A 72,089-nucleotide genomic window follows, 5' to 3' on the forward strand; every position below is an offset into this window, starting at 1 on the left:
TTGCCCAATTTGTGTGCTCTCAGCGCATTTTCCAGGTAAAGTCATTTTTCTTCATCGGCAAATTAAAAAACAATGCCCCAAATTAGTAAGGATCGCAATTGTGAGGATATACATGTAATATCTTCTCTCAGTGTAAATTTGCCCCAAAATTTGGAATATGGATGGTATTACCTAGCCAATGCGTACGAAACGCGCAAAATTGTGCAAATTTACCCTATTTCTGCGCAAAACATATTTATAGGGATAAAAGGAAGATATATGGATGGCAATTCTGGGTGATATTAAGCTGACGTCGTCGCTTACGCGCCTAAATGGTACAACTTAATGAGAAACATGTTGATAGTTGCAATAATAGACTTATTTATTAGTTAATATTTTCCAAAAATGGTTATGCAATTTAAAAAAAAAAACATAATTATGAGCCATTCATCAGTCCGATGTTTTTGTACAGACGTAATCGAGTATTTTTACCCCCTCCTAGTTTCGTTTATAGGACGTCATCGATCGATCATTTGGTTTGTTCCCTTTCTTGGGAAGCTTACATATACATATATATACAAATAAATTTAGTACTCAAATACTATCCATACCGTGATATAGTTCGCTGTCCTCCTTTAGCGAGGCCATGATAAATACCAGTAATAGCTGCAACACCCAGAAAAACAGAAAACACGGCATAATCAGCTGCACCTAGTGGATGCGTGCCATTCGCATTTGCCATCGTATTAGTCTACAGAGGTTCAGCTCAGCTTTGCTTTACTGTATGAAGAATAATTATAGTGAAGCACCAAGGAACCTTCAGGCTACTCGTAGTAAATGTGACCTTGACTAAATAATAGTAGGTCTGCATTTAATTCAGTTGACAAAGCTGTAATAGAGTTTACGGATTCCATAAGAGCGAAGCGCAAAGTTGAATGTTTAGCCTGAAAGTTAGCCTGTACTGCGTGCTGATGTAATGAGATTGGGTACTCCTTACTAACGGCCTATACCGATGTTGAGGACAGCCCCGGGGGGATCACTCACATAAATGGTCTGTACGCATGCGTGACAAAAAAAACAAGTAAAAGGGGGATGTTTTTTTTAAGGCAAGGCAAGTTACGCGCGTGACGCGTTTAGGGTCTAAAAAACAGTGATTTTCAAGAATAAGGGTAGTTTTCTGAAACTGGACAACTTGTTTAGGGTACCTTTTCAAATTTTTGTTAAATTATGAGTCCAAAAAGGGTACATTTGTTGCATTTTCACCAGCCAAAAACTCATTAGGGGGTAAATTCTACAGTGAATTACCTTATTAAGGGGCTAAATTTGCTGGTAGGGTCAAACTCGTTTAGGGGGTGTTTGAAAAAAATTTGGTCACGCATGCGTACACTGTCATATTTGAGTGCCCCCCCGGGGGGGAGGACAGCAAAATTTATTAATTATATAGAGTCACATTTTTGAGCCAATCACAGAACAGAATTCCATGAGGGCCACTCACATAAATGGTCTGTACGCATGCGTGACCAAAAAACAAGTATAAATGGGTGTTTTTTAGGCAAGTTTCGCGCGTGACGCCTTTAGGGTCTATAAAATACTGATTTTCAAGAATAAGGGTAGTTTTCTGAATCGGAACAACTTGTTTAGGGTACCTTTTCAAATGTTTGATAAATTACGAGTCGAAAAAGGGTACATTTGTTGCATTTTACTAGCCAAAAACTCATTAGGGGATAAATTCTTTATTAAATTACCTTATTAAGGGGCTAAATTTGCTGGTAGTGTAAAACTCGTTTAGGGGGTGTTTGAAAACGGTTTGGTCACGCATGCGTACACTGTAATATTTGAGTACCCCCCGGAACAGAATACACTGAACAGTCTCACTGCAAGCCTAAATTGGCAATGGTCGTTGTCATGTGGGGTAGGATTAGGAAAAGACATACAAACGAGGGTATGAGATATTAGGAATTATATCCTAGCCTCTTACAGGGTTGGTGGGTTACAATAGCTGTTTAAAACACAGGGCATGTAAGGAGTAAACTGTGCATATGAAATATGTGTTCAATCGAGGGTTCAACTGGCATTATAGTTCACTCCGTGAACAAAACAAAAAACAAACAAAAAAACAACAACAAACAAACAAACAAACAAACAAACAAACAAACAAAATTAAAAGAGAAGGTGGTTATTTGGTAATAGTTAGTTGTGGTAAATTTATTGGTATAGATCATTGTTTATATGCTGCATACTTATTGATGAAACCAGACGGTGATTACATTTAATATGAATGTTGGTTGTCTCTATTATCTGTTAAATATTTTCAATAGCACAGTTGAACATGTCCTTATGATATATAGACAGGCTGCATCAACATGAGTGTAACCCATCAAATGTGATATTTATTGAAACGATTGCTTCTTCAAAATGCAACATCGAATCCTATCGAAGACTTTGTTTAACACGTTTAATGACCTTTAATGACATTGTTTTACAGTCTGCATGGGCTATGATCTTATGCTGCGTTTTGATTTAACTGCCCTGTCCACATGAATCATGTTTACAGGATACTTGTGGCAAAATTCATTTTGACATAGCCTGTATGGTAGTTGCATCCATGTCAATGTAGTTAAGTCAGAAGTAGAATATAATTGGACATTGCTGTCGTATATTAAATAGATCAAAACAAATGGTGAAGACATTTCAAATGATTATTGTAGCTATTGAACCTTTTATAGTCATGGTCATATGCAGTGGATGACTTGTATTAAAGGTTGCATTTTCAAGGAACATACACTAAGCCGAAAAAGAAACTTATAATTTTTCACAAGGTCATATCTTAAAATCCTCTCCATAAAAATGAACAAAAATCGCACACAGGATTACTTCAATACTCTACTCTAAACACTGGTCAGTAACCAAACAGGTGTCCAACTGACACAACAGCAAAATGCACTGACATGCAACATCTTCCTGGACCACATTCACAGCGCAACATATTTCTTTGGCTGGGTTCCAATTATTCGCCTGTACATGAACAAAAAATACACACAGGATTACTTGGATCCCAGCCAAAGAAATCTGTTGCGCTGTGAATGTGGTCCAGGAAGGTGTTGCATGTCAGTGCATTTTGTTGTTGTGTCAGTTACAACTGCATAGTTAGTGACATGTGTTTAGAGTAGAGTATTGAGGCAATCCTGTGTGTAATTTTGGTTAATTTTGATAGACAGGATTTTAAGATATGACCTTGTGAAAAATTATAAGTTTCTTTTTTGGCTTAGTGTACATCGTTTTCAATAAAACAGCAACAATATAATGGATACCAATCATCTTATTATTAACAATGAACAAATTATTATAACCAGACAATGACATTCACTCATCACATACACCACCTCCGCCAAACTATTAAATTTAACTATTAATTTTCAGATCAAGAATCTATGGCGTATCCGTAGTTTCATCGACTTTGACATATGTCACCATCTTGCACGAGCCTTAATAACATCAAGGCTTGACTAATGTAATTCTCTCTTCACTCACCTATCTGCCCAGACATCTGTCGACTTCAGCGTCTCCAAAATGCCGCTGCAAGAGCCATCTATAAGTTGCTGTCGGTCGGATATGGCTTTAACTCCTCTTTCGAATAGCTTCTGTGAGATTGTGGCCCTAAATCATGCTATAGGAGCAGCTGCTCTAGGAGCAAATGCCTCCGGAGCATGAATAATCTGGAGTAATATTCTAAGTCTAACATGCTGCAGGAGCATGTTTTGAATGTATACTGCTCAAGGAGCATATTTGTTATATGGACCTGGGGCATCGTGCATTCAAAACATGCTCCTATCCTGGAGCATGCGTTATATGCTCCGGGAGCATTGTGCATTCAAAAAATTTTTGCAGAGAATCTTTGTTTACTAAAGTACATTACAATCTTTTTGAGGGCGTTCTCCTCAGCAAATGTTATAATATGGCTTTAAGGAAGCGATCTATGTCAAAAAAAAGAACAGTCTTCACTCAACAGGGGAGGTGGCCTGCGCCACAATTTGGCATGGGCTACAAATCCGTTATCAAGAACATTCCAAAGAAGTTTGGCTCTAATTAACGGCCTCTGGCAACACCATCTCGCCAGTGGTCAGTGACCAATTGCCGAAAGACCAACAGACGACCTGAAGATGCACCTAGGATAAGGTGTGAAACCGTTGCCTCTCAAAACCGTGAGTCCAGTTGAATAGTTTAAAGAATCTAATTTTATATTTGATTATGCCTGGATGAATGACAACCTTCACAAACGCTTTAAATCGATGTATTTCCTGAGAAATCTTTAAAAAACAGCCTGTTGGTGGCTACCACTTTATCAAAATTTCACACGGCATAGGAAGTTCTGGGTAGTCAAAGAATGAAATCGGGTTAAATTTGAGACGTTTCACTCCAATATTAAAACTATAGATGACGCTATAATTCGAAGAACATAAAAATATGAACACCTCTCCCCCACATGATGAATTAGTTAAAAATAAAACAAAAAATCATAAAAATGTGAACATTTGCATGAATATAGAAATACTTAAGGTGGCTGTGTACTCTCAGACATGCATGTAGTAAAAGTGCAATAACTTTGTAATTATTCGCGCAAAACATATAAAAGTATACATTTTTATGAAGGCAAGACATCAATAAATCTTAATATAAATACAGATTTGGGGTAAAAACAACAATTTTGAAGAAAATCACAAAAAGTGAGTTTTTGGCAATATTTGTTAGGTACATCATAACAAAAAAACAATCTTTCCAAAATATTTTATTTTGTTTTTAGCTCAATCTTGAGGCTCCATTCCAAAAACGGTTTTTTTATTTTTTTGATATTGGCCTTATTTTTTGAGATATTGACCATATAAGGCATCAAAATGAACTTTTAAAATTCAAAAACGCCTTTTTGCACAAAATGATGCCCAAAATCGGAAATAGACCAAAATATAAAAAAATGAGAAAACCGTTTCTTGAGTCGATCATGCTTTTTACGATGATCATATTTGCTTACCTATAGATGCTGTATTTATTGAGTTATCGTGTACCTAAATCGTCATTTTACCGAGAAAATGAACATTGAAATAATGGCCGTTGAAGTTTAAAGTGGTCACATTTTGCACTTTCATCGAATCTCACAGGAGAATGCGACAGTTTTCGTTTTTGAAACTTATATTACGTAAACATCGAGTACATCCACAGCCTCTTGAGAAGTTTGAGCGAAATCCATTCATAACTTGATATTTAAATCGGGGAAAGAACTTGAAAAACCCACATTTTATCAGCTAAAACGGAGCCATTTGACCACTAGGTTTTTGTGAAATCAGTGCTTCCGTGGTGTTTCCATAAGATGCGCCGCGCATGCAGATAAGCGTCGCGTATGCGTCGCGTATTTGTGCGTTAACAAATTGCGCGATACGCAACGCGATGAGTTGTTGCGCGCGTGTACCTTGCTGGTACAACAAAGATTTTCTTTCCTTTTCAATTTCAAACACGAGTGGAATAGTGAAATAAAATCCTTAAAATATTAAAGTTGGAGTTTACAAATCTGGATTTTCATTCCTTGTATTTATAAAAAACATAACAAGGTACAAACATATCATAAAAACTCAATTTTGAGAAAGAAACAATGGCTAGAGTACACAGCCGCGTTAAGCGAAATAAATGAATAAATAAGAATGATAATGGGCGTAGATTTTAAATAAGATTAATTAGTATGAATGCCCGGTATGAACGTGTACTGGAGCAAACTGTTTCGGGATGCCCCAACCAGAATGCAATTCATGCGTACCAACGTATTGGCAATTTCTTTATTCGGCCATTGAATTTCATATCAGTAATTGTATCATTGATATTCGTCAAATCTTGGTTCAATTTCGTCTCGGGTGTCGATGGTTACTGAATCGTAATTGCAATTTCGTCTTTTGTTATTCATTTTAAGACATATGTCATTTATATTCGTCAGCTGTTAAGGGATCTGGAATGAGCGTTTTGAGCGTTTCGACAGTATTTTTTGTGGGACTTGAGAGCACATCAGACATATCGAATTGATTCTGAATATGAAGAATGTCTTTCTGATATCAAATAATTTTAATTTTTTGAAATTCACGCTATAATACAAATTTTATGACAAATTATCCAAATTTGATATTTTTCACATTTTTGATATATAACAGTCCTCGAAGTAAATTTTATAAATCTAATGATATATTCTTAAAGTGTATGTAGCTGGGAGGAAAAGCCGACGATCAATTGAAAATTTGGACCTTTCATATTGAAGATATGGATCTTTTCCCCAAAAGACCTATTTTTTTAGTGTTTTGGGGGAAAAAATGCACATCTTCAATACGAAACGTCAACATTTTCAATTGATCGTCGGCTTTTCATCCCACCTACATACACTTTAAGTATTGTATAAATCATCAGATTTATAAAGTTTACTTCGAGTACTGTTCAATATCAAAAATATCAATTTTTAATCATTTGCCATAAAATGTGTATTACATTGCGAAATTCAAAAAATCAAAATTACATCGTCAAACATCGAAAAACAACCACCATTTTGCCTTTCATAAAAACTGCATGAATAGGCATACTTCCTTATTGACGAGATTCATCAGGATCGTTCAAAAGTCAATTAAATAACTAACGACAAATTGTACTACACAGTTTCTGACCAGATCATTTCAAAACAGCGTTAACCTTCAAATGTTTCGACGTCATCAGTCACAACCGCCAAAGACAGCCGACATCTAGAAATACCAGTCATTGCAGAGTGATCAAGGTGCCTGATAGGAACTGAGTGAGTACTTTTATTCTTTTCGATCTGTTACGGTGGGACACTTAACACAAATGCCCATATGGGTATGTTACCCCCGGAAAGACTCCCTTTTTGGATTTCACAGCTCCGAAAGAACCCTTAATTCTTAAAAGTTCCAGCTCTTAAAGATCCTAAATTGCTCATTCCTACCGGTACAACGTCAGCCCCCAAAGACACACAACCTCAAAATTCCCGGGTTGCATGCCCACCAAAAATTTATAATGTGACCCCACCTTCTCCAGGCTGTTACCAGAACTTATTTATCTAAAAGGTATACTTCCTTCCTCACTACGAAGAGACGAACAGCTGGAACACTTATAAGTTCCCTGACACTTATTTTCATTTACAAGCACCGTTATCATTTAGCACCTTACAAATTGTGGTAGTCAGATTGTGGTGTAGGCCTATTCTTTAGCACCATTACTTGTGGTGGCGGTATATTGGTGATCATTAGATGTATACAGGCGGTATCAAAATGATGTTCACGTAACCATTATATAAGTTAAAAAGCGTCCTTCCAAATGGTCAGAATTTTATAGCCTGTTGACATAATCATACCATTCATCTACAAATTAGATGGATTTGATGAGACAGTATTGTACATAATCATCGGAAACTGTATGGTAATAATAATTTTGACACAGCATATAAAAACAAGTTGAAAAATTGATATTATATCATTGGATATCCAATCCGAGATACAGATAACGAGATAAGACACTCTATAAAAAAATACCCATTGAAATTTGGAGGACAAAAAGATGTACACTCTAGTCTCCTCCGATCCCGCTCACTAACTGGCAACTGGCGGCGAAGGAGACTATTAAACACATATTGGCCGCAAAGAGACCTGATAGGCTTATTAATCATGATAATCAGAATCACAACTGCACAACAAATTTGGACCTAGAGGTCGTGATATTTTTTGTACCATCGATCAGGCGCAGCAACTTCACAGTCGCACCAGCTAAAAAGTCAAACACAATACAAAGGCAAATAAAATTAACATTTGACATTTCAAATTTACAGAGAATACGTAATTAAAATAATAAAAGTGCTCAGTACAGTGGAACCACGTTTACACAAAATGGTCAGGGCCTTGAATTTTAGTTTGTGGTGGCAGGATTTTCAGGTCATTATAATGTGTAAAAGTAGGCTTGGGACTCAAACAACATTTTGTGTTGTCAAATTTTGTGTTTGGCCACATGTCCTGAACTCGCCACCCTTAGCGTTACATCACAAATATCATGAATTTTTACACCAATCGAGTTTCTAATTAGATTATCTCCACAATTATCAACCTTAAACATGTTAAACTAGCAAAAGTACACATTTTTGGAAAGCTGAAGGCATAAGCAATTCAAATATACACATTTCAACTCATTATACAGGGTAACCTTCAAATTATACAGGGTGGAATAAAAAAGATTCGGATTAAAAATGGGTTACTTAATGCATTGCTTATTACCAACTTGCAGTAATAAACTGGAAGTAAACAGCATTCATTTGGTTAGAGGATAGAGGGAGCCCACTGACTTTGGAAGAATCTAAAATCACAGCTGTTTGGTAATCTTGGAATTCAGGGTGTCCCAAAGTATGTTCGATTTTTTTTAAATTCAACATATTTTGAACTGAAACATTTTGCCCTTAACCCATACAGAAAAAGTAAGTCCATAATTAGATTGCTCGTCAAATTTCCCTTTAGAAAATCGATACTTTGACTATAGTAGGATAAGTAATTAAAATTTTACAGTAACTTTTAGATATTGAAGACATCCGCATTACTTACTACAGTGTTTAATATGAATGAAAACGGGTAGTTTTGTATGCAAAAAAGTTTGAATTTTCTAGACTAAACCAATCATAAATGATTAAAAACAATTAGTAGAATTGTTTAGCTGTAATGTCATGAGTCTTTTACTTGTCTTGTACCGAAGTCATTTTTACATTATTCCGTCTTCTTCCGTATTAGTCTTCATATCGTCAAGTTCTGCCTCTTTTCCTACTGATTGGCATTGCTTCGGTCTGGAAGAATTCGGAGAGTAATTGCGAATATCAATATAAACATGGTAAAAAAAAAAGATTATCATATCATCTTTCATTTCATTTAGAACTATGCAGGTGTTTTATTGAAAGACCCGTATTGAAGAGATGCCAATCGGTGTTAACGTGATGAGCACCCATGTAATTTAATTTGAGCATACGTGTTGGAAAGGTTGAAGAGGAGTAATCGAGATAAAGTAAAAGTAAATTACTCAAAGGCGCAACGCCATCCTGTTGTGCCCTTGAGTAGTACTTTATCTCGATTACTCCTCACCACACAGGTTTATAAATGGGTACCGGCATTCTTAAATGCTGATTGCTGGGAATGTAACAAACATTGGAGGAGGTGTGGTGATCTCCCCCCAGCAAAGTTGTCTCCAAGTTTGAACAGTGGACTTCGTGGGACATTGATCGTCTGGAACTTTAACACGTGAAACTAATCAGCAACATTAAGTAAACATTGCAAATCATTAAGATAAAAGATGTGTTGTGTGTTTGCTTCATCAATGGGATCTTTACACCAGACTAACGTATGAATATCTTACACTAAGGATACACATGAACTTGCAAGAAGTGGTTTCACCATTCATCTAGATCGTGACACTTGTACTTGTCTTGTATATGATTTTTAAAATAATTACGTGAATAAAGTCAATTGATTGAAGTTGATAACTTGATATCACCATAAAACATTTTAAAAACAGATCATACTGAAAACCGTATGTTACAAAACGGATAAAATATTTATAGTGTAATTTTAAATACCTGACATAGGACAGCAATAGTACAGGATCTACTTGTTTATCTCGTTCTGCTGGCGAGAAATGCCTTATAATCTCGCTTGTCGGTACAGCTATGGCAGTAGTAACAACCAACGTAAAAAGACCATACCAAAAGAACGAAACCTGCGGAAAAAATTGTTTGCAGACAAAATGTGACCTAATGTGTCTCAGGCATTACCAAACTACCATTATCATGATTATACCATGTAGTCATACAATATACCATAAGTGTTTCTTGAATTTAATACCTTGTATTTTAAAGGTTGTCGTAATTTGGGGACAAAGCTTTGCAGGGAGAATATGGGGACAGAAATTTAAAATTTAAGAAAGACCAAAATAGCAGTGAAAAACAAACAAAGAATACAATTTGATAAATGTCAACCATCGAGAAACGTACAGAATATAATAGAATGTAATTGTAAAATGATTACCTGGAATAAGGCGAAGGAATCTTCAAGATTGTCCTGATGACTGAAATTACCAACGCACATCACTAGTCCCAGTAAAGCTCCTACTATAACCCCCATAAGTATACCTCTGCATTTTAGACATATTGTATACATGTAACTTCAAAGGTAACATAATTGCTTGCATTACAAGTGGCGGTACCACGGAGGTAATGGTGCCATTCCCCAATCTTGGGCTTTGCTCAAGTTCCCCCTCATAACAAAAAGTCACTGGAAATTCTTCAGTTGGGCAAAGAGTCCGTCACATTCATGATTTACATACTTTTAAATCTCAAATTGATTTCAGAGCTACTGGTACAAAGAACGGTGTAGGCTTACATTATGAACAGCTCTTTTCAGAGCCATCATTTTTCATTACATGAGAGCGATTACAGGTATCACTTACTGTGGTTGACAACAGCCTAATATTAGTTATAAACTTGAAACCATACAGCCATTAATCGTGAATCAATTTTGAATAAATCTTGATCTTCCTTTAATAGAGAACGTTTTGACGAAAGTTGATTACATAATACAGAAACCAAATTTATAACACAACTATACCTTGTATTTGTTCGTTGCCATAACATCCCAAGTAGAAAGGCTCCAACCAGTGGACCACCCAAAGCACCAAACACAGAAACTGCCATTTTCAACAACGTGCCCAATTTACTGGCTAAAAATGCCAGACCAATACCGACAACACCATAAATCAAGGCTATATAAATGAGGAAAGTGAGAAAAGGGAAATATACAATGCATTTTGTAATTTTATATGTTATAAACAAATCGGATAATAGGAAATTCAATGAGCATCGTGTTTGTTTTAATTAGCAGGTAGATCCGTGTGATAATACACCTGGGTCTTTATGGGACCAGAAAAGGCAACAAGAAATTGACCACAGACTTGAAAAGACTGTGGGCATGCTAGCCTATTACCGAAAGAAGAAGCAGTCGAAGTCAAATGAACAATTGCTGATTAGCTAAAAGGACAAGGTTGTTTGATGTGATAATTGTTTAAGGTTTCTAACAAAATAATGATCAATTCTAGACCTGGATAAAACCAACACTAATCCCACTAATATACACACATAATATTTTTAATTCTAAGAACAGACCTTCCAGAATAGGTATTTAAATAAAATATATATTTTTAGCTATTTTAAACATTTCGTTTCTTTATCAACTTATATATCTTGTTCTACTTTTTTGGTGATAATTTTTATTCAACAAACTGTATATTTATGTGCAAATTTACATATATTCTAATTTCAATTTAGCCAAATAATAGAAGATATTCCTTAAATTTCATGATAACATTTTTGTTGTTGAAATTTTCCTTGCCATTCGTTACTCTTTTTCTGATATTTTAATGCCATATATACAAGTGTTAAAGATGAAAACAAGATTTAAGATAAATAGCGCCATCAGTGTTTACCTTTACTTGAAAATGACTAGAGTTTTACACGGGGGGGGGGTGGTACAGCAAAAAGTTTTGGTGGGTATGTTCCCCCTGTCTTTGGGAGCTGACGGCGAATCGGTAAAAGGTTGATCTTTCGGAGCTGTGAAATAGTAAAATACTGAAATTATCAAAATCAAGGGTCTTTCGGAGCTCTCTTTTGGCCAAATATAGGGTGTCTTTCGGAGCTGTGAAATCAAAAAAGGGGGTCTTTCCGGGGGAACATACCCGTATGGTCATTTGTGTTAAGTGCCCGCCTCCCCCCCGAGATTAACACACGCTGACACCCAAGGCTAACACTTACTAAGAATTTTACTAAGTCTTGTGTCATATTCCTCCCGGCTCTGGATATCAGCTTCGTCTTGATCTTTACGTCTCCATTTTCTGAATGGTCGAATGATGTCAACTAATGTTACCGCGCTCAAACCATTCAAACCAGATGAAACCGTGCTGTGGGATGAAAATATCAGAAATTTGGTGTCACTGTGAGTTCTTAACTTAGCTTGCTTGTACTTGCAAGATACATATTATTAATGTTCCGGGATGTTTATCACTCGCGGTTTTGAATGTTTTATATGAATGATCTGCATAATTATTATGCTCACTGATGTTTTAAATTACTCCTGCGTGACATCTATCGTTTGGTAATAAAATGGTGTTTTACTGAAAGCTGGTCACTCTTTAAATTGCTTGCTTTGCTATTAACTTGTAAAATAACTTTATGTTACACTACCTTAAAGATCCAGCAAAGATACATGCTATAAAAAGTCCTTGAAAACCAGGAAGAATGCCAAATTCTTGACTGATGAAATAAATCAAAATCTTGAACAAAACAAAGATTGTTTATTAATAGCTATGCTAAAACTAAATGACCGGTTTTTTTGTAATGATGTAAATTCTAATATTAAAAAACATGATATAAAAAACCCAGGTAGTCTAGGGGATAAAGGGTTAAAATATTTCAATAAGTTTGGCCCATTCAGAACTAAACGTTTCGCCGTAAGAAACGGGTTAAAAATATACAAATTAAGTTAATGACAAACCAACCTGATCCGGTGATGTATAATTTGGCGGTTTTCTTCGTGATAGCTCCAACATACTGCCGTTGTCAAATTCTGCAAGGTACGAAATTATATTGATATGTGGCTTAACTGTGTGATTATCTTTATAATATAATTGGATTTTAACTTCTCACCACATGCACACAACATGAATGATCGCCAGAAACAAAATCCAACTGACCATTCAGAATTCGAACATGGGACCTTTGGTTTACATGCCCAATGCGCTGATGAGTCAGCTGGGGAGAGTAGATTTTTAAATCAATACAGTACTATGATCATGATCTTCTTTATATTAATACATTGATCTTATAGGAAATCAGTCAAGGAAGCAAATATTCGCATTTCCCTTGGGTCTTGCTGTTCTTGAGTTAAGGTCAAGAATATATCAAAATGAAACATTTGGAAATGCACATGGGGCGGAAATGACACCCCATATATATCAAGCCCTGGGTCCTGGGATCTCCTTTATAGAACCCATACCATTACATTTGTGTGTTAGCTTTATTTTTCCTCAATATTTGAGTACAAAAACTGCTAGGTCATACCCCGTAACGTTCTTTTACCTGGACTGTCTGTAGAATTTGGGAATGAGTAACTTGAGGAAATATCACCTACATAAATCAAATAGAGAGGAAATAAAATTGTAAAAAAAAATTAATTAATTAACACACATAGATGAGAGAAGAAGTACAATGATATACATCAATCTTTAGAATACAAAACTATCAGTGAACAGTAAAATATTGTGAAAATACGGTATTTTTACAGTGTGGAGATTTTAATGGGCTCGCCTTCGGATATAAGCTCCGACTTCTTCAGGACCAAATTATTAGAGTAGGAGCTATCCTGGTGAGTTATGCATTTCCCGTAAAAAAATCGTTAATAAGCATACCGTATGTGCCTATTAACGAGTTGCTCGGACAAGAACGGATTTTTAGGGCAGTAAGTAAAACTTTTTATCTTTTTTGTATTTTAATTTATAAATATTTATTACAGATATTTGTAAATTAAAAGGAAAAATCTTTGCAGATATTTGTAAATTAAAAGAACAAATGAAAAGTTTACCAAACTACCCTAAAAATCCGTGCAACTCGTTAATAGGCAGATATTTGTAAATTAAAAGAAAAAATGAAAAAGTTGAACCAACAACCCTTAAATTCCGTTCATGTCCGAGCAACTCGTTAGGCAAATATTATGCTTAACGAATGTTTACGTTATGCTACTTGTATCACCAAATATCACCAAAGAGTATCATCGTGGGCTGCACCTGTTGAAACCCTCTATTCTGCATTGCGACTAACTGCCGTACAAGTCTATTGAGCAATACGTCTGTCTTTTCTTATTTCACTCTGATTTATATAAAAAATACAACAATACATCTATATAAGCCATTATTGTTGAAAACTTACCATGATAAAATGCGTACAACACCAATCCTTCAAAACACGCCAACAGAAAAATTAATCCAAAGAAAGGTAAATTTAATAATGCCGACCTGGTTCGAAATAATCATAAATAATTGTGATGAAAAATTATTTGATATTCAGCTGCAGATGTATATTTCAACCCCCGTGGTAGGATAGGGGTATTAGGCACACGGGCATGTGCCGCTCAGGTTTTCATGAGAAATCCTCAGGCACGGGCCTCAGTAATTTTGGTGACAAGCCCCCAGAACTTGGACCAGACCCCATTCATGCCATTGGGCCCTTTCCCCAATATTTAAAATATTCCGGAGCCTATGAGTCCAGGTGGGGTTCGAATCTGGGCATGCAGTCCGAAGTCTCGCATAACGCCGAATCCTATGTAACTATAACCGTCCATTTGTTCTATATTAAATGACTGTAGAGGGCGGTGTTATTGACTTTTCTTTGACGTGGAACGCCGTGCTCTCGTAAGGCGCTGTTCAATTATAGACGACCCCGTGATAGTTTTCCATCGTGTCTATAATGGAACAGTGCTTCACCATATTCACGGGATAGTTATATAATCACTTTCGGTATTCATACCAGAACAATATTGACAATAATTGTAAATAACATAAGATCGCAGGATACGTACATTTGTGCTTGTTTTTTACTTTTTGCAGCCAAGAATCGTTGAACACCTGTCTGACTGACTGCCCACATAGACATTTTCACAAAAGCAGATTGAGCGATAGCGTTTGGTAAGGTCATTCGCTCAGTGACATCTATTGGGCAACTGGAACAATACAATTTAATGATTTATTAACAGATAATATAAGAAGCACGCTTGCAAAAACACAATCTTTTAATCTCCAACAATTGTCATCTCTATAAAAGAGAATAGTATTTGTTTCTGTTATTATACGTTCCAGCTACAAGGAAACTTCGTGACGTCACGCTGGACAAATTCCATTCACTGTCAGAGGAGGTTCGTGTGTGTGTGAATGAAATGGAGCAAATAGATTTGCAATCAATACAACCTTGATGCGCTAGGAAATAGGAATTGAACAGAACACCTGTCTCATCAAACCACTCTAATATATCTTCGAAAGTGACAGAGGTATCATCGAAGCTAGAACAGATAATAGTGATCTAGAGATCTAGTTTTCAGTGTATACCTGATATACCAAATCGTTTTAAAAACCAAAACTTTTAATCCATCGTGACTCATCATTAAAATGGAGAAGTCTGTACCATCGTAAGTCAAAGCAGAGAAGATGATCTTCTCTGGTCAAAGTTAAGTTCCAGATGAAGTCTGTACCATTTTAACGTAACGCTACGACTTCCGCGGTCTGTACACACATCAAAACAGAAGTCTCTGCCCATCGCAACTTCACGTAAAGTTGTGAGCAGTCTATGCCTATCACTTTATATAAAGTTGCGAGCAGTCTGTGCCCATCGCACTGAACTTCACGTAAAGTTGCAAGCAGAAATATTCCCCTCACAACTTCACATAAAGTTGTGAGCAGTCTGTGCCCATCGCAACTTCACGTTAAGTTGTGAGCAGACTGTGTCCATCGCAACTTTTGAGCAGTTTGTGCACAACGCAACTTCACGCGAAGCTAGGTGTGAGCAGTCTATGCGCATCCCAACTTCACGTAAAGTTGTGAGTAGTATGCAGTCTCCAACATTATTTATGTAACGTGGTAACGGCATGTATCCTCGTAAGTTAATTAGCAGAGGATACAAGCAAAGGATACCTTAAAACATCCACTGATTGAGTAACCCATGCAAAAGAAGAAATAAAAATAAACAAAAGAAATGCGCCATCGTAACTTTATTATTAAATTATCTGCCATCATTTTGTTGCCGTTTAGAAATGTACGAATATAATTATTCAAACTTATTACAGTACTTACTATCCTAGATTTAATCGTCCTTGTTCTTTATTGAATTGCCATACATAGGAAATGCCGCCTGCTCTTTTACTTCCCATAATAAGCACCATGATGGTAGTACCAAACATTACAAAAAACATAATAACATCAGTCCATATCACTGCCTTTAAGCCGCCCTACAGACATGACAGGTAACAAAAGAAAAATCATTTTATTCAATTAACATTTCTTTTATATCGTAATGTTTATATATGAGTTATAGTATATTATTTCCTCTTTCCTAAAGATAATAATAATTTTAGATATTGAATGCGATTAGGCAATACGAATTAGGTAACTATTTTATTTTAATAATCGTATGTGATTATGCCGCTTCTGTTATGCTCATCAATCGTATGTAGCTGTATGTGAATATGCCGCAGCTGTGATGCTTAAAATATTAGCATAACAGCTGCGGCATAATCAAATACGGCATAAAATGATAAGGCCTACACATTGCTGATGAATTTGTGGTGTCTATCATAACTATTATATTATACTAACTTGACTGCATAACTGTAAGTTGTATGTTTTAAATTATAGGCCTACATTGAAAGTTAATAGAACCAAACATATTAGCCTCATATTTGATACCATTTCGGTTGTCTGCATGGTCTGAATAATCAAGGCCTACCGTTAACAATTAGAGGTCAGACTCTCTTTCTTTTCCTTTGACAAGAAACACCAATAAAACACCTGTTTTAAAACTCACCATAGCAGTGTAGAATATGCACACTGTTCCTGTTATCAAGATACTCTTCCAAAAGGCGAAACCGGTAACTGAAAAGAAAATCGAGTTTGTTTAAAATAATAACTCTCTAAAATTCCTTAGATTAAAAATCAATCTAAGCAATTCTAAACTATCAGATGAAATATTTCAATCTTGAGTCAGGTTTGTCTCCATTCTTAATCTTACAATAGAGTCTAGAGAGAACATTGTTACACCCAACATGCTAATAAAAGCCATTAAGGGATTAAGGGTATACGATGTATTCGTGTTGGTGGTGGAAGCGGCAACAAAAAATGTAGTTCACAGCATCTTGCGAATGGTAGTGAGCTTTAGCAAAAATAGAAGAATTCAAATATCACAGATATACTTTTGTAGGTCCTGTGGTTCTTGAGTTATGTTGTAAAGAGGGCTGAAACAACAACACTTTTGTAAAACGTACATAACTCATTAAGGGGTGGGATATGAACGTTTGGACAGTATTTATTGTGGGATATTAGAGCACATCAGACATATCGAATTGCATTCTAAATACGAAGAATGTCCTTCTGATATCAAATAATTTTGATTTTTTGAAATTCGCAATGTAATGCACATTTTATGGCAAATCATTAAAATTGATTTTGATATTTAACAGTACTCGAAGTAAACTTTATAAATCTGATGATTTATACTTAAAGTGTATGTAGGTGGGATGAAAAGCCGACGATCAATTGAAAATTTTGACCTTTCGTATTGAAGATATGGATTTTTTCCCAAAACACCAACAAAAAAAATAGGTCTTTTTGGGAAAAAAATCCATATCTTCAATATGAAAGGTCAAAATTTTCAATTCATCGTCGGCTTTTCCTCCCAGCTACATACACTTTAAGAATATGTCATTAAATTTTATAAAATTTACTTCGAGGACTGTTATATATCAAAAATATGAAAAATATCAAATTTTAATAAGTTGTCATAAAATTTGTATTATATCGTGAATTTCAAAAATGAAAATTATTTGATATCAGAAAGACATTCTTCGTATTCAGAATGCAATTCGATATGTCTAATGTGCTCTCATGTCCCACAAAAAATACTGTCGAAACGCTCAAAACGATCATTCCAGATCCCTTAACAACAATAAATTTAGATTTCTTTTTGGCTGCTTCGACCAAAAATACCTTAAATGACGTTGGTGCCCCCGGCGCAATTCATTTTGTATTGAGCATGTTGAGTGTGCGGCTGGGACTCCGGAAACAAACCTCCAAAAAGTATCAAATTTAACGGAAAAGAAGCCCAAGATTATACTAAGTTTTGAATATTTCTGTTCAAAATTTCGGTAAACTTCACATGAAAGGATGATTTGATATAAGAATCACAAATCATAGGGATCAGCACTTTTGGTATTTTGCGACACAAGGTTAATGGGGCATACAAAAAGAAAATTCGTTAACAATAAAATTTAACTTTTACATTTACAAATCATAACGATTATCACCTGGCGACAAAAAGTTAACGGGCTTTTACAAAAAGTTCATCAACGAGTAAAATTTTAATCAGGATAATTCAATTTCACATGATAATCTGATAAACACATTCACAAAATATCATTACGATCATCCAAGGCTCATGATTTCCCATCCTTACCAATATGATTTTTAAGGCCAGTGGGCCCAGTGACGTAGGCGTCACAGTTGCATGGGATGTGCATTTCTCCTCTCCCATCGAAGTGAACATTTTGAAAAATCCAATTTAAAATTTCCGAAATACAGTCCCGACTGCTCAATGCCCCCTCAATAACGCTATGTCACTTTTGACAGTTCTTCCGGGTATGCGAACAATAATATTTCATAAAATTTCAAAAACAACTTTATTTGCGGACGAAACATTTAGGCTTACCTGCTTCAATTGCTAGTGAAGGCGCATAGGTGACGATTGCCATATAACAACAAGTCTGGAAGATGTAAATACATGCTCCTATAATACGCAACACAAAATTGTATCGTCTGTCCAAGTACTGTAGCAAAAAATGTAAGAAATTTGGAGCCTACATTATTACCAACAAAAATTACTAAAACTAGTGAAGGCGCATAAGTGACGATTGCCATATAACAACAAGTCTGGAAGATGTAAATACATGCTCCTATAATACGCAACACAAATCGTCTGTCCAAGTACTGCAGGAAAAAAATTGTAAGAATATTAGGCCTCCATTAATAGGCCTATCAACAACAACAAAATGAAATACTAAATCAGCTTTACGTAATAACAACAACTTGATGCATATTTACGTGTTCAATGTTATTTTGCGATAAGAAGATTCTTAATTTTATGGAGAGCGAGCAAAGTATTGCTTTACAATAAATATTAATTTAAGGTAAACAAGTTTGTTTGTTTGTTTGGTTCATGGGCTATTCTAACGTCCCTGCTGGCACGTTCGTGTAGTGAGATTCAAAATCCGTGCAATAAGAATTAAACATCTGTGCTTAAAAGATACTGGGGAGATTACATATGTTACAAAACCCTGCACGCCCTTATCCCTGGGTTGTTGTTTAATCGGTCGCTCAGTACGGAGACACTTGGGTCCCGATGGGGCCAGTTGAGCCTGGGTTGCATGATCAATTTTAGAAGTTTATAATATTAATATTATATAATATTATTTTTAGAGCATATTAAAATAATGTATAACGTCAATAAACTTACTTCGTATGCGCTTGTCAGCTTACAGTCATAGTACACTGGCACGAAAATGAATGCCATTGTAGGAAATAAGATGAAATTGCCAAAGATGCTGTTGATAATAACACCACCGTGTACATACACTTCAGCAGGGAAGCCCAAAAGAAGTACCGGAGATACAAAGGAAACCAGCAGAGTCATCGCCACTGGAAGAGTGAAAACTCCTCTATCTGCGAGCAGGTATCTAAAAAATCCGATCAATTTAATATAAAACTTCATTGATTCATGTTTTCCAGATTCGAAGTAGCTTCAATTTGGAGTGAAATTGAAGTGGGATAGCGAGTGCCAGAAAGTTAGTAGTGGAAACTCTGTAATACGAAATTTGTGGGCCACAAAATTTAGTTTGTCTTATCAGAATTTTGTCTTATCCATCACATACATCAACTGTAGTTAGATGGCCAAAATAACGCTCCACATCAAGGTATCGATAATATAACAAAACAGTTTTTGTGTCAAGCAAGATTCGCCAAAATGTTAACCAAAAAGGGCTTTAAATATTTAAACTGCACTGTGCATTTGGTTCTGATTAATGGCGAAATTATATTATTTCTTTAATCTGTTTGTAGTGCAATACAAAAAAGGAGAAAGCAGTCACTCGGCGAGCTTTTGAGGAACAAAAACAAAATAAAAAAACAAAGAAAAAAAATTGGCACACGTTTTTGAACCAGTTTTGATGTACTTAGGCTAAATTTACAATTGATATAAAAGGTTTGTTTTTTGATGGCTCACAAATTTTTTTCCATTAAAAAATTACGTCAGTCATTCATTAAGGTGGTTTTGAAGGTTCATTATATCAAATCCAGTAGTAAAAGATGGTATATTTACTCACGTATTCAGTAACGTTTCTATGATAATCTATCATCTTCCTCAGACTGGCAACCCATACCACTGCTCACTGTCCTTTTGGCGAACGCCATAGGGGGCGTGGTGATGAGTTGGTCAAAGATGTTATGTAACTTGTAGGCCCCCTCGTCTTTAGGCCCCCTCGTCTCAATAAAGACGAGGGGGCCTACAAGTTACATAACATCTTTGACCAACTCATCACCACGCTCCCTATGGCGTTCGCCAAAAGGACAGTGAGCAGTGGTATGGGTTGCCAGTCTGAGGAAGATGATAGATTATCATAGAAACGTTACTGAATACGTGAGTAAATATACCATCTTTTACTACTGGATTTGATATAATGAACCTTCAAAACCATTTTAACAACAATCCAGATGAACTTGTTCAAAGAGTCATTCATTAAACTATAACTTTTACTCCAAAACGTCTTTAATTTCTGTAATTACAGATTCATGTAAAATGTCTTATTTTTGGCTAAACCTCAAGCAGGCTATTATGCTCATCTATGACACTAACAATGGTGCCAATATCTGAATTCTGACGATCCTCCGGATGAGCAAATCACTGAACAGGCCTTTAATAACTCGTCAAATCTTCTTGATACCAGTTCTCTCGAATTGAACAAAATATATTTACAAATAAAACCAGTCATACCGTGATGTAGTTCGCTGTCCTCCTTTAGCGAGGCCATGATAAATACCAGTAATAGCTGCAACACCCAGAAAAATAGAAAACACCGCATAATCAGCTGCACCTAGTGGATGAGTGCCATTCGCATTTGCCATCGTTTTAGTCTACAGAGGTTCAGCTCAGCTTTGCTTTACTGTATGCAGAATAATTATAGTGAAGCACCAAGGAACCTTCAGGCTGCTCGTAGTAATGTGACCTTGACTAAATATTAGTAGGCCTACATTTAATTCAGTTGACAGACCTGAGTTTAAGAAACACGGATTCCATAAGAACGAAGCGCGAAGTTGATTGTTTAGCCTGAAAGTGCCGATGTGTTTTGACTCTTTGTACCATGTGCTGATGTCAGAGATAATAATTAACATGAATAATGAGATAGGATACTCCGCACACCGACATCGCCTGGCTAATAATTACTTTGTCAGCAGAGATACTAAAATAAATACCCGGGATCGATACACGTGAATTTGCTATGCACGAGTTTGATATGAGAAGAAAATCTTTGGATACCGGGATAGAAAATGATGAATATCTCCCGTAAATGATTTCGTATAAAGAAACCAGATGTGGTTCCTTGCACTTGAATATATATTTTGAACAGATATAATAGTCGTTAGCTTGCGTCTTTTGGGGCAGGTGCGGCTTGCCGCACCTGCTCTATATTAGTCTGACTATTGACCTACTTTTTCACATGCAGTGTTTGCAGAAAATATTCGTGGTGGTTATATACCCAAAAACCCACAGAGGTGAGTTTACAGCGAGTTTTGTAATTATTACTTGATTTTGATATTTAAGTAATACGATAAAGTCATCATAGGCAGTAATGTGTTGGTTTTAAAAGAAATAACAAAAATAATTATTTAAGTAATAGAAATACTATTCAGAAATTGCAGCAAGATTTGCAGATGTCTTTATTTGAACAGTACCAGTTCTCCAGTTTTCCTAGTTTTCCTAATCTTTGGGCTAAATTAATAGCATGATAAAGGTCATAATTTTACACTGACAGCTTCGCTATGCACTTTTAAGTAGCTTGTATGTACATTGTGCTCAGTGTGTACATAGGCTATTTACTTTTCAAATCTTGTGACACATTGTGCTTGCTGATGCTTGTATAATGTATTAGACAAATTATTAGAATGCATGTCCTGCATGTATGTAGCACCAGTAGAAATGGCCCAGGTTGAATAAAATAAATAAACCTGAATGAAAATTTTATTCCCTGGATTATATTTGTCGGGACAAAATAATGACATAGTTTGACGCTTTGAAATACAGTTATGTTAATCATGATATCGAAATCTTGTAAAATCAAACTTTCCCCCTCATAAGTTGTATCAAAACAATATATTGAGGAAATAGATATGACAGATTTTGAAATCTTGAATTGGAAAGAGAACCCAGACATGTTGTCTCACCAGAGAAGATGAGCAGAAGTGTTCCTATCTGATGATAAAAAAAAAAACTCTAGGTATGATTACGAAAATGTTTTAAATAACTATTATCTACAAAACTTTTGTAACAATGTTTTATTACATTTTGTGATTTTGTTACATAATTGATGTGCAGCTTGGTCTTCAAAACAGTGTCACTTGAGTATTCCTTCACTTAGAAGATTCAATTAGGTCTTAAATTGAGGCTAATTTATTCTATATTACTCATGTTTTTATCCTGTTTCAAAATAATTTTTAATTATTTTCTTATGACGTTTGGCATGAAATATACCAAGGGTGGTTGAGGATTAGGAGGAGGAGGATTAGGAGGAGGGATTTGTATCGTAAATTTGATCTAAAACCCCCATTAAAAATTTCAATCTAGTAAAAAATTGTCTAAATGAACTCCCATGTCATCTAAACCAAGTAAATAAATACAGAAGGTCATTTAAAAGACTAATACTTGCTCAGAATGATTGTAAATGTGGAAAAAAGAGGCGGGGTTAAATCCCACCTCTCATTTCTTAACCGATTTCCATAAAAAAAAAGGTGTCAAAATGCTCAGGAGGATGAACCACTTCAAATGAGACGTGTAGGTAAAATGTTTGAAACATTTTTTACTATGTAACACAAAGGTACCCCAGGTTGTGACACAGGACCCCATACGCTCAGTTTCTCATGGAGTGTTAGACATATGAACTATGTGCCTGTTAATGACCGCCAGCTGAAGTGAAATCTACAGTATATCTGCATCAAAATTTGATTTTACTGCAAATTTTCTCTAAATTCCAAGTTATGATGAGACAAGTTTTGTACAATTATAATAATAATATTGAACCAATTTCATGTGCAATATTAAGATATTACCACGGTCATTGCAGAGTACATTGTGCATCCCTAAATAGTAATGAAATTTAAAAAAAAATGCACATGGAATTAGATAAATATATATAGTATAGTATACAAAAAGTTTACTCACCTAATAAATCTTGGAATTTGTAGAAAATTTACAGTAAAATCACTCTTTTATACAAATAACCTGTAGATTTCACTTTAGCTAGCTGTGGACGAAAAGTTATAGATATATTGATTGATATTTAGGGGTACATATTGGGACTTTTTCAAAACATGTTTTTGCGTGACAAACAGCCTGATAATAATAATACTGGAATCACTGTGTGTGCACTCAACCTAGATCCATTGCCGGGATCCATTGGTGAGTCCAGTGAGATAGTCTCTGCATGGACAACCCCATTGCTATTGTGTGTGTGCTCAGTGCTGCATGGTAAACAAAACCATCACACTCTAGGACCTGGTCACTCCATAATGCTACAGGAAGTACATGTACAGTAATTTAACAATGGAGTGAAAGACCAATTATTGATTAGGCGCGTATTTTAAAAGTACAGCTCCTGTGCGTGTGTAGCAGCAAGTTAGTGTAGATGGAATAATTATAAGAAAAAGTTTAGGGTTGCGATCAGGTGTAAAATACATCAAATGAGCACGAAACTTCACATTTATGTTCAGAAAGGTGTCTATTTAACATGATTCAAAAGGTGTATGGAAATTCCAAAGGGAAGCTGGTGATTTAATTTGTCCATTTTTAAACCTTTTACAGGGGGCATGATAGAGATAATAACGGCAACTCTGCCAAATTACAGCTCAGTAGGTCAAGGTTTTCACCTGATCTTATTGATCTGAATATTTTGTGCCATTCTGAGCAGTGCTGTGCTTGGCCACTGGCAATTAAGCGCACTGTGGCGATGGACCAATTTTGACGCACTCTTACAGACAAACCAAATAAGTTATGTTGCTGTAATTTGCAGGATATTTACAAAACATAATTGGCATTAACATCCCCAATTTTTACAGAAAAATTATGAAAAAACAAAGAATGAGCTCAATTTAGAAATGTCTGTGCAAGCAGTGCACAGTTGAGCTCCCTGCATGTCTATGGGAGTGTTCTAATCAAGTTGATGGTTCATTGGATAAGATATATAAGTATAAGATATTAGGAATTATTTCCTAGCCTCTTAAACTGTGCATATGAGATATGTGTTCAATCGGGGGTTCAACTGGCATTGCTGACAGCCGTGAACAAAAACAAAACAAAAACAAAAAACAAAACAAATCAAAACAAATGAAAATAGACAGTGATTATTTGGAAATAGCTAGTTGTATCGACACTGCTAAATTTATTGGTACAGATTATGATTGTTTATATGCTGCATACTTTCAGATTTGATATGAATGTTGCATGTTGGTTGTCTCTATTAAGCTAAATTTATACTCGATCGCTTTTGCAGAAAAGTGATTCTCACACATGCTCAGTGTTTATTTACATTTCCAGAGCTTCAAGCCGATCAATCGATTCAAATCGCTGAGGCAAAAACGACGCACACCGACATCGCTGGCTAATAATTACTTGGTACAGCAGAGATACTAAAATAAATACCCGGGATTGATACACGTGAATGTGCTATGCACGATTTTGATATTCAGACGAAAATCTTTGGATACCGGGGTAGAAAATGGATTGCTATTTGCTGTGGATATATTTTACTGCATTTTATCCGTAACGATTTTGAAATCGTTCGTCAAAATTGTGATGTATGAAACTGTTTGAGAATTACAATTCTATAAAGGAACACGTGTACAGAATATTAAAGCACAAGTCTATACAATGTAATATATCAACACACATACCACTTTCTTTATCTGCGTCAATAATAGAATATCGATTTCAATCGAATTGAATACATCTCTCCATTTTGAGTTTGTAATCCACCACTGAGCGATCTAGCGATCGATTTCTAGCCAATCAGATGGGACTCATTTTCTTGCGTTCGGTGAAATACCAATCGCCCGTCGCTCACCAACGGAGTATTAAGTTTATATTTATAATATAGGGTGTCGACACTGTGAATCGGCCCTCATTATCGGGTGATGCTGAGACTTTGACTGATTGTACGCGGTCTGTGTCTCTTTCGTCTGTGGGCGAGAGTCAAAAAGCAAGAGCTGCGCGAACGAGATTTTGTCAGAAATTCCAGTTAGAAACGAGTGCGTACTGCACGCATGGATTACCCCCCTTAATTGCACGCAGGACAGAAAATAACAAATTCAGCGTAGTTGATCTGGAATTCTGGAGTCTTTTAGACCCATTTATGACCAAAATTTCTTTTAATTGGTGTGAAAGAGGTACAAAATCCTCACCATGCTCAAGAAAACCCCTTTTAAGACTTGCAGCGGCAGATTCGAATCGCGCTCGCTAATTTAATCCCGCTGGGCGTATACATACGCGTAGGGGCGATTTGTCTGTACGCTGTTATAATTAAGCAGTATATCATGTATATAGACGATTAGTTCATAAAAAGTGTGTTTAAATTTTTTGTAATAAAATTTGTTTGCAACTTTGCCGAAATTTTACAATTTGCAATCACATTTTGAGAATGTACGTGACTGTATGATATTTCAAGAAATCGCAGGCTTCGGCAGTGTCGTAACTAGGGCTGCGGGGGGGGCAACGTGCCCCGGGCGCCCCCCTTAGGAGGGCGCCAAATTGACCGATTCAGCATCGATTCAGCGCCCCTCCAAGCGATGAAAGTCCAAATTTTCGCGAGCTTCGCGCGCATTTCAACACAAAATCAATTGAAAGAACATTTTAAGACCGATATTCAACTGTTAGTAACCAAAATTAATTAGTGGTAGGTCTTATTTATCCAAAATTTCGTGCGCTCCGCGCGCAATTGTTTCAAGAATGGGGGTCTAAGATATTCTCGGGTGGTGGTGGTGGTGGGGGTAGGGTTGCCAATTTTATTTCTTGCCCCGGGCAAATATGCAGAGTTTGTGTGTGTTTTTGTATTATAATTATCATTTTTAAGCATAATACCGTTTGGTTAACTTGATATCAGTAAACCAGCTGTGTACTTTATCGAGCTGCAGCTAGGTATCTAAAATAATTCTGATAAACATTTTACAAAGGTTGTAATTTTATGACGTTGTATACACATGTGTGCATATTACTTTTATCGAGCTGTAAAGTTTTAAGCATAATACCGTTTGGTTAACTTGATATCAGTAAACCAGATGTGTACTTTATCGAGCTGCAGCTAGGTATTAAAAACCATTTCTGATAAACATTTTACAGAGATTGTAATTTTATGACATTGTATACAACTGTGTGCATGTTTACTTTTATCGAGCTATATACGTCTAGCCCTCTTCTTTTGTTCCATTATCTATTGTATTTCTTTTGTTAAAAGTCTGGTCAACTGTCGATTATATCAAGTAATGTGGACAGGTCAAGATAATCTTGGACAGGTCAAGATAATCTTGGTCAGGTCAAGATAATCTTGGTCAGGTCAAGATAATCTTGGTCAGGTCAAGATAATCTTGGTCAGGTCAAGATAATCTTGGTCAGGTCAAGATAATCTTGGTCAGGTCAAGATAATCTTGGTCAGGTCAATAAATTTTGAACAAGAGAAGTACATGTTCGCATTTAGAAACACTGGCGCCACATTATTTGACTTTTTGGACATTTCAACAAACTTAAATTGCATCAAAGTACATTATGAATTGATCAAACTATAAAGAACACCTCTATTGAATAATGCAAATTAGTTTGTATTAGGTCTCTTGAGCCTGCATAATTAGGACGAGGATGTCAATCTACCTTTGCCCCCCTTTCCCAACAAAACGCATATTCCGACAAATTAGGTTACAAAACAAGAGCCATGAGGTCTTACATCCGTTCAACCAAGGATATTTTGTGCACCTAAAATGCAGTACATTACAGGCCACAAGACTAGATGTAGCATGGTAGGAAACCTACAACAATCCGCGGCCTAACCCCAACCAAAATAGGTCGAGGAGGGTACCCAGGAATATGTGTTGATTTGGTTCAGGACATTTATTCTAAAAGTATATTAAAGATAAATATATATTCTATGGTGTTAAAAGAGTTGTCTAGGTAAAACCCACCCACTTTGGTAATTTGACCTTTGAACTATTTACATATTTATTATTAATATTATGAATTAATGAGGAATTAATAAGGCTCTCGAGTGGGATAGGACCACAAGTGAATTGAATAGAATCTCCCGTAAAATCAATTGAATCAATTCTGTATTGATTTGATTAAATCACTTGCATTTGTCACTAGATAGACCCATAGACTCGAACGCAGGACACATGGAAGGAATATTACACTGTCTCGGGGTGTTTTTATTTTGGGAAAAACCCTAAACTTTTACAAGATAATACCGGTACATCAGCCTTTCCATTTTGTCTTTTGGAAACTATTACAACAAATTCGTTTATTTTTGCTCGCCGTATATGTAAGATAAACGGTCAAAACAGACCATTACCATAAATAATCGGTGTCTTGTTGAGGTATGTTTCGCATGTTAGTCGCTCGGAAGGCTCGTCCCCTTCGGGGTCTCGCCTTCAAGCGTCTAACATGCTCACCATACCTCAACAAGACACCGATTATCTATGGTAATGGTCTGTTTCTCACCCTTTATCTACTACGTAAATTTTTAAGCATAATGCCGTTTGGTTAACTTGATCAGTAAACCAGCTGTGTACTTTATTGAGCTGCAGCTAGGTATTAAAACAAACCTGATAAACATTTTACAGATGTAATTTTATGACAGTGTATACACCTGTGTGCATGAGCTGTAACTTTTTATAAAACATAATATATACTCCATCGTATGACAATAACAAATTGACAATGAAATAAAAAATAGGACAAAAATATTACATCATGTACACTTTAAAAAAAGACATATATTCCCCCACTGGGTTTTACATCTCTCGACACCCAACGCTACAGCGACCATAAAACGTCAAGTTTTATTGCACAATTGCACTGGTCTGCAATTGAACATTTTTGTCATATTGTCCGTATATCTTCCTCGAGTCAGTCAAGTAAAATCAAATTTTGAGATTTTCTCATAAACTGCTCATTCGGTTATGCTAGTTGGATTCCTAGCATCAGTTCCTTTCTAAAGTTGTATACTTTTATATACTTCTCATAATTACATTTAGAGATTCAGTTAAAAACAATATCTAAAGTACCGAATCGAGGAAGGTATTCATACTATAATAAGACCGGCACAAAATATTATCGCCTTCCCCAAATTGTAGTCAGTCTCGCTTGTGTACACGGATTATCTTCTTTATTATTTAAAAAAAAAACCAGTGATTTATAGTGCGCTACACAAAGGCACAACGCCCAGACGTTGATCCACAGGCCTCAGCACATTTTACATGTTGTCGCGGACCACTACGTCCCCACATCATTACACAAACCATTTAGGGACGCACCATTAGATTCTCAGGGTAGGGGTAGGAAGTTTTTGAAAAAAAAAACCCTTCACCCACTACATGAGCAAAAAAAACCCAAAAAAACTTTCCCCACCAACACTAAAACAAGCAACAAAAAAAACCACCCCAAAACTCCCCCACCTCACGGTGTATAAATGCATGAAATAAAAAACAACTTTTCGCCTTCGGCGGCGAAAAAAAAGACCTCGCCGCCTTCGGCTTCCTACCCCCCTCCTGAGAATCTAATGGTGCGTCCCTTAACATCAATTCAGGGACTTTGCAGCTACAAGAGCGCACACCCAATACATTCCACAAATAACCTTCGCAACCAGGATCAGGGTTACAACGAGACAATTAGCAGTAAGTTCCTTGTCCAGGGGAATTTCAAGCTAACTCAATTTTTCCAAGAGCAGTACTAGGCACCCTCGCGTCAGGGTTCGAACCCGCAACCTCTCGCACCATAGTCGAACGCCTTATCGATTGAGCTAACTTGACCGCCAAAGAATTATTACAGAATAAATAGATTCTTGTCAACTTATCAAGTTTGAGTAGTTTATCTTCTCAGAGAGGGACATAACAAAATAGTGTCAAAATGAAATGGGTAATCTTGTCAAATAACGAGTTGGAGATCTTGTCAATTTGAATAGTTACTTGTTAAAATAAAACGGAAACTATTCATTTTGATGATATTGTCGTCGGTTCAAAGTGATAATATACCTCAAAATGAACAGTACATAATCAAAACGAATAGTTACGGGATTAAATATAAATGAGCAGCGACTTTATTAAAAAAAAATAGAACGAAATTAAATTGTATGTTCCGGTTTGAGGCATGAATTAATTGTTTTAATTTTAACCCATTAGCGTTAAAATCGAAATTTTTTGTGCGCTCCGCGCTCATAGTGTCTCGGTACAGATATAGCAGGTCAGTGGGTCCAGTGATTTGGAAATAGCATGGTGGTCCGGTATAATCATGACGAGAGTCAAAAGGCAAGCAAGCGCGCAACCTATGTAATGGCATGTAGGCCTGATAAGGGAACTTGATAGCCCCTCTGGCTCAATATCGGGAACAAATTAACAAAAAACACAGTTCAGTGGATCTAGATCTCTTCTTATATACTCATTTATGGCAAAAATTCACTTTAAATATGGAAAAACTTTTGCTTTATGCTGATTCCGAATATGGTCATAAAAAGTTACCTTTCTGAAATATTTGAATTTTTAAAAATGCTCAAGGAATCCTCTTTTAAGACCATGGTTGTCCTCTTTTGGGCCATTTTAGCATTAAGATTGCAAATTTGAAGTAATTATAGTAGTCAATTAGCGAGACCATTTGAACATTTTCCCTTGCCTCATCTGCCTGGTCAGCCTATATCTCCCATGTTTAAAAGAAGTCATCGTGATGTCACAAATGTATCATCAAAATGAGTGCTTTGAATGCGTGGTTTGAAACAAATCTCAGAACTCGGGGGGGTGGCTACCACCCTCTCTCTAATGCCCACTGCGACAAATGTAACTGCACTGTCTTGCCAACGTGCAGTGACTTTTTCCGCCTTAAATAGCCCCTGTCTCACTAACTGGCAAATGGCGGCGAAGGAGACTACTAAATAAAATTTTAAAAAATTGGCCGCATAGAGACGACATCTGATTGGCTACAATCAGAATCACAACTGCGCAATAAATTTGGACCCAGATGGTCGTCATATTATATTGTACCATCGATCAGGATGCAGCAACACCACAATCGCACCAGCTAAAAAGTCAAACACATATAAATGCAAATAAAAATTAACATATGGACAATGAAATTATAATAATAAAATACTTAGTAATAAAAGTATACTAGTACAATGGAACCACGTTATCACAATTTTGTCATTGCCTTGACTTTGAGGTGACAGGATTTTGTGTTCTCGAGTCATTATAATGTGTAAAGGAGGCTTGAGACTCAAAAAACGTTTTATTTTGTCAAATTTTGTGTTATCAGATGTTGTATCAACGAGTTTCCACTGTAATTTTGTCAAGTACATTACATGTAGGCACGCGTTTTACTAACTTGGAATTGAAAAGATATTTTCATGGCATAGTCCGATATTTTAAATAATACTGGCTGCTGGAGGTCGTCACAAAATGGCGTCATGCACATATCACCATGTTGTCCGGAATCGGGCGAATCCGATCGACAGTGATCGAAATGTCTCGGGCATGATCCAATTCTAACCAATAAATTCCTCCCTGAAGCTGCAATTTACCAACATGTTTGGATATGTCCTGCACTGAATGTAGCATCTGTACCACCGGGGTGTACCGAATACAGTCATTTTCATATTATTTCTTCTCTTCCGTATTAGTGTTCATTTCGTCAAGTTCTGCCTCTTTTCCTACTGATTGGTATTGCTTCGGTCTGGAAGAATTAGGAGAGTAATTGTAAACATCAATATAAACAAAAACAATTATCATTTTTTTATATTTCATTCAGAACTACAGAGATATTTTTTGAAAGAGTGTTTACTTTTTATGAGTTCGAGTTCGAGTTACATTTTAGAGTTTGATTTAGAGTTAGAGTTGCATTATAGAGTTTGAGATACATTTTAGCATTTTAGAGTTCGATTTAGATAGTTGCATTAAGGGAAATTCCCTTTATATCATGTAATGCGGGAATCCCTATGAGATCATGGTAAAATCCCGTTGTGTACAATAACATCAGACAAGTCTATATTTATTCTGGGGAATTCCAGATGTCGCAATGTGATTAGTGATCACATCATAATAATGGGGAATCTCTGGAAAATTCCCCCAGACAATGTAAAATGGTAATCTATTGCTAGAGATGGGATGCATGTAAGACCTCCTTCGACAAGTTGTGTTTTGGTTAAAATTCGTAAGATATGTCCGGATATTGGTTTCTCAGTATCCCTGGTGGAAAAGACAAAGAAATTGTTCCCAATGATCATGATAAGAGTGAATGGTGTCATTGAGATTGTCATGTACAAATTTGTATGCAAGTCTACATTAACTTTGTGGAACATTAGGCTTAAGTTTGGATAATATACGTCATTGAATCGTCTGGAACTTTAACACGTGAAACTAATCACCAACAAGAACAAAACTGTCGAATAAGTAAATATTACAAATCCTTAAGATAAAGGATTGTTGTATTTGTATGTTCAGTGTATTAACCAATTACAACAATTTGTTATTTGGGTATTTTTGCGTCAACTTGAGTTTACCCTTCGTGTAAACGAGCACGGAATTAGCCTAGGACATCACACCAGCCTAATGTATGAATATCTTACACTAAAGATACACATGAACTTGGAAGAGGTGATTGCGGCTTTCAACTAGATCGTGACACTTGTGCTTAATTTATAAAAATCGTCGAAAAGCTGGCCTTAGAGCAATAATTACGATAGTTACAATCGTATGTATGTTTGATTTTCTGCGGTCCGTTAGCTCTTATTGAAGTACTGATTTTGTATATATTTTAATCCTCCATCTCTAGTACTTCCGTGATCTAGGGTAGGCCTAATCTGACGAGTAGCTGCCCTGTATGTGATTTGTAAATTTATTATGTGAATTAAGGGCTGGGGTATGAACGTTTGGACAGTATTTATTTTGGGACATTAGAGCGCATCAGACATATCGAATTGCATTCTGAATACGAAGAATGTCCTTCTGATATCAAATAATTTTGATTTTTTGAAACTCGCAATTTAATACACATTTTATGGCAAATCATTAAAATTGATATTTTTGATATTTAACAGTACTTGAAGTAAACTTTATAAATCTGATGATTTATACTTAAAGTGTATGTAGGTGGGATGAAAAGCCGACGATCAATTGAAAATTTTGACCTTTCGTATTGAAGATATGGATTTTTTCCCAAAACACACAAAAAATTAGGTCTTTTGAGAAAAAAATCCATATCTTCAATATGAAAGGTCAAAAATTTCAATTGACCGTCGGCTTTTCCTCCCTGCTACATACACTTTACGAATATATCATTAGATTTATATAATTTACTTCGAGGACTGTTATATATCAAAATTTGAAAAATATCAAATTTTTATAATTTGTCATAAAATTTGTATTATATTGTGATTTTCAAAAATGAAAATTATTTGATATCAGAAAGACATGCTTCGTATTCAGAATACAATTCGATAGGTCTGAGGTGTTCTCATGTCCCACAAAAAATACTGTCGAAACGCAATAAACGCTGATTTTAGATCCCTTAAGTCTATTGATTGATTGATATCACCATAAAACATTTTAAGAATAGATCACACTGAAAACGATACGTTACAAAACGGATAAAATATTTATAGTGTAATTGTTTAAATACCTGATATAGGACAGCAATAGTACAGGATCTACTTGTTTATCTCGTTCTGCTGGCGAGAAATGCCTTATAATCTCGCTTGCCGGTACAGCTATGGCAGTAGTAACAAGCAATGTAAAAAAACCATACCAATAGAACGAAACCTGCGGGAAATGAAATTGTTTGCAGACAAATGTGAGCTAATGTGTCTCAGGCAACTCAGAATGGGCAAATTTCATGGGAAACTATGGATATGGAAACATTAATGCCAGAGGTGAAAAGCTATTGACTTTCTGCGCCACAAAACATCTGTGCCTCACGAACAGTATGTTAAAACAAAACAAAGACAGCAGACAATGGACATGGGAATCCCCTGATCAAAAAACTCATAATAAAATTGACTTTATTATGATCAGCAACAAATGGAAAGGATGTATTACAAACTCAAGGAGCTTTCCATGTGCTGATTATGGGATCCGACCACCAACTTGTACTAGCAAACATCCATCTATAATTCAAGACTATACCTAAACCAAAATATCCCAAGCGATATAATGTCTTCAAACTCAAGAATCAATCTGCAAGAGAGAGAGATATGAGATCGAAATTGGGTGTAGTTTTGCCCCATTGCTTGATGATGATGACACTGATATCAATGACACATAGGAAGCAATGAAGTTAGCCTTCAGTAACACATCAAAAAAGATCTTAGGAAACAGAAAGACTCAGAAGCCTAAACCCTGGATAAGTGAGGAGGTTATCAGTCTAAGTGAAGAACGTTCGAAGGTCAAGCAGGAGAAACTGATAGATCCTAGTAAAAAGACAAGGTACAACTATCTCACTAGAGAAATCAAGCGGAAAACCAAAGGCTGCAAAGACACTAGGCTTAAAGACCTGTGCAGAAATGTAGAGAATGCACATCAGGCTGCCAAGTCAAAAGAGGTGTATTCTACAAAATCACTAATAAACCAAGCATCAAAATGCAGACTGTAAAGAACAAAGAAGGAAAGATACTAACTGAACTCCAGGATGTGAAAAACTAATGGAAAGAAAACTGTGAACAACTTTACAACAACCAAAATCCTATAAATGAAGAGATAGCAAACAGCATCCCGCAAATGCCAAACACTGAAGAGGAGCCAGGTATACTGGAGATTACCAGCGCCATAAAAAAGCTAACTGATGGCAAAGCACCTGGATATGACAATGTGACGGCTGAAGAGCTTAAGGCTTCAGGTGAAGCAGGGGTCAAAATCCTACACCGGCTGTGTAACAAAATATGGAAGAACGAAGTCTTCCCAGAGGACTGAGGAAAGGCTATAATAACACCAATATTCAAGAAAAAAGACAAGTTAGACTGCGCAAACTATTAGGGGCATCAGCCTACTGAGCCATGCAGGGAAAGTATTCACCACCATTCTGCAACGTAGAATCATGAAAAAGGCAGAAGAGGTCATCTCGGAATCTCAAGCTGGCTTCCGACCTGGAAGATCAACAGTTGGTCGACTTTTCACCCTACGTCAAATCACAGAAAAACTTCTTGAGAAAGGCATACAACTGTATTGTTGGAACATCGACTTTGAAAAGGCATTCGACACAGTTTGGCAGCACGGTCTCTGGAAAGCAATGGGATTCTTCGGTTTCCAAAGCAAGATCATCAGGCTTCTCAAAGCACTATACGGTATATCAAACAGTGCTGTGCGTGTGAATGGCGACCTAACTGACTGGTTTCACACAACAGTGGGAGTGCGGCAAGGCTGTGTGATATCACTCTTCAACATAATTCTTGAACTTGTTATGCTCTATGCAACCCATGACACTGACATAGGAATAACGATCCAGAGACAACTGATCTCAAATCTCCTCTTCGCTGATGACATTGTCTTGCTAGCTTCTTCTTAGCATGTCCAAGCGCAGGGTCAAATGCGCCTGAGCCAATAGATCACGCAGTGACGAGCAGAATCGTTGAATTCAGCTAGGTCCTCATGCTGATTCTGCTAGTACCCTACAGATCGGACTAAAGATCAACAATGGTAAAACCGAAGTACAAGTAATCAGCAGCCAAAAGGTTGACCTTAACATCTACTACATCAATGACAATCTGCTTAAGCAAGTGGATGAGTTTGTGTACTTGGGAGGCACCATATCTTAAAAGGGTACAAGCAGAGAAGACATCAAGCACCGAATAGGAAAAGCATTAGGAGCGGTCCAAAGACTTTATAGTATATGGAATGCCAAGGACATTCAACGGGCCACCAAGATCGAGCTATACAGGGTCCTAGTACTTTCCATCCTAATGTATGGAGCTGAGACCTGAACCATTATGAAAATCGCCTCCTAGTCTTTGAAATGATGTGCTTGAGGAAGATCATGGGCGTATCACGTCTGGACAAAATACGTAACACCATAATACGGGACACACTTGGGCTGAAGCACACAGTCACTGATAAAATCACACAAAAAAGGATCCGATTCTTTGTCCACGTACAGCGAATGGGCAACGACAGATACCCCAAGATTTTGCTAGAGGGCAATGTACATGGAAAAAGACCACATGGAAGACCTCCCAAAAGATGGATGGACACTATTAAATCAGAATGCCTATCTCGAAACATCACCTCCGTAGTAGCAGCATGCAGGAAGGCTGGCCAAAGACCTAGTGGCATGGCATGGAATCACCATGGATCAGATAGCAAGGCAGAGTGCATCAGCATCCGTGCCGACGCCTTAGGTCAAGGTATGTCAAAGGTGTCTCAGGCATTACCATTATCATTACAACGTGTAGTCATACAATATACGAAAAGTGTTTGAGACCTTTCTTGAATTTAATACCTTGTTTTTTAGATGCTGTCATAAATTGGGGACAGTTCAATATTTAAGAAAGACCACAATTGCAGTGAAAAACAAAGAATGAATACAATTTGATAAATGACAACCATCGAGAAACGTACAGAATATAATAGAATGTAATTGTAAAATGATTACCTGGAATAAGGCGAAGGAATCTTCAAGATTGTCTTGATGACTGAAATTGCCAACACACATCACTAGTCCCAGTAAAGCTCCTACTATAACCCCCAATAGTATACCTCTGCATTTGAATATACAATTCGTATACATGTAACTTCAAAGTTAACATAATTGTTTGCATTGAAAGTGGCGGTACCACGGAGGTAATGGAACCATCCCCTCAATCCCCTCAAAGTTCACCCCTCATAACAAAACGTCACTAAAAATTCTGCAATTGGGCAAAGAGTCCGTTACATTCATGATTTACATATTTTTAAATCAATCTCAAATTGATTTCAAAGCTACTGGTACAAAGAACGGTGTACATTATGAACAGCTCTTTTCAGAGCCATCATTTTCATTACATGAGAGCCATTACAGGTGTCGCTTACTGCGGTTGACAACTGCCTAATATTAGTTATAAACTTGAAACCATACAGCCATTAACCGTGAATCAATTGTGAATGAAGCTTGATCTTCCTTAAATAGAGAATGTTTTGATGAAAGTTGATTAAATAATACAGAAACAAAATTGATAAAACACATAACTGTACCTTGTATTTGTTCGTTGCCATAACATCCCAAGTAGAAAGGCTCCAACCAGTGGACCACCCAAAGCACCAAACGCAGAAAATGTCATTTTCAACAACGTGCCCAATTTACTGGTTAAAAATGCCAGGCCAATACCGACAACACCATAACTTAAGGCTATATAAATGCGGAAAGTGAGAAAATAGAAATATACAATGTATTTTGTAATTTTATATGTTACAAACAAATTGGATAATAGGACTTTCAATGAGCATCATGTTTGTTTTATTGCCAGGTAAATCCTTGTGGTAATACGCCTGGGTCCTTATGGGACCAGAAAAGGCAGCAAAGAAATAGACCATAGACTTGAAATGACTGTGCGCATTCTAGCCTATTACCAAAAGAAGAAGCAGTTGAAGTCAAATGAATAATTCCAGATTAGCTAAAAGGGCAAGTTTGTTTGATGTGATAATTTTTTTAAAAGTTTCTAACAAAACATTAATGATCAATTCTAGACCTGGATAAAACCAACAGCTATCCCACTAATATACACACAAATATATATTTTAAATTCTTAGAACAGACCTTCGAGAATAGGTGTTTAAATAAAATATATATTTTAGCTATTTAAACATAGAATCGTTTCTTTATCAACTTATTTATCCTTTTCTACTTTTTATTCAATAAACTGCATATTTACATTCTAAATTCAAATTAGCCAAATAATATAAGATATTCCTACATTTCATGATAACATTTTGTTGTTGAAATTTACCTTGCTATTCGCTGCTCTTTTTCTGATATTTTAATCCCGTATATACCAGTGTTAAAGATGAAAACAAGATTTAAAATAAATAGCGCCATCAGTGTTTAACCCTTTACTTAAAAAATGACTAGAGTTTTTACATGCCATCAAACAACCATGAGGGATAGTGTTATGAAATAAGACTTTAGACTATATACATACTGTCACTTCTCTAAATGCTGTATTAACACACGCTGAAACTTACTAAGAATTTTACTAAGTCTTGTGTCATATTCCTCCCGGCTCTGGATATCAGCTTCGTCTTGATCTTTACGTCTCCATTTTCTGAATGGTCGAATGATGTCAACTAATGTTACCGCGCTCAAACCATTCAAACCAGATGAAACCGTGCTGTAGGATGAAAATATCAGAAATTTGGTGTTAATGTCAGTTCTTAACTTATAGCCTGTTTTTACTTAATAAGAAAGATACATATTATTTATGTTCCGGGATGTTTATCACTCACGGTTTTGAATGTTTTATAAAAGCTACAGGAAAGCTACAGGAGAACCAGATGTCAGGATCATACACAAACTGTGCAACAGAATATGGGACACAGGTGAAATTCCAGAAGACTGGGGAAGAGATGTTATTGTCCCAATTTATAAGAAAAAGGACAAGTTAGACTGCTCCAACTACAAATGGATCAGCCTCCTTAGCCTTGCAGGAAAAGCATTCTGTCGCATACTGATGATACTCCACAACAGAATGCAAACCACTGGCTGAATCCCAAGCAGGCTTCCGACCGGGAAGGAGCACCATAGACCAACTATTCACCCGAAGACAACTGGCAGAAAAGTATAACGAAAAACGGAAACCATTGTACTGCTGCTATTATAGACTACCAGAAGGCATTCGACACTGTTTGGCAAGAGGGTCTATGGCAAGCCATGCGACACCTGGGCTACCCGTCAAAGACCGTTGATCTTCTAAGAGCACTCTATGGAACATCTCAAAGCACTGTAAGAGTCAATGGAGAACTTACACCTTGGTTTACCACTAGGACAGGAGTTCGTCATGGATGCATACCGTCTCCACAACTTTTCAACATCCTGCTAGAACTAGTGTTAAGGTTGGCTATCCAAGACGAACAGATAGGTGCAAAAGTGCAAGAGCTGTACATCAACAACCTCCGCTTCGCAGACGATATTCTCCTCCTGGCTGAAACAAAAGAAGACCTACAGTTTCTGGTTACAAGAGTTGATACATTCAGCAAGAAGTTTGGACTTATTATTAATATCAGCAAAACTGAAGTCCAGGTCATCAACAGAGAAAAAGTGCAACTTGATATTCTGATTGGCGGGGAACCCCTCAAGCAGATGGAGGATTTCGTATACCTGGAAGGAGTAATATCAGAAACCCCCAGCAATGAAAATGATATCAAACGTAGAATTGGTCTTGCTATGGGATCCATGCATAAGCTGAACCCCATTTGGAAGTCGAGAGATGTCAAGAATTAAACCAAACTTGAATTATACCGCGTACTGGTCCTATCCATCATCACATATAGTGCCGAAACCTGGACACTCAAGGAATCAGATGAACAGAGACTTCGAGTGTTTGAAAGGAAGTGTTTTAAGGAAAATATTAGGAGTCCACCGTGGTCTGGGGAGGACATTTTACAAATGAATGTAGAAGAACAGCAACGACAACACTTGCATTACATTCCAGATGTTAAATCTACATCATATGCAAAATTTGAGGAAAAAATGAACGAGTCATTTTTATTTTAGGGCCATTTTTCTATAACTGGTCTTTACATGTAGCCATATGGAGAGAGTGCCCGTTGAGGGAGCTATAACCCCATTTTAGCAACAAAAATGTGACTTTTAAAAAACTGACCCGTGGTAATTTTCTGAACTTTTCAGAGTATGTAGTATGAACACGTAGAAATATAATCAAGTAGTTGCCCTACCTGCTCTTCTACGAAAAATAAAAACTCCTATGCCTCAATGATAATGTAACCTAGGTGAGTCACACGAAGAGACAGGATCCGAAACACTAGTATCCGGGAGCGGTTACGTTACTACAAAGAACTGACTACAACTATAATGACCAAAAAACTCAAATATTTTGGTCATGTGAAAAGAATGAATAACACCCGTTATTCAAAAATCCTGCTCGAAGGTCACATAGAAGGCAACAGACCCAGAGGAAGACAAGAGAAAAAGTGGCTCGAGGACATCAAGCTCTTCTGTTCAGAGACAAGAATACCATCAGTAGCAGCGGCAGGACACCTGGCCGCCAACAGACAGCTGTGGAGACTCAAACTAGTTGGGAAGCCATCTCCGGGACCTACTTCAGGAGGACGGCTTTAAATCAAGTAAGTCAATATCAATGTTCTGCATAATTATTGTGCTCACGTTTTAATTACTCCTGCGTGACAGGTATCTATCGTTTGGTAATAAAATGGTGTTTTACTGAATGCTGGTCACTCTTTAAAATGCTTGTTTTGCTATTAACTTGTAAAATAACTTGATGTTACACTACCTCAAAGATCCAGCAAAGAGACATGCTATAAAAAGTCCTTGAAAACCTGGAAGATTGCCAAATTCTTGACTGATGAAATAAATCAAAATCTTGAACAAAACAAAGATGGTTTGTTAATAGTTATGCTTAAACTAAATTACCGTTTGTTTTGTAATGATGTTAATTCTAATAAAAAACATGATATAAAAAACCCTGGTAGCCTAAGTGATAATGGGTTTAAAAATTTTTGTAGAAGATAAGTTTGGCACATACAGAACTAAACATTTCGCCGATTGAAACGGGTTAAAAAAGAAATAAATTAAGTAACTGACAAACCAACCTGATCCGGTGATGTGTAGTTTGGCGGTTGTCTTCGCAATGGTTCCAACATACCGCTGTTGTCAAATTCTGCAAGGTACGAAAATTATATTGATATGTGACTTAAATGTATGATTATTTTTATAATATAATTGGATTTTAACTCTCACCACACGCACACAACATGAATGATAGCCAGTGAAAAAAATTCAACTGACCATTCAGAATTCGAACCTGGGACCTTTTGTTTACAGGTCCAATGCTCTACTATAACAGAGCTGATGAGTGAGCTTGGGAGAGTAGATTTTTTAATCAATACAGTACTATGATCATGATCTTCTTAATATTAATACATTTTATAGGAAATCAGTCAAGGAAGCAAATAATCGCATTTATATTTACTTGGGTCTTGCGGTTCTTGAGTTAAGGTCAATAATATATCAAAAGGAAAGATTTGGGCGTTTTCCTCGTCCTGAAAACAAGAATGCACATGGGGCGGCAATGATACCCCATATATCAAGCCCTGGGTTCTAGGATCTCCTTTATCATGTTTATAGAATTCAATACTAGTACTGCACAATGGTAAATCATAGCAAAACAGATGTGGCTCAGATGTAGTATTCAGTCTGGTAAACAATTCTAGGGGGAGAGCCAAAAATATTTTGTCCAACATGGCCGCCATAGAGGTCATCGAACTTTATACAGGGAAAAAATTAAAAATTGTTCAAATAGGTTAAAACCATAAAGCTCCATATATAGACCTATTGACTGTCCAATTTTGGGGTGTAACCTTAGCAAACTTCCTAGATATGTGAATTCTTATTATGAATTATTATGATGAGAGGAAGAATTTGAGACCATTTTGACAACAATCGGAGCAAGTTTTCAAATTTGAGCCCCGTAGAGTTCAAACCTTGACATTTGACCTTTTTGCTAATAACTTGAGAACCGTACATCACAGATAGGTCAAACTATACTTTTTCTGTATCCTGGAGACTAGGGGAACACGTTGGCATGGTTTATAACTCAACTTTGAACATTTTCCCTGTATAAAGTTCGATGACCTCTATGGCGACCATATTGGACAAAATATTTTTGGCCTTCCCCCTAGAATTGTTCACCAGACTGAATACTACATCTGAGCCAAATTTCACACTTTTCACAAAAATTGAACATGGTTTCACCATTCTGCAGCACTATACCATTACATTTGTGTATTAGCTTTATTTTGCCTCAATATTTGAGTGCAAAAACCGCTAGGTCATACCCCGTAACGTGCTATTACCTGGACTGTCTGTAGTATTTGGAAATGAAGAAATTGAGGAAATATCAACTGCGTCAATCAAATAGAAACAAAATAAAATTGTACAAAATGTTAATCAATTAACACACATAGATGAGTGAAGAAGTACAGTGATATATATCAATCTTTAGAATATAAAACTATCAGTGAACAATAAAATATTGTGAAAATACGGTGCTTTTACAATGTGGAGATTTTAATGGGCTCGCCTTCGGATATAAGCATCGACTTCTGCAGGACCAAAATATTAGATTTATAAGATTAGGAGTTATCCTGGTGAGTTATGCATATACCGTAAAAATGCTAATATGCATATGTGCCTATTAACGAGTAGCTCGGACAAGAAAGAATTTTAGGGCAGTAGGTTATACGTTTTGTCTTTTTTATTTTAATTTATAAATATCTGTTACAGATATTTGTAAATCTTACTATAATTCACCGGAATCTGTCTGTCTGTATCTGTCCGCATCTTTTCTCGGAGACTAGGGGTCGCACGTTCCTCAAACTTGGTGGGTGCAGCTTGGTATGAGGAAGAACCAGTTTATATTTTTTAAGGTCAAAGGTCAACGACCGGGTCAAATCCAATTGAAGTCTAATTTTAAATCGCTCCTATGGAGCTCAGACTTTGTGGGTTTGTTAACCTTGGACTAACAAATAAAAGTTTCCACGGTGACCTTTTCGTCAGACCTGCGGTAAAGAGGTCATAGGTCAAAAGTAGAATCTTCTAATTTCCCCTATGGAGCTTAAAATTGGTGGGTGGGTGGATCTTGGACTAACAAACAAAAGTTTCCACTGTGACCTTTTTGTCACACCTACGGTTAAGAGGTCATAGGTCAAAAAGGTAGAAATTTCAAATTGCCTCTATGGAGCTCAAGCTTGGTGGGTGGGTGGGTTTATCTTGGACTAACAAACACAAGTATCCACGGTGACCTTTTGTCAGACCTACGGTTAAGAGGTCATAGGTCAAAAAACGTAAAATTGTCAAGTTTGCGTTTGTTAGGTCATCCGTGGTCAAAGGTCAGGTGAAATTTCAAATTGAGGGCGAAAGCATAGATACTAAAAATAAAGTATCTATGGCGAAAGTCAGGTCAAAATGCAAAAAGCTGCAATTGAGCTCAGCTGTGAGGAAAGTGATCCCAGCCAAAGGACACACCCTGATTTTGAGATCTGCAAAAGCCAATAACCATGATAGCCGAAAACCGCGAAATACGGGTAACCGCCTAGTATAAATAATTGTGAGTCTGCCTGTTCGTCCTTATTCTCGGAACTGAGAGGTCGCATGACCCTCAAACTTGGTGGGTATGTACAACTTGGTTACAGAGGGGTCAAATAGGCCAAAAATGTAATTTTAGCTAAAGATGCTTCTTCCCGTACATGTAACATTCTACAATTGCACATAAGCATCGGCTATACTCTCTAAATTCCAAAGAGTGAAAAAGTCAAATTTAATAAACATAAAATAATAAACTTCAATCGAGAGAGATTGTGCTGAGGGAACGCTCTGTGAAAAGATTGAAAATTTCACTCTAAAAAGATTGAAATTTCATTCTTTGCAGAGTGAAAATTTTACTCGTATGGAGAAAAATATGTGATTTTCACTCTTGGTAGATTGGAATATCAATCTTTTCGATTGACCCGAAGAGTCACTCCGAGGAGGATTGACTTTTTCACTCTTTAGAATTTAGAGAGTACCCAGTACACATAGGGTGTAAACAGATTTGGGGTCAAAGGTCATTAAGGGGGCATTTCTGGTATAAACCAAATACGTTCAAAATGTTTCTTCTACCACATATTACATAGCGCAATAACGTCACTTGCACATATGCATCGGCTTTACCCAGTGCCTATAACTTGTATACAGAATTGGGTTCAAAGGTCATTAAAGGGCAAAATCTTACAATTGCAAAATCTGGACATCTATAAGGGGTATGGTGATCAAACTCGGTGACAACAAATCTCATGACCAGGGGAACATTTTGCAGGGGTCAGGTCAAATTTAGAAATGCATTTTCTGGACATCTGTAAGGGGTACGGGTCTCAAACTCGGTGACAACAAACTTAATGACCAGGGGAATAATTTGGAACACGTTGCAGGAGTCAGGTCAAAGGTTATCTGGGTAAAGTCTTGTAATTTCATTTTATGGACAACTGTAAGGGATATGGGGCTCAAACTCAGTGACAACAAATCTCCTGACCAGGGGAACATTTTGCAGTGGTCAGGTCAAAGGTCATGCAGAGGTCAAATTTTAGACTAGACATCTGTAAGGGGTATGGACCAACAAACCTCATGACAAGGCGAACATTTTTGGAACATTTGCAGGGGTCATATACCTCCACAACACCAACACGCCCAGCTAGGTTTGTGGTCTATGACCACCATTTGCCACTAGTTTCTTTTCTTATTTTACTTTGAATAGTGATATAAAAATACAACAATTTAACAATATAAACAATAATTGTTCAAAACTTACCATGATAAAATGCGTACAAGACCAATCCTTCAAAACACGTCAACAGCAAAATTAATCCAAAGAAAGGTAAATTTAATAATGCCGATCTGTGATAATTGTGATGAAAAATTAGTTGATATTCAGCTGTATGTATATTTCAAGGGTAAGGGGTAATGAGCACACTGGCATGTGCCGCTCAGGTTTTCATGATAAATCCTCAGGCATGGGCCCAATATTTTGGGTAACATGACCCCAGAACTTGGGCCAGACCCCATTAGGCCCTTCCCCCAATATTTAAAATCTTCCGGAGCCTATGAGTCCAGGTAGGGTTCGAATCTGGGCATGTAGTCCAAAGCTCTAATAACGACGAATCCTAGGTAACTATATAAACCAATGAGATAACTATCCATTTGTTCTATAATGACTATACAGGGCGGCGTTATTAATTTTTCTTTGACCATGTTGTTCTTTGACGCGGAAAGCCGTGCTCTCGTAAGGCGCTGCTGTTCAATTATAGACGTCCCCCGTGACAGTTTTCCACAGTGTCTTCTGATAATCTGTGGATAGACAGTAGAGAGTACTGTCTATGCTATAATAGCTTATAATGGAACAGTGCTTCATCATGTTCACGGCCACGGGATAGTTCTATAGCCACTTCCGGTATTCATCCGTATGCAGACAACATCGCCGATTCACCTGATGCGTATGCAAGAACATTGACAATAATTGTTTTTGAAAATATCATTAGAATTAGGATACGTACATTTGTGCTTGTTTTTTACTTTTTGCAGCCAAGAATCGTTGGACACCTGTCTGACTGACTGCCCACAAAGACATTGTCCCAAAAGCAGATTGAGCGATAGCGTTTGGTAAGGTTATTCGCTCAGTAACATCTATTGGACAACTGGAATGATACAATTTTATGATTTAATAACATCAAAGGTAATAATAACAAGCACGCTGGTAAACCACAATATTTGAATGAATCGTAAAATCAAGTCATTACCTCGAACATATGTCATCTCTATAAACGAGAATAGTATCTGTTTCTGTTATTATACGTTCCACCGAAGTTGTAACCGTGACATCACGCTGGGCAAATTTCATTCACTGTCAGAAGAGGTTAATGTGTGAATGGAGCAAATAAATTTGCAATCAATGCAGCCTTGGTGTGCTAGGAATTGAACAGAACACCTGCCGCGAAGCTAGGTGTGAGCAGTCTGTGCCTATAGTTGTGAGCAGTATGCAGTCTCCGTCATTATTTACGCAACGTTGTAACGGCATGTATCGTCGTAACGTACGTAAAGTTACAAGCATTTAATCAGAGGATACAAGCAAAGGATACCTTTAATAAAACATCCACTGATTGAGTAACCCAGGCAAATGAAGAAAGAACACAAAACAAAACAAAACAAATGTACCATCGTAATTTCACATAAGTTGCGAATGATCTGCCATTTTGTTTCCGAAAAGAAATATGTACGAATATAATTATAATTATTCAACTTTATTTCAGTACTTACTATCCTAGATTTAAGCGTCCTTGTTCTTTATTGAACTGCCATACATAAGAAAAGCCGCCTGCTCTTATACTTCCCATAATAAGCACCATGATGGTAGTACCAAACATTACAAAAAACATAATAACATCAGTCCATATCACTGCTTTTAAGCCACCCTACAGACATGACAGGTAACAAAAGGAAAAGTATTTTATTCAATTAATATTTATTTTATGTCGAGATGTTTATACATGAGTTATATAATATACCTAAGTGGTTATTTCCTCTTTCCTAAAGATAATAATAATTTAGATATTGAATGCGATTCGGCAATATATGAATTAGTTAACTATTTTAATAAAGGCATTCTATATACAAGGGAGACACTGCTGCAGTGTCGGGGAGCTGAAAATTACCTTTGCCAACACCTGCAACCCTGGTTGCAAAGAATCAGCGTTTAACATGCTGTTTCTGGTGTTGGATTTCCCTTGGGTGCTCCCAGGTGCGGGCTGGTATTTTACTAGAGTGAGGAAATGAGCGCCCTCTGCCTCCCTAGCTCAGTTGCTGAACATGCCAGCTTTAGGGCGGAGGAAACCATCAGGTTCAACGGCCAGTATGTTCAAATGTCTTGGCCATTTGTTTTTGCTACACTGTAACGATGTAGACAGTACAGCCAGCGACAAAATCATGATGAGAGTTCTTTCGTTCTTTCTCCTTCTAGTTACTCATATCTTGGTGTTCATGGCATTTGTTAGGTTAGGTTTAATACCAGGTCTTTCAAGAGCACTTGTGAGTTATGTTCCGGCCGGACTTTGTCCTTAAACTGCTGGAGAACAGTGCGGTAAGATCAGGTGCTGTTTTTCTGGTAGGGCTAGTTTATTTCCAAGGTCTCATGCCATGAGCATCAAGCTCCTTCTTCATTTGTCTGAGTATTCTAAGGGGTCAAGGACGGTAGTGATCCTCTTCATATTGGAGTAGCCTATCCCAATGGCTTCAAATTTTCATCATGGGCCAAAGAGCGGAAGAGGAAGACTTACTTCTCAACGGTCATTAGGCTGGTGTTGAACATGTCATCATTGGTCAACCTTCCAACACTGGCCAACATGTTCCAGATCAGGGGCGAACTACTACATATTGGTAGATCTCGGCTGCTGTGTGTCCAGAAAAGAAGCTGAAACAGGGCTGATCATCCGTAAAGCTGTTGGGACTGGACTAAATAATTCCCAGCAAAACCCACGATTACGAAAACTACAAGCAAATCTTCAAAATACCGAGGGTAGATGAGCGGCAGTCTACTGTTGACTCCATGACGGACCAGCGGGAACTCGGCACACCACCACGAACTGTTGGCCCTGATTATTGTCGCCTGTCTACCTTCAAACCTCTTGTAATATCTACTTATAATGTCCGTACTGTTAATCAACAAGGGAAAATCCATCAGCTATTCATGGGCTGTGCTGATGCAGGTATTGACATTGCCGGAATTCAAGAACATCGTCTCATTACACCAAGCCCAACTGATGAACTTTGGTCAGACGATAGGAACTGGGTTTTATTATTCAGTTCTGCTACCAAGCAAAGACATGGAGGAGTGGGTCTGGTCATGTCCAAGCACAATCACCGATGTCTTAAGAGTGTTGAAGCTGTTTCCGAGAGGATACTATTTGTAACATTCCATGGTAACCCACAGCTTAGCATCACTGTTGTATATGCACCCACTGAGTGCTCAACATCTTCTGACAAGGAGGAATTCTATTCATCACTATCTGACCACCTGGATGGTATGAAAAGGCACAACATCCATCTCATCCTCGGCGATTTTAATGCCAGAATAGGAGCAGATAGTCATCTTTCGCATCCTTGGGTCATTGGTCCATACTGCTACCATGATTCAACAAATGACAATGGTGAGCGCCTGGTCAACACTTGCCAGGAGTACAATCTCAGACCAGCCCAGATGAGATTCCCCCAACCCAGCAACCGTCTCTGGACTTGGACCCATCCAGCTGCATCAACCCATGCACAGTTAGATCACATTCTAATAAACAGCAAATGGGTAAATTCTCTCCGCAACTGTCGAGCATACAACTCAGTAGAAGTGGACTCCGATCACCGTATTGTGAGCGTCCGTCTAGCTGCCAGTCTGCGAACAAGCAAAGGAAAACCTTGCAAGAGACCAAAATTCAGCTGGAAGAAGTTGCAAGATCCTGATACAAAGGAGGAATTTCAGCTGGAGCTATCAAACAGATTCCAGGTCTTGAGCATGGATGATGCCACACCCATCTCTGATAGGTATGAGACTTTTGAAACAGCGGTTCGTGAAGTTGCTGAGAAAGTTATTGGAAAGCAAGAGCCATGCGGACTGCCAAGTTGGGTATCAGATTCAACCATCAGACTTTAACTTGAAGGGATGAAGCCAAAAAGCGGTACTCCATTTCAAAGTCTCGTCAAGCTAAAGAAAGATGGAGGAACTTGAACACCAGCCTTAACAACTCTTATAAAGCTGACGAGCTTGCTACCCTCAATAAGCAGATGGAAGACCTGAAGCTGGCCGACGAGATGGGGAATTACACCACCACCTGGAAAATCATACACTCGCTTTCTGGGAAGAACTCAAGGAAAGGGGTGAAAGTCAAAAAGAGGGATGGCACAGCCCCAACCAGTGACCATGAACTGCTTGAGGAATGGAAGGAATATTTTAGCTCACTCCTTAACAACGACAGTGGCACAGCAGCGTCAGACCTTCCTGCACCAGCTGTTGAAGATCTTCCTATCATCACTGAGCCCCCAACTCGTGAAGAAGTAGTCAAAGCAATAACAGCCATGAGGACCAACAAGGCAGCAGCATTGGACTGTGCTATAACTGCTGAAGCACTTCAGGGAGGAGGGGATAGCATGATTGATATGATTCTCAAATTCTGCATGGAAGTATTCTCAACGCTGACACCGCCACGTCAATGGGTCACAAATGTCATCATTCCTCTACCAAAGAAAGGCGACCTCTCTCTCATGACAAACTACCGTGGTATTTCGCTTATGTCCATTGCCGCAAAAGTGTACAACAAGATCCTTTTGAATAGGATCCGACCTCACATTGATCCTCTTCTGAGAAGCAACCAGGCTGGCTTTAGATCAGGTCGCAGCTGTGCTCAGCAAATACACATTTTGAGGAGGATCATGGAAGGCTTCAAGGAGTACCAACTTCCCTTGACAGTCACTTTTGTGGACTTCAAAAAGCCTTTGACTCCATCAACAGGTCCGTCATGTTTTCAGTGCTGCGGCATTATGGAATACCAAAGGTTGTGGTAAATGCCATCCAGGTGCTCTACAAGGACTCCAATAGTGCCGTTATGGTCTCAGAGCCTTTCCAAGTAACAACTGGAGTGCTTCAGGGTGATGTGTTAGCGCCATTCCTGTTCATTATCCTGGTAGATTACCTTCTGAAGAAATCAACTTCTGGAATTGACGCTGGAATTGTTACCTACCCACGTCGGTCAAGCAGGTATCCTGCTAGGATGCTGAATGACCTGAATTTTGCTGATGATATTGCCCTGTTGGAATCTTCCACAGCCCGGGCCCAGTCGCAGCGTACTAGGACTGCAACTGCAGCAGCAGATCTAGGCCTTGTCATCAGCGCACCTAAGACAGAATATATGACTGCAAACTGTAACGCCCAACCAGCACTTGAAGTCTATGGTAGTACCATCAACCATGTCACAGACTTTAAGTACTTGGGTTCAAGATGGGCTCTAGTGCTGGAGACCTAAAAGAAGAAAAAGCACTAGCCTGGGCAGCTTTCTGGAAACTGGAACGCCTTTGGAGAAGCCCATCCCTGCCAATCGAAACAAAAATCAAGCTGTTTCAGACAACTTGCGTTACTGTCTTTCTGTACGGGTGTGAGTCATGGGTAATCACCAAGGACATGGAAAACAAAATCAATGCCTTTGCAACATCTTGCTACAGAGTCATGTTAAACATCAAGCGTGTGGATCGGATTCCAAATGAAACCATCTACAATCTGACCAACACCACTCCACTGGTTGCCAGAGTCAAGATTCATCAACTCAAATTTCTCGGCCATATACTGCGTCTTGAAGACGACGAGCCTGTGAAAGAATATGCCCTTTACATTCCACCACATGGGAAGAGGAAACCGGGACGGCCGCGCACACTGTACTTACAGTATGTCCAGCACCTCCTGGGAGATACTGAAGGGATGTTGCAGCCAAACAAAATTGTTTCGCTTGCCCAAGATCGCAATAGTTGGAGAAAGCTTGTAGTCGCCTGCTCCGCAGCCGACTGATGATGATGATGATCTATATCGTATGTGATTATGCCGCTTCTTCCAAAAATTTGGCATGTATAGGGGGGGGGGGGGAGATTTTTGGCGGGCCGGGGGCAAGCGATTCAGTAATTTATTATAGATACTAACTTGACTGCATAACTGTAAGTTTGTATGTTTTATATTATACACTGAAAGTTTAGACACTGAAACCAATGATATTTTGGTACCATTTCGGTAGTCTGCATTAAGTAGTTTAAATAATCACAGATCCTGGAAATAATCAAGGCCTACCGTTAACCGTTAGAGGTCAGTCGACTCTCTTTCTTTTCGTTTCGAGTTCGACAAGAAACACCGATAAAACACCTGTTTCTAAAACTCACCATAGCAGTGTAGAATATGCACACTATTCCTGTTATCAAGATACTCTTCCAAAAGGCGAAACCGGTAACTGATAAGAAAATAGAGTTTGTTTGAAATATGAACTCTCTGAATTCCTTTGATTCAAAATCAATCTAAGCAATTCTAAATTATCAGATCGAATATTTCAATCTTGAGTCAGATTTGTCTCCATACTTAATCTTAGAAATTTAGAAAGAATATTGTTACATCCAATATACTAATAAAGGCCATTTAAAGCCATAATGTGTGATTTGCTTCACAGCGACGCCCTCACTGAATTTGACTCGGATTTCTACTTTTTGCATAATTATAATGCCCAGTGGTGTACTAAAATACCACGTAAAAGACTAAGTCTGAAGTAATTTAATAACAGTAAAATTAACTTTTTATATTAAAACCGGGGATACCCGTTTTTATTCAGAGTTCACCGAGCGAGTGCTTGCTTATGTGTACACACACGTCAGGCGAAATGCTCCGTGCAGTATTACATGTAATACGATCGGCGAGCGTATACACGCATCGTAGGCGCTGGAATGAAATCGCAATTTTGTTTCGTTATACTTCATTTGTTTGGCTCAAAATTAAAAGGAATTCTGTGATCAGTGCAAATTGTTACGAGTCGTACTTGACTCAAGGCCAAAATCACCTTTTACCCGAACTCACACGAATGCACAACACAAATACACTGTTTGATTAAGCTAACAAAATCTAAGTCTTTAATTGAAAGCACGTTATTATTGATACAATATATGACAACAAATGCACATACACAATAATCAAATATAATTACTCTTTATCTATTTAGCACTTAGCCAGAATTATTCTTCTTGGTGATCATAAAGTTCTTGCAATGTTCTGGACGACTGATGTAATATATCCTTATTCACTTGTCCTGCGAAAATCAGCGAAGTCCGTTGTACACTTACATTTACAAATCCTTGCATATAAAATCCAAATACTAAACTCCTTGCGCCGTTCTCCTATACTAAACTCCTTGCGCAGTTCTCCAAATCTCCTTACTCCTTGCGCCGTTCTCCTATACTAAACTCCTTGCGCTGCTTTTCTCCAAACTTGGTGCTATTTCCACCTTTCACACAATATCCTCAGGAAGCAGGACTGCGATGCAGTTGTCCCCACTTATTTTGACAGTTGCGTTGAATCAAAATACCAGACTTCAGCAAGTCGACAGAAGAATATATGTGACGTGTCATGTCAAAAGGAGACACTTTTGGGCAGGTTATCAGTTTTGAGGTTTTTACATATCTTAAATATAGAGATATTTTGATCCACAACGCCGTTTCCCCAATGAAATCGGACATTCCTAAGCGAAGATATTGAGTTCGTAAGTTATGGTATTATAAAATTGGAAATTGAGATATCGGCCTTTAAAAATATTATTGACAATGTTGAGAGTAGGAATTACCTTGAAAAATGTCTCAAAAAATACAAGATGCCAGATATATTTCGGTCTGAAACTATCAGACAATATTTTTAACATAATTAACATCATAAATTCGCAATAAACCCAAATTGTGAAAAAATCAACCCCAGGCAGATTTTTGGCTATTTCTCCGTTTACGATCCTGCCCAAAAGTGTCTCCTTTTGACATGACACGTCACATATTTCCTTTCTTGGAAGAAGTACGTTCTTTGACGTATTCTAGATTTTCTCCGACAACACTGGCAAATAGTAGTACTTTGACTACATCAAATATTTCTGGTTTGCAATTTCCTTTCTTTGAAGGAATTGGACTGTAAGCATATTAGCTAGCTAGCCCAGATCAACACTATCAACTGTGACAATTGTGTTTACATTTTCTTATTATATACCAAGCAGGGGGAAATCCCAAATATTAATAGCCAAATGTGATCTTGGAAATCCCCAAGCCTTAATTATAACATTAACCTTTCACATGACATCATTTCCTGAGGGGAATCCCCTGACATCACTTCCTGAGGGGAATCCTGTGACATCATCTTTACTTTGCAATCTCTAGGGGAATTCCCATATAATCCAAAATTAAAAATGATTTGATCAAGTTGATGCAAGAAAGGGGAATCGCTAAAATGTCTCATAAAATAGATTTTAATTGTAAACAAAGATAATCAAATTAAATTACTCAGGGCACATCACAAAATCACACAGTATTGCTTTAATGACGTTGATGCCCCAGGGCATTTCATTTTGTATTGAGTGTGCGGCTGGGATTCGAAAAAGAGGCCTACGATTAAAGTTTTGATTATTTCTGTTCAAAACTACTAAATACCCTTCCGGGCGTTGACTTGATGATACACATTTTAATTCGGTTATTCGCCATAAATTGCACCCATAAAATCAGGCAACACCCAATTAGTTCAGTTGAGGTCCCTGTAGTTTTTATTTTACGTCGAATATTCACGATGCACCATGGCTTCGTAATCTACTCCCATTCTGCAATCATGTTTACCTTCAAACGAATGTTTGATAAAATCTATAATATATTTCCACCAGACATTCGACATATAATTGATTTTCCGTCAACAAATATTCGCTAGAAGAAAATATTAATTAAAATGGATTGAATAACGAATTATTAAGCGAATATTCTGCGTCAAATATATAGATGAGTTGACTTCTGACGTCAATGCCTGGCAGTATGCGCACGCATCATCACACTTTTCATTGTATTTTGCCTGGCATCATATTATGATCATGGCTCGTGTTTTTAAACTCCCGCCACATCACAATAAGGCTATTGAATAATGCAGGGTTGCATACGGTTCACTCAAGCAAATCGATATACCGGTCCCTTGCCTTTGTTGATAAACATTGACGTCAATTATTCATCTATATGGCCCTTACATCTTCGGAGGGAGCAAGAAATTCGAGCACCCATATTTTGTGGCAGGTTCAATTCGGCATATAATCATAAAATAACTTTAAATGGTGGTTTATAATACACAATTGCAAATAATAACGACCATCACCTGGTATGTTAAATGATGCGGCACAAAGTTTATTAGGCGGAGGCGCCCTATTTAACGTTAGCTTTGGGCATTTAATTATCTTATTGATTTTATGAATGGAGGCGACTGAGCAAGTTCATGTATTTCAATTTAATCCATATGAAACGACGATTTGATATAAGAATCACAAACCATGACGATCAACTGACCTGGTATTATATGACACAAAGTTAATGGGGCTTACAAAAAGAAAATTCGTTACCAATAAAATTTAACTGAAATTTTATATTCAATTTTTACATTTTCAAATCATAACGATTATCACCTGGCATATGATGTGACAAAAAGTTCATCAACGAGTAAAATTTTAATCAGGATAATTCAATTCACATGATAATCTGATAAACACATTCACAAAATATCATTACGATCATCCAACAGTAGACTTCGGTTGTATATATAAATGCGCATATATAAATGCGCACGTGACCAGATGGCCAGCGCCATATTTGCATTACATCACTGTCAATCACTGAAATGGCGACCATTGAAGGAGTGGCTACAGTTGTGACCTTGTTTCGTGGCTAGTACTGGCAAGGAACATTGGCAGGAGGTTCGATGCTATAAATTTGCAAGGATAAATCATGGATATCAAAGGATCATGATTATTGCACAGCACCCCCATGTACAAACATAACTAATGTTTATTTATTTATTTTTATTTATTTATTTATTTATTTATTTATTTATTTATTTATTTATTTATTTATTTATTTATTTATTTATTTATTTATTTATTTATTTATTTATTTATTTATTTATCTATTTATCTATTTATTTATTTATTTATTTATTTATTTATTTATTTATTTATTTATTTATTTATTTATTTATGCGACGAAAAACGAAAACCCTGTTCTCTTTTGAACAAATTGGGAAACAAATTTTTCCTGTACAAATGAATGCCGACCCCAAATTTCGGAAATTTCAGGACAATTTTTTTTTTGTATTTTCTCAAATTGAAATTTATTTACAGATTTTTGTGATTTTTTGGGTTATTTAAAAAAAAAAAAAAAAAATACCAACCGACCGACCGACCCTACTTGAAAGGTCCGTTCGCCCGTAGAACAGGGTTTCTCTCTTTCTCGCCTTACTTCTAATTTTATAAATATTATTTGTCCCCTCCCCTTCCCCCAAAATCACCCCTTCCCCCCTTTTACACTCATAAATCAATTGTTTTTTTGCTAACTTTCCCCTTCCGTGTAAAGTAAAACTTTATAAGCCGGTTGAATCAAACTGAACAAGATTGACGTATACAATTACAATATAATACCCGACAATAATGTATATGACGGATCTGACTTACTAGCTGAATAAACCTCAAACCACGCATCACATACGTGATTGTACGTCACATTGTCATATAACGTATGAGCGTGATGTATAGTATACGAGTCTTCATCAACATCTTCCAGCCGGGATGATTAGATCATGTACAGTCATCTACGTGTTTATACTCTAAATTGCACGCCAAAGGGTGACAAAGGGTGTACAGATTACCGATTTAGCATGGGAGACACAAAAAGGTGCTTAAAAACACATTTTGAATTTGTTTTTTTGTATATTTGCGAGCGAATGAGTAAGTTTAGAGTTGAGGAGGTCGGGCGGGGACATCTAGCCTATTAGTTTGAGAGGGTCATTATGCCGAAAAGGGCTAAAGTTATAGTTTACTCAATTTACGTTATGATTAGAGTTAAAATTAGGGTCAGAGTTATGTTCATTGGCGGCACTACGGGGGGATACTTATCTTGACTCCCAAATAAATAAATCCATGACCCCTTCCTTCCGAAGAAAATGACAGCCCCCTAAGATCCCTACGTGCAAACATTATCAATAACATCATCGGCAGCTACCCAGTTCTGACCTTAATGCCAGTAAGAATCACATTTCGTCATCAATATGGCCAATTGCCACGCCCATTTAGCACGGAAATAATGAAATATAACTTTTTAAATCAGCTATATCTAGCTTTTCCGTCATAATTTATTTTTTTCCGTAATGGAAAATCCAAATAAAGAGTTTATGTTTCGGGTCAAATTATTTTGCCCTTTGCAATCAATGCCACTATTTTGCAAAGCCAATTTTCCTTGTAACCTGTCATTTTCGCCTATACTTTTGCGTGTGGAATTTGTGCACATCCGGGTACCTTACATCGTTGAACATGGTATGGCGACTTGTAGATGTCACGTGCGCATTTATATATGCGCATTTATATATATACCCGAAGTCCACTGTCCAAGGCTCATGATTTCCCATCCTTACCAATATGATTTTTAAGGCCAGTGGGCCCAGTGACGTAGGCGTCACAGTTGCATGGGATGCGCATTTCCCCTCTCCCATCGAAGTGAACATTTTGAAAAATCCAATTTAAAATTTCCGAAATACAGTCCCGACTGCTTAATGCCCCCTCAATAACGCTATGTCACTTTTGACAGTTCTTCCGGGTATGCGAACAATAATATTTCATAAAATTTCAAAAACAACTTTATTTGCGGATGAAACATTTAGGCTTACCTGCTTCAATTGCTAGTGAAGGCGCATAGGTGACGATTGCCATATAACAACAAGTCTGGAAGATGTAAATACATGCTCCTATAATACGCAACACAAAATTATATCGTCTGTCCAAGTACTGTAGCAAAAATGTAAGAAAATTAGGCCGCCATTAATATCAACAAAACATTTAATACTAAAACAGCTTTACAACAATATTTATATACGTGTTCAATGTTATTTCGCATTAAGAAGATTTTTAGATTTATGGAGCGCGAGCCAAGTATTGCTTTACAATTGATAATATTTAAGGGCTGGGGTATGAACGTTTGGACAGTATTTATTTTGGGACATTAGAGCACATCAGACATATCGAATTGCATTCTGAATACGAAGGATGTCATTCTGATATCAAATAATTTTGGTTTTTGAAATTCGCAATTTAATACACATTTTATGGCAAATCATTAAAATTGATATTTTTGATATTTAACAGTACTCGAAGTAAACTTTATAAATCTGATGATTTATACTTAACGTGTATGTAGGTGGGATGAAATGCCGACGATCAATTGAAAATTTTAACCTTTCGTATTGAAGATATGGATTTTTTAAAAAAAACACCAAAAAAATTAGGTCTTTTTGGGAAAAATCTATATCTTCAATATGAAAGGTCAAATTTTCAATTGACCGTCGGCTTTTCCTCCCTGCTACATACACTTTAAAATATATCATTAGATTTATATAATTTACTTCGAGGACTGTTATATATCAAAAATTTGAAAAATATCAAATTTTATAATTTGTCATAAAATTTGTATTATATTGTGATTTTCAAAAATGAAAATTATTTGATATCAGAAAGACATGCTTCGTATTCAGAATGCAATTCGATAGGTCTGAGGTGCTCTCATGTCCCACAAAAAATACTGTCGAAACGCAATAAACGCTCATTGTAGATCCCTTAAGGTAAACAACTTCGTTTGTTTGACTCTCGCAAGAATTGTGTGTTTGGTTCAGGGGCTATTCTAACGTCTCTGCTGGCACGTTCGTGTAGTGAGATTAAAAATCCGTGCAATAAGAATTAAACATCTGTGCTTAAAAGATACTGGGGAGATTACATTATGTTACAAAACGCTGCACGCCCTTATCCCTGGTTTGTTGTTTAATCTGTCACTCAGTACGGAGACACACTTGGGTCCCGATGGGGCCAGTTGAGCCTCGGTTGCATGATCAACTTCAGAAGTTCATAATATTTTTTATTATTTTTAGAGCATATTAAAATAATGTATAACGTCGATAAACTTACTTCGTATGCGCTTGTCAGCTTACAGTCATAGTACACTGGCACGAAAATGAATGCCATTACAGGAAATAAGATGAACTTGCCAAAGATGCTGTTGATAATAACACCTCCGTGGACATACACTTCAGCAGGGAAGCCCAAAAGAAGTACCGGAGATACAAAGGAAACCAGCAGAGTCATCGCCACTGGAAGAGTGGAAACTCCTCTATCTGCGAGCAGGTATCTAAAAAACCGATCAATTTAATATAAAACTTCATTTATTCATGTTTTCCAGATTCGAACTAGCGGCGTGTAGGACTAGCACATTGTACATGCCCGGGGCACAATGTTGAATTTCGGACTGGCGGTGTGTCGGCATAGCGGATGCAACCTGAGTAAGCCGAGTTACAGTATCCATTTAGCTGTCATTTAATGACTTGAACGCCATAAACCTCGGTTTTGAAATATTTTTAGCAGCTTCAATTTGGAGTGAAATTGAAGTGGGATAGCGAGTGCCAGAAAGTTAGAAATAATGAAGGTAGTTATGCCCAAAAATAACGCTCCACATCAAGGTATCGATAATATAACAAAACAGTTTTTGTGTCATGCAAGATTCGCCAACATGTTCACCAAAAAGGGCTTTAAATATTTAAACTGCCCTGGTCTGATAAATGGCGAAATTATATTTCTTTAATCTGTTTGTAGTACAATACAAAAAAGGAGAAAGCAATCACAAGGCTAAATTTACAATTGATATAAAAGGTTTGTTTTTTGATGGCTCACAAATTGTTTTCCAGTCAGTCATTCATTAGACTACGAGTTTTACTCCAAAACGTCTTTAATTTCTGAAATTACATATTCATGTAAAATGTCTTATTTTTGGCTAAACCACAAGCAGGCTATCATATGCTCATCTATGACACTAACAATGGTGCCAATATCTGAATTCTGACGATCCTCCGGATGAGCAAATCACTGAACAGGCTTTTAATAACTCGTTAAATCTTCTTAATACCAGTTCTCCATGATGCAGTCATGTCTACAGTAGAATTCATCTCGACCTTTGCAGGACTTAACCCCATTAAAAGCTATTAAACCAAGATAACACTCATTGAAACAGCTCAACTGATTAAATCGGATCTTCTCTGGTTGTGCACAAGTGACTGTTTTCATGTGCGATATCGCAATAAAGCTGGTATTCATAGCTTCAGTTGGGTAACCGATTATAAAGGAAACGAAAGGAAACAATGTTATGTGTGGCTTTGTTCACGAAATCAGACAATGGCGTGCTTTTTGTAAACCAGCATTCTTGAAAATGAGCAACATAATGATTTTTGACTTAACACGGTTTGGAAATAATTTCTTCATATTTTTGGTGTTATCTGTCGTTTACATGTCCTTCCTAAAACACAAAAGTACGACCCTCTCCAAACACCTAAATTAGCTAAAAATTTAGGACATGTTACAAAACTATATTGTCTAGAATTTTAGAAGAGTACTTTTAATATTGGCCGGTTATTTTTCACACAGTGACGTTAACTAGGCAATGTACTATTACCTATAACATTAACTAAAACACCAAAGTACGAATATTTCCAAACATCTAAATTAGCTAAAATTTAGGACATGTTAAAAACTATATTTTCTAAAACTTTAGAAGAGTACTTTTAATATTGGCCGGTTATTTTTCACACAGCGACGTTAACTAGTCATATCCCCATACTGTTAACGTAGGGCTATTTGTAAAGGTCACGCGTCAATGGGAAAGAGCACTGTGTATTGTGTATAGGAAAACGGACAGTAACTGCAGTATGCTCTGAATTGAACAAAATATATTTACAAATAAAACCAGTCATACCGTGATGTAGTTCGTTGTCCTCCTTTAGCGAGACCATGATAAATACCAGTAATAGCTGCAACACCCAGAAAAATAGAAAACACAGCATAATCAGCTGCACCTAGTGGATGCGTGCCATTCGCATTTGCCATCGTTTAAGTCTACAGAGGTTCAGTTCAGCTCTGGTTCACTGTATGCAGAATAATTATAGTGAAGCACCAAGGCCTTAAGGATACTCGTAATAACATGTGAGCTTGACTAAATATTAGTAGGCCTACATTTAATTCAGGCCTACATTTAATTCAGTTGACAGACCTGAGTTTGATAGAGTATAAGAAACACTGATTCCAAAAGAACGAAGCCCGTTGATTGTATAGCCTGAAAGTGCCGCTGTGTTTTGATTCTTTGTACCGTGTGCTGATGTCAGAGATAATGATTAATATGAATAATGAGATAGGACACTCCGTACAAACGGTCTATACCGATGTTGAGGACAGCAACACGTCATGGATAATTTATTAATTATTAAGAGTCACGTTGTTGAACCAATCACAGAACAGAATACACCATTGTACAGTCTCACTGCAAGGCTAAATAGTCCGTGTCATGTGTGGCAGGATTAGAAAAAGGCATACAAACGAGGGTATAGAGGGTATGCAATACTACGTCACTCATGACAGAGTCATCCTCATTTAAATAAAGTTCTGTCCTCCGTAAGGTACCACAGGGCAATTCGCATGATAATACAATAAAACAGAGAATAGGTATGAATGGTTGTGGAATCGATCTAGAGACCTGCCCCTCTGTCATCTTAAGCTATCTTAGAACTGTCCTCCAACATGTCTGCCATTTCAATTGTTATACCGTTCCGGTTGGTTTATTGCATAGGGTCTATATTAGGAATTATATCACTCATACATAAATTCTAGACAGTTCATTGGTTGATTACCATTTATCATTTTTACCATCACCCTCTCCGTGTGATAGTCTTTACCATCATAGTGCTCTGCCGTAGTGCGCCTGCGCCAAGCCGTTCGCTGACTCTTGGAATCGCCGATTTAGTTATGAGGTGGACCCCAAAATGTGAAGTATATCACGGCAAAACATGGTGTTATGTTGATGAAAAAATGTACTTCCTACATTAAATAGTATTTTAGTAATAGAATTTATGCATGAGTGATTTAAAACAAATATTAACTGTCTTAAATTCGTGTAATGGTCGAAATATAATCACTCGGTGAAAGATGTATTGTTCCATTCCACTCGCCGTTCCGGCTCGTGGAATGGAACAATCCATCTTCACTTCGTGATTATATTTCGACCATCACACTCATAGACAATTAATATTTGTATATTATTTCCTAGCCTCGAGATATGTGTTCAATCGGGGCACACCGACATCGCCCGGTTAAATTACATTATACAACCAGAGACACTGAAATGAATACTAGTGCACAAAGTAGAAAAAATGACTATATCTCATTAACCAATGATCGTACAGATACGCGACCGGTGACTTTTTTGTTCCTTATGACCAGAGGAAAAGTTTGACATTTAGCAGGACTCTCTAGGATAATTGGTTAAAAAGTTCGACATATCGCACGACTAGACTCTGTAGGATATTTGATTAAAGATACAGAGTTAAGTGCACAAAGTACAATAAATTACTATATCTCATTAACCAATGATCGTACAGATACGCGACCGCTGACTTTTTTGTTCCTTATGACCAGACGAAAAGTTTGACATATCGCACGGCTCTCTAGGATATTTTGTTAAAAAGATACAGAGATACGTGCACAAAGTACAATAAATGACTATATCTCATTAACCAATGATCGTACAGATACGCGACGGCTGACTTTTTTGTTCCTTATGACCAGAGGAAAGGTTTGACATATAGCACGACTCTCTAGGATAATTGGTTAAAAAGATAGATGATTAAGTGCACAAAATTAAAAAGAGTGACTATATCTTATTAACCAATGGTCCTACAGATACGACCACAGACCTTTTTGTTCCTTATGACCAGAGGAAAAATTCGCCATATCGCACGACTCTCTAGGATATTTGGTTAAAAAGATAGAGGGTTAAGTGCACAACGTAGGAACACTCGATCACCTCCGGTCACAAATTATGCTGCATGAGTGTGATGTTCTTATTACATGAGCTTGGCGATTGAGGGCCGCATATACAAAAGTTAATGGGGGGTATTCCGCTTTGCCCCGTGTTCCACTTTGCCCCGGTCTCCCCTAAATATTCGTCTCAGGCTTAACTATTTAGGTGCCGTTCTAAAAAATCGACATTTGTGTAAGGCGGGGTGCAGACCCTCTAAATATCCCTACAGAAATCCCTAACTTTACATATTCAAAGCTTTATATTCTTTTCAAAGTCCAGAATCAAGGCAAACATTGTTTATAATCACTCTTCAAGGCAAACATTTTACTACAACCCCGTATGTACCGTCCTTGTCATACGGCTATTCTAATGCATAATTCATTAGCCTGACATGCAGACACATGGAGCATTTTGTACTGTAAAAACTTCGTGGCAACATGGAAAAGGTAGCCCAAACCTAAGCGCTATTAATATTAGAGTACTTGACAGAATGATTTGTCATGGCAATTTGGTTAAATTCCACCCAATAGTCGTGTTTCAGGTTCCAATTCCAATACATACTGCTTTCGGCAGAGAAAAAGGTCAGTGGTCGCATATCTGTAGGATCATCGGTTAATGTGATATAGTCACTTTTTTGTACGTTGTGTACTTAACCCTCTTTTTTTTTACTTCTGGATATCGTTTGGAGTCAAATGATTTTTCATTTTAAAGCTTATGATATATTTTCTAAACACGAAATAAAACAAAATTGACCGCGAGCCGACTTTACAGCTGTTTCGTGATGGACGGTCACATTATATTCATTAACATATTAAATCGTTTATCCATTTGGTCAATATCGAATTGGTTTGTGGCTGACTTAGCTTGGGACCAAATTCATGAATTGGCATTATGGCCAAGTCAACTGTGGACGAAGTAATTGGTTTGGGTCCGAATCGACCTGCTTCCATGCTGATAGCAGGAAATGGCGAAAAATTACGTACTTTTACAAGGCAAAAAGCAACTTTTCTAGGCGTTGTTGACATGGTGCCGTCGCGAAAGAAAGTTTCCTACTATAAAGACCTAACTTTTGAGATGGTTTGTATGTTTGAAGGTGCAAAATTAACAATAAGCTTAAAATAAGGCGCCCGGTTTACCGCCGGGTTTAGCAAATCATCATCAACGACTTTTGACAGATGACGTCAGACGCAATCTCTGTCTTGATATTATCGACATGGACTAATAATAGAGAGCACGTAGTGCGATGGACTGGAAACTTGACGCATCGATCTGAGGACAGCTTTCAAACATAACGCTGTTTTACTAAGCCTATATCTGGTGGCAGCAGCATTTTTCTTTTTCAGTTTTTTGTATTTTATCTGTACTTGGAGCTGGTGGGGGAGAGAAAGCATTAAAAGGGCATTTCGTGATCCACAGCCTCATCCCCCACTTTTCTCAAAAAAAGTTGAGATTTTTATATCACTGGAAACCTCTGGCTACATAATGTTTATGTACAAAATATTTCTAGCAGATTAATTCGTTTAGCAAAGATATTGTGAAATTTGAATTTCGTTCTGGTGCACCAGAACGAAATTACAACGCATTAATCTATGGAGGTTTTTTCGTGGATATCTAATGAAAAATGACATAAATAGAGGATGCTAGGATCACGAAATACTCCTTTAAAATACATTCAGGAAAAAATAACACTAGAATCAAAGATCAAGATTCCATTTCAAATTCAAAATTACAAAAAAAACCACAAAAAAAACAACACACCCACAGAAGGAAGATGACGAAACAGAGTCCTGACCCAATCCGAATCCTATTTTGACCTTTACACAATAAACCACCAGCCCTCTTCTTCATCACATACAATATTTTTTTATACAATCATCCAGTGTTAATTATTAAACAAAAATCTTTTTGTATTGCGCTGGTATAGGAGTTGCAAGGGCCTGATACTTTGCTGATATGGAATGATGAAATTCGCCATCTTCCTCCTGTGAAAAAATTGGAAGAATAGAAGGCTGACGTTGCGCCAAAACACCTATGTAAGTGTATAATTAGGCCTATTTAATGATAAATGAACTACATGTACCACTAAATGTTCTTGTCAGTGCTGCAGTGCAAAACTTCTCTTTAACATTACATTCAAATAATAATTAAATAATATTGTAAATTGGAACTGACACCAATTTTTTTCAGGAATATCTTGTTTCATCAATTTTAGTTAAAATAAAGGTAATTTTTTAAAAACCGTTAAAATTGTTTTGTTCTTTTAATTATTTTCCTCCCGGTGGAATTTTTTTTCGCCCGGTGAAAAATTGTCAACTTACATGTAGCTCATGTGTGTCAAAGTAAAATTTCCACCGATCTTTTATAAAATCACCATGAACAATTTAGTCTATAGTCTCAAATTCGGAAGGGTTACCAAAGCCTGTGTTGCCTGCGCAGGCAACATGCTGCCGGACCGGACTTATCGCAAAATTCGGCGATCACCCATCGCTTTCCAAAAGCGTTTCATCGCAATCGCTCGAATATAAATTCAGCTTTACCTGTTAAATGTTTTCAACAGCACAGTTGAACATGTCCTTATGGTATATATTATAGACAGGCTGCATCAAAATGAGTGTAACCCGTCAAATGTGATATTTATTGAAACCATTGCTTCTTCAAAATGCAACATCGAATCCTATCGAAAACTTTATTTGATTAATCTATAAATTAAGCGCATCTTTTTTTACAGTCTATATGGGCTATGATCTTATGTTGCATTTTAATTTAACTGTTTTGTCCATATTACTGTATGTTTACAGAACACATTGTGGCAAAACTCATTTTGACCCTTTTCGCCAGCCCATAGGGCTGGTACCTGTTTCTGAGATGGGGTCTGTGTACACTTAAGATTAGCTAAAATTATAGCCTTCTTCTATTGGTATGAATTTTTTTTTTTTTACTTCTCGTGGTGGAAATGTTTTTGATGTCTGCTAATTCGATTTGCAAGGAAAAGAAAGTATGTTTTGCCGTTTCAACGACCGAAAACGATTGAGTATTGCCAAAGTTATGTTTGAATTAATTATGACTTAAAAAGTTATCATAGGTTAGGCCTACACATATAAACATAAACTTGTTCAGCAATCAGCATATCAAAAAAATGACATGGTCAAAGCACTCCTTCTATAATCTGTGGTCAAAGCGGGGAATGATCACGAGGTCATATCAGTGGACTACTGAGCATAGCATGATGTTTGGTTGCCTGTGAGTGCATAATTGATATGTTGATAACAGATCTAATAATGTTGTAGTATCAAAATCTTCATTATATGGACCACATTGAAGTCAAAGTAATTATCTATCCTATCCTGTATCGTTTTATGGATAAAATTGACTTCAAATGTTATTGATGATATTATTGCTATCTTTAACATCAGTTTTGTCTTTTCAACGGGAAAAATCCGATTGAAAATAAAGTTTTTAGGGGCTAGCTATAATATTGAACAATATATCCCATATTTTGACATGCACTTATAGAAATAAATAAATTATTGTCTTACTTTATAAATTATAAATACTGTAAAATGACACATAACTAAAGTGAGGCCAATTTCGATCTTTTTATTTGATTCATAAAATTACATTCAACAAAATGATTGAAGACTGAGAAAACACACAATGCAGACTATTACAGAATGGAGTAGGTTAGATGTCATGTCCATAGCTTTGCAGGAGTTTCGGACTAACAATCAACACATTCAAAAAATACAGTTTAAAAGTGAAGATTGTAGTGAATGATCAGTCCTTTATCATGTGCTTGCCACTATCTACTTTATAGTAAACTATACATTGCGAAATAATATAAAATTATTTTAAAATAAAATGTGCATGTAAGTTGAGTTAACATAGCGAATTAACTAACAACTGCAGTGTATTTCTTGATTTTAATAATAAGCATGGGTAAAACTAAAAAGCAGTAAAGACAAAAATACAGAACAATTTGGAGTAATGAATTAAAGAGTTGACAGGAGTTATAGGAGTTAATGTTTTTGCTGTTTCAGTGTGCATGTTCTCACCATTGATGGTTTGGTGAACTGTCATGTAACATGGATGTAAGCGTGATCCTAAAAATGCCTTTCACGGTGACCCAAACTATTTACAAGACCTCTTCTGCGTTGAGGCTGGCCTTCCCTTTTAAAGGGAATTTTTATTTATTATGGTAGTTGTATCTATGTACCTGTAGTTAAAAGAAGTATATAGAACATAATCGGACGTTGCTGTTATATTAAATAGATCAAAACAAATGGTGAATACATTTCAAATGATCATTGCAGCTATTGAACCCTATAGTCCTGGTCACATGCAGTGGATGACTGCAGGTTGCATTTTCAAGGAACATGCATCGTTTTCAATAAAAACAGCTACATGTTATGGATACCAATCATCTTATTAACAGGTTGTGAATGAACAAATTAATGTTTGTTCATTAAATGCAGACAGGGTCTGTGCTGTATTAAAATCTCTCTATAACAAACCATGCTTAACTTTTGGATTTTTTTGTTGGAATTTTTTCGTTATTAAAAAAATGAAGTTACAAAATGTAAATCGAAGAGTTGTTGTATTTAATATGTAAATTCTTGACAACTATTAATAAAATTAACAAGTTGAAATTTTAGCTGTGATCTATATTAAAAAATTATAATTCAATTAAAAGAAATCCGACCGACTGACATGTACCACAGAATAAGTGGTGGAGTACAAATAAACATTTTTTCTTTTGTGTCCTTATATTGAGGGAAGAAATCAAACAGTCTTATGATCACATTACGTAATGACGTATGTCTTCATTATTTTATTAAGTACCATGTAAACTTATTATATCAGATACCTACATATTTTAGATGTGTTGTTATAAGATACAATTTCTTTTAAAAATATCGTACAAAGTCTTGCACGTTTGAAGCACCAAATATGATATGGGGGTTTAGGACCAAAAGGCCCTATCTGCAATACCGTAAAACCCCGTCTACAAGGATATACCTAAGAAACGCCCTCAATAAAATTGGTTGCTTGTTGTATTTGGAGTTTGAGCAAATATATACTGGCACTGGGTGGCTATGCATTCCATCTAAGTATGTTGTAACACCAATCAATTGTATTGACATAATAACGACTGTTTCGTATATCAGGATCGTATAGCTCAATTGATAGAGCGTCAGACTTTGGAACTGAAGACATGCTGAAGAGAGCATGGTCCGGGCACCGGTTCCGTTTTTTCATTCTCGTTTAATTTTAACTTTTGACATGTTCTTTTTATCTTTCTTCAAATCTACCTTTCTACTTTTAATTTTAGGTGCGTTTTTTTTTTTTTTTTATAGTTTTTTTATAGTTTTTTTTAGTAATTTTGTGGTTTTATAGAATTGTCTTTGCAATAAAAACCTATGTTGCACCTTTGTGCCATCCCAATTCTTGAGGTAGGGTGCGTTTTTGACTTAAGCACGATTTTGTTTCTACTTGAAATGAAATCAAAATAAATATTGTTCTGTTGCCACAATTGCAGTTTTTTCAATAAAAAAAAATAGATGAGGAATAATAATTATTCCATATTTGAATCTATTGTCCCATCAAGAATAGAGTGTCTTCAAAAACTTCAATCAATTCATCTGACAAAGGAAACTATTCTGGTCATTCAATTTTGTTTCGCTTGCACCTGTTATATCACAGGCGTTGGTAGAGAAGGCACACTTCTCTTGTCTTCACCGAAGTAGTGATGTAAACACTAACATGATTAATTACCATAGCTAGCAATGGACATACACTATGATTTGTTCCACTTGAACCCATACTATAGGCTATTCGCTGTCGATGTGACGTAATTAATCGGATTAACTACCATAGCAATTGATGAATACAATTTCGAATATATAGCCCTGCACTTCATCGTTCACGTGGCACCTATGCATTAAACCATAGTTGTCAAAGAAATGCTAATCACTCGCCATGTAAGATTAGTATTTATGAAAAGAGTGGTATTCAATCTATGTTTCAGGCGGCGGATGACATGATTGAGCCGGCAACTCGTGAAACCGCCCGGCCGTATGGCATTTTCCACTACTCGGTTAGTTTTGTGGGGTTCATTATCGAACCCCAACGGTTTTAGCTTGTATTTATATTATTTATCAACATAGGCCTATTTGTTTGTGATATTTCAAGCATTTTAAAATTTCAAAATAATCCCATTCAATTACACGGTTGACGATGAAAATTTACTGAATTTAGATACTGCACGTCATACACCACCTGCTATGTTTGGTGACATACGCGGGTGATTAGTGCAATCTGCTTGATGGTAGTTATTGCGATTATTACGTCACTTCGACAGCGAATTGTAGTATAGACGAATCCAACAAGCCAAGTGATGGTCAGAATTTATTCGGCCATTATACGCTGGTGAAGTTGCGTAATTAATCGGATTAATTACCATAGCAATAGGTGAAAACAATTTTGAACATATCGCGCTGCGCTACAAGCAGGTTACACTCATCACCTGTACTGTGTATGTCTGCAATCATAGATTGAATACAATACTGGTCTTTTCAAAGATCTTACAGGTGCAGCATGATATGGTTCAATGAAGAGGTACCGCCTGAACGTATCAGTGTATAACGCGGTATATTCAAAAATTGTTTTCACCTATTGCTATGGTAGTTAATCCGATTATTACGTAACTTCGCCAGCGTATTGAATAAAACAGGAGGATATGTGAGTTCATAAGGGCAATGTCGGGGATAGGTCACAATCGATGTGGAGAGATGAGAGGTCCGACCAACAGCCATAGCGATTCAACTAATTCCAGCGGACGGTCTGTGGCTAGTAAGGAATCGTCTTTGACCACATGCGCAGATCTGTCTCGTCAGGAAGATATTTAATATCCCGAATTTATAATAGGCCTATGCCTACCAGTTCCATCGTATAACCGATCTGCTAGAGAATATTTGTTACCATGTTTAATAAATTCGTATTTATCGTATAATAAAATGTAGCCAAATGTATATTATGTGTCACACGGTTTTCTGCTGAACCACTAGCAGGCTATGTTACCACATCTATGACAATGACAAAGGTGAATTTTGATGATTTTTACGATCGTCCGGATGAGCAAATCACTGAATGGGTCTTTAGTTCCCTCCTCTCCTTATCCTGCCAATATTATATGAATCAAAGAAAAATAAAGAAAAAATAAAATTAAACAGGAAAAAAAGACAAAGAAAAGAAACAATAAAAGAAAAACAATAGAATAACTTAAACTAAATATGAAAAAAAAATGATCACGAAAGGAGTCTTTAGAAAATGCAAGAAAATATAAATGAAAAGTTTGAACAATATTTTGTTTATAAAAGTTTGTGTGACCGTGATGAGGCTCGAACTCACCATCTTCCGATCTAAAGAACCAAAGTCTTATGCCTTACCAAGTGAGCTATGCTCGTGAGATGCGAAATAAAGATAAAATAATACATTGTATACCTGCTTGTGTCGGTAAATGATTTGCTCAAATTCCATAATGATATAATATTGTGGAGGGCGCTAGCGTGAAATATGCTATCATCACAGTCGCTTCTATTCCTTATAGACGGGTTTCTACGGTAGCTTCCCCATAACATTTTGATGCCTGCATTTTGCAGTGTACACATCTAAAACATGACACGTGGCAGCTATTGCTGATAGAGCCTTCCCGTCCTAAACCTTCGATAGGCTCATTAACCTTAAACTCTTTCACACGACACATGACAGAAAACAAGACATGACAAGAAACGAAAACCAGCAAATTCGCCTCCTCATAATCAAACTAGATGGATCATTCTTATGTTGTATTTTGATGTGGCAGTTTTGTAAATAAATAATTGCAAACTGTAACAATAATTTTGATACAGCATATGCATATAAAAACAAGTTGGAAAATGGATATAATGTTATTGGATATCCAATCCGAGATAAAGATGAGATAAGACAATCTATAAAAAATACCCATGTAAATTTGGAGGACACAAACATGTACACTTGTCTCCTCCGATGATTCCGCTCACTAACTAGCAACTGGCGGCTATTAAACCCAACTTGGCCGCACAGAGACGACATCTGATTGGCCAATCAGAATCTCGATAGCGCAACAAATTTGGACCCAGACATATTTTTGTACCATCGATCAGGCCGCAGCAACCCCACAGTCGCATCAGTTAAAAGTTCAAACACATATAAATGAAAATAAAAATTAATATATGGACAAAAAATTTACAGATAATACGTAATTAGAATAATAAAATTATAAAAGTAGCCTATACTAGTAGTACAGTGGGAACACAAAATGGTTAGGACCTTGAATTTTAGTGTGGTGACAGGATTATTAGGTCATAATGTGTAAGGCAGGCTTGGGACTCAAAAAACGTTTGTGTTGTCAAATTTTGTGCTCACAGAGTTTGTGTTGGTTAACGAATTTCCACTGTCATTTCATCAAAAAAACAACAACATTTAAACACGCGTCTTACTAACTTGAATTGAAAAGATATTTTCATGACATTAGTCCGATATTTTAAATACTACTGGCTACTCAAGGTCGTCACAAAATGACGTAATGCACATATCGCCATGTTGTCCTCCAAACCCGATCGACAGTGATCGAAATGTCTCGGGCCTGATCCTATTCTAACTAGTAAATTCCTCCCTGAAGCTGCAATTTACCAGCATGTTTGGATATGTCCTGTACTGAATGTGCCATGTGTACGAAGTCATTGTTATTGTTTCTTCTCTTCCATATTAGTGTTCATTTCGTCAAGTTCTGCCTCTTTTCCTACAGACTGGTATCGCTTCGGTCTGGAAGAATTCGGAGAGTAATTGTGAACATCAATATAAACAAAAACAATAATCATCATATTATTTTTTATTTCATTCAGAACTATAGAAATGTTTTTTGAAAGAGCGGTTATGAGTTCAAGTTATAGTTACATTTTAGAGTTTGATTTAGAGTTAGAGTCGGATTTTACAGTTCGATTTAGAGTTGCATTTTAGAGTTGGGGAAATTCCCTTTATATCATGTAATGCGGGAATCCCTATGAGATCATGGTAAAATCCCATTGTGTACAATAACATTATCAGACAAGTCTACATTTGTTCTGGGGAATTCCAGATGTCGCATGTGATCAGTGATCACATCATAATGGGGAATCTCTGGGAAATTCCCCAGACAATGTAAAATGGTCTATTGCTAGAGATGGGATCCTTCGACAAGTTAAAAGTTTTGGTTAAAATACGTCAGATATGTCAGAATATTATCTCATAACCCTAGTGGGACAGACAAGACAATTGTTCCCAGTGAAGAAAAGAGTGAATGGTGAATAAAAGTCTATAATGTACTTCGTAGGACATTCGGCCTAAGCCCGGTGGCCTAAGTTTGGATAATATTTCAGTACGTGAACTTAACAAGTGAAAGTTTCACCGTGAAACTAATCAGCAACAAGAACAAGACTGTTGCAAATCATTAAGATAAAAGATTATTGTGTTTTATGTTCAGTGCAGTAAGCAATAATACGCTTTGTATCGAATTACGTAACAGTTTGTTATTTGGATATTTTTTCGTCAAGTTGAGTTTATCCTTCGTGTAAAAGAGCACGAAATTAGCCTAGCACAGGAATCTTCTGTTGAAGGATATTCAGCTTTATTCCGTAAGCTGTTTAATTCACCAATGGAGTCTTAACACCAGACTAACTTACACTAAGGATACACATGAACTGGGAAGATGTGTGATTTTGGACTTCATCTAGATCGTAACACTAGTTGAATTGTTGAATAGCTAGCCCTTTAGAACAATATGGTTATGCATGTTTGATTTTGTGCGGTACATTAGCTCTTATTGAAGTACTGATTTTCTATTTATTATAATTCCCCATAGGCCTAATCTGACGAGAAGTTGCCTTCTATATGATTTTTAAATTCATTATGTGAATAAAATCTATTGATTGGTATCACCGTAAACATGGTAAAACATAAAAACAGATCATACTGAAAACGATATGTTACAAAACGGATAAAATATTTATAGTGTAATTTTTTAATACCTGACATAGGACAGCAATAGTACAGGATCTACTTGTTTATCTCGTTCTGCTGGCGAGAAATGCCTTACAATCTCGCTTGCCGGTACAGCTATGGCAGTAGTAACAAGCAACGTAAAAAGACCATACCAATAGAACGAAACCTGCGGAAAATAAAGTTGTTTGCAGACAAATGAGTCATAGGCATTACCAAACTATCAGTATAATGTGTTGTCATACAATATGCCAAATATATATAATTTCATAGACTTTTGTAAAGTGGGAACAAAGCTTTGCAGGGAAAAACGGGTAGTGTTTAAAATTTAAGAAATGTCAACATAGCAGTGCAAAAGAAAGAATAAATACATTTCGAGAAACGTATAGAATACAATAGAGTGCAAAATGATTACCTGGAATAATCCGAAGGAATCTTCAAGATTGTCCTGATGACTGAAATTACCAACACACATCACTAGTCCCAGTAAAGCTCCTACAATAACCCCCATTAGTATACCTCTGCATTTGAATAGACAAATCGTATGTAGTTTGGCAAAGTAAGTCGTGATCACTAAAATTGACTATGGGTAAGAATAAAACTTTAAAGTTACCATCTTTGCCTGCATTGCATGTGGCGGTAACAGGGAGGTAATTGGGATATCTCCCAAACTTGGGCTTTGTCCTAAGGTCCCCTAGTCGGAGCAAAAAATCACTGGATATCCTGAAATTGGGCAAAGAATCAAGGAAAGCAAATCTATAACGCCACCACTGCTGCACTTCATATATCATTAATACTTTCATGATTTATACTTTCATTCCGAAGTTATTTTTAGAACAAGGAGCTGTGTACATAATTAATCTTCCAATACAGGTATATAAATGAAGGTTCACTTACAAATAATTTATTCTGAAGCAGATACAGTTGACAACATCTTATTACAGTTATAAACTTGAAACCATACAGCCATTATTTGTGAATCAATTACAAATAAAGTTTGATCGTCCTTAAATAGAGAATCTTGTGACTGAATTTAGAAGTAAAAATAAATCCTATAAACACACAACTGTACCTTGTATTTGTTCTTTGCCATAACATCCCAAGTAGAAAGGCTCCAATCAGTGGACCACCCAAAGCACCAAACACAGAAAATGCCATTTTCAACAATGTGCCCAATTTACTGGCTAAAAATGCCAGGCTGAGACCGACAACACCA

The 72,089-nt window shown here is 36.8% G+C and overlaps 5 protein-coding genes across 5 annotated transcripts in view; all 5 read right to left on the reverse strand.

Annotated features, from left to right (window-relative positions):
- The window catches only part of LOC140152943 (sodium-dependent multivitamin transporter-like), a 17,260-nt gene extending 16,267 nt beyond the window's left edge, over positions 1-993 (reverse strand). The window contains exon 1 of the mRNA XM_072175494.1: positions 591-993. Coding sequence (XP_072031595.1) covers positions 591-721 — 131 coding nt within the window. The 5' untranslated portion in view covers positions 722-993. The remainder of the gene's footprint in view (positions 1-590) is intronic.
- Positions 994-8,713: 7,720 nt separating this feature from the next.
- On the reverse strand, positions 8,714-21,021 carry LOC140152122 (sodium-dependent multivitamin transporter-like). Its single transcript, XM_072174417.1, has 15 exons — positions 20,891-21,021; positions 19,358-19,577; positions 18,554-18,671; positions 16,658-16,725; positions 15,928-16,082; positions 14,664-14,804; positions 14,015-14,100; positions 13,169-13,216; positions 12,589-12,656; positions 12,275-12,363; positions 11,846-11,991; positions 10,647-10,800; positions 10,068-10,173; positions 9,620-9,759; positions 8,714-8,836 (listed from the first exon to the last, which is right to left on the reverse strand). Exons 1-15 carry the CDS (start codon positions 21,019-21,021, stop codon positions 8,755-8,757), a joined length of 1,752 nt encoding a protein of 583 aa, XP_072030518.1. The 3' UTR covers positions 8,714-8,754.
- A 7,834-nt stretch (positions 21,022-28,855) lies between these two features.
- Positions 28,856-41,484, reverse strand: LOC140151847 (sodium-dependent multivitamin transporter-like). The gene is made up of 8 exons (XM_072174171.1): positions 41,425-41,484; positions 40,162-40,229; positions 39,843-39,931; positions 37,558-37,703; positions 36,571-36,724; positions 35,993-36,098; positions 33,032-33,171; positions 28,856-31,087 (listed from the first exon to the last, which is right to left on the reverse strand). Exons 2-8 carry the CDS (start codon positions 40,210-40,212, stop codon positions 31,012-31,014), a joined length of 762 nt encoding a protein of 253 aa, XP_072030272.1. The 5' UTR covers positions 40,213-40,229; positions 41,425-41,484; the 3' UTR covers positions 28,856-31,011.
- Positions 41,485-44,642: 3,158 nt separating this feature from the next.
- Positions 44,643-58,853, reverse strand: LOC140152123 (sodium-dependent multivitamin transporter-like). The gene is made up of 6 exons (XM_072174419.1): positions 58,721-58,853; positions 56,887-57,106; positions 55,599-55,716; positions 50,060-50,127; positions 45,416-45,570; positions 44,643-44,796 (listed from the first exon to the last, which is right to left on the reverse strand). Exons 1-6 carry the CDS (start codon positions 58,849-58,851, stop codon positions 44,643-44,645), a joined length of 846 nt encoding a protein of 281 aa, XP_072030520.1. The 5' UTR covers positions 58,852-58,853.
- Positions 58,854-68,239: 9,386 nt separating this feature from the next.
- The window catches only part of LOC140152944 (sodium-dependent multivitamin transporter-like), a 13,713-nt gene continuing 9,863 nt past the window's right edge, over positions 68,240-72,089 (reverse strand). The window contains exons 8-11 of the mRNA XM_072175495.1: positions 71,946-72,089; positions 71,289-71,394; positions 70,903-71,042; positions 68,240-69,661 (exon numbers count right to left, since the gene is read on the reverse strand). The exon at positions 71,946-72,089 is cut by the window's right edge and continues 10 nt beyond it. Of these exons, the coding sequence (XP_072031596.1) occupies positions 69,583-69,661; positions 70,903-71,042; positions 71,289-71,394; positions 71,946-72,089 (469 nt within the window). The 3' untranslated portion in view covers positions 68,240-69,582. The remainder of the gene's footprint in view (positions 69,662-70,902; positions 71,043-71,288; positions 71,395-71,945) is intronic.

The sequence above is a fragment of the Amphiura filiformis genome, chromosome 5, assembly GCF_039555335.1.
Source record: "Amphiura filiformis chromosome 5, Afil_fr2py, whole genome shotgun sequence".
Classification (NCBI taxonomy): domain Eukaryota; kingdom Metazoa; phylum Echinodermata; class Ophiuroidea; order Amphilepidida; family Amphiuridae; genus Amphiura; species Amphiura filiformis.

Coding starts and splice junctions, on each gene's coding strand:
- LOC140152122 (XM_072174417.1), bottom strand. CDS start 21,021: ATGGCAAATGCGAATGGCACTCATCCACTAGGTGCAGCTGATTATGCG. Junction 14,101..14,663: donor AGTAAAAAACAAGCACAAAT/GTACGTATCCTG, acceptor ATTTCGAACCAG/GTCGGCATTATTAAATTTAC. Junction 11,992..12,274: donor ATCTTTGCTGGATCTTTAAG/GTAGTGTAACAT, acceptor TTCATCCCACAG/CACGGTTTCATCTGGTTTGA.
- LOC140151847 (XM_072174171.1), bottom strand. CDS start 40,212: ATGTTGGAACCATTGCGAAGACAACCGCCAAACTACACATCACCGGAT. Junction 39,932..40,161: donor ACTACACATCACCGGATCAG/GTTGGTTTGTCA, acceptor GTTTTGTTCAAG/ATTTTGATTTATTTCATCAG. Junction 37,704..39,842: donor CTCTTTGCTGGATCTTTGAG/GTAGTGTAACAT, acceptor TTCATCCTACAG/CACGGTTTCATCTGGTTTGA.
- LOC140152123 (XM_072174419.1), bottom strand. CDS start 58,851: ATGGCAAATGCGAATGGCACGCATCCACTAGGTGCAGCTGATTATGCT. Junction 50,128..55,598: donor TTCACTAGCAATTGAAGCAG/GTAAGCCTAAAT, acceptor TTTTCTTATCAG/TTACCGGTTTCGCCTTTTGG. Junction 45,571..50,059: donor GCATATTCTACACTGCTATG/GTGAGTTTTAGA, acceptor TCATGTCTGTAG/GGTGGCTTAAAAGCAGTGAT.